Here is a 71,461-nt window from a genome sequence, read left to right on the forward strand (position 1 = left end):
AAATCCAGACTGGGTGAATAGCTCTGTTTCCTTATTCCTCTGAGAAACTGGGCCTGAATTTAAAAGGCTGTTTAACACTTTGAAGCCACCCACAGTTCTGTCTTTGCCTCCCACGCAAGCTCCAAGGAACTGACTCATTCCCACCGTATTTTCAGCTGCGCGTAGATCCTGCTCCGAGCCCGGGAAGTTCCCCGCTCAGCCAAGCAAATCAAGCGCACATTGTGACTCGAGTTAGCTGAGCTTGAAAGGGCTCTGCGACACCGACTAACAGCCGACAGTATCTGAAGACATCTGGCCTGCCTTTTACAGTGGAGTAGGAGCCATATTCTTTAGCTGGCTGTATAATTTATGCCTTATCTGCTGTTCTCTATTCATTACACTTCCTTATGTTAAATAGCTGTTTGTGAAAATAAGTGACACTGTCATCTGCTGTTGAATGAAAAGAGGTCTGCTCACAAGCAGGCATTCACCTCTCCTCTCCCCTTCTGCGTGGCAAACTCATGTTACTTCTCTCCCCATGGGGACACTGCTTTGGTTTTTGCAGAGCTTTGTAGGGTGTGAGTGGTATGTGCAGCTCTAGGTGGTTTGTAACTCAGGAAAGCTTTTCTGCAAGGGGACACCTCTGTCTCCTGCCAATCTGGTGAGCTCAAGTGCTCTTTCCAGTCTGGACTAAAGTCCCGACATCCCTGGATATCTGGCTCACTGGTTCTTTCACTGCTGAGGAGGAGAACTCACTTCTTGCTGACATCATGCTGTCCTCCCGCTATGCCGGATCCACTGTGAGTCTTTAAAGCTTCTTGCTATGCCTGAACAATTACACCCACGTTTTGACTGGGAAACAGAGACAAATGAAGGCAGTTAGAAGGAGGACGTGGGAGCCTTGCCTTCTTTCTGTTTTCCTGTTCTTCACACTGGGCTCATTGCTGCTGTCTTTCCCCCTGCCTGGTAGCAAATTTCCAGCAAATGTATTCGGATCACCGCTCTGTGCCTTCTTCTTGCTTCTCTGCAGAAATACCCCTGGTCTGTTTTGGCTCTGGACCACTTGTGCATGCCGTTACACCACAGCACAGTCTTTACAGATAAACATTTGCAGGTTTGTGAGCATAATCCTACTCAATACCTCATTACAGAAGAGAGGGGGAGTAAACGTCCTCTGCAGTACAAAGGAATTGTCAACAAACTCAGAGAAGAAGGGGGGAAATATCCAAAGGCACGCTCCATTTTTGGCTTGTTGCATTTGGTTTCTTTCATGCAACTCACTGAATGTTTGCCCCCCTCTGCAAAAATCCAGGGCAAAGGCCTGGCTCTTGTCTGCACTATTAGCTAATGAAGTCAGGAATTTACCTCTGTCACCACCTGGGAATTGAATAATATAAAACCCAGCTCCTCCATCCTACTGGCACTGGGCTGAGTTCCATCAGCTTCTGAGGAGCTTTTTGGAGTGCAGAGTCCTGACCTGCTCACAGTGGCTAGTATGAGCTGAGACATGAATAAACAATAAAGGAGATAAAGGAGAGGCTGGGTTGAAAGCAACAACTGTTTCCTATGGACTCCTGAATAAACTCCGGCTCCTCTTGCTGATGGGTTGGGCTTTTGTCATTGTGCAAAGGAATGAGCTGCTCTGGGAACTGCATTCTGATATGAGGGCAGAGTGGTGTTTGTTTATCACTAAACATAAAGGGTCAGCTCAAAAAGTTTTGGGAAGAAAAAAGTGTCTATTTTAAAATGTGCTTATTTCAGGTAGTTCCCAAACTTTCAGCTGTGTTATCTCACTTCAGCTGCTCTAGGAGCAGAATTACACCCAGACTTGCATGTGCAGTTCATAAATGGCAAAGAGCAAAGTCCTTGGCCCGAGATAGCCTTTTGCTGACTCCAGATGTGCTCCTCTGCCACAAAACACTCTGGAGGCCCAATGCTGTGTTACATGAGCCACTCAGTGGCTTTAACACTGATTTCAACAGAAGGAGCGATCTCTTCTTCTCTGTGTAACTAAGCAAAAGGTTTGTCTTGAGCCTGTTGCTATAATGAATTCCTAAAGCTGGGCTTGTGGGAATGACTCCATCAGTAAAGCACGAGCCTCTGCTCTGCTCTACCCCCAGGAGTTCACATGAAGTTTTGGAGCTTTAGGCATTTAGTCCTGATTTCCACTAGTGGAGCAGAGAGATGAGCTTGGCCAGGAGAGGTGGATTTTCCTCGTACTTCTCTTGTGTAAGCTCATTCCATTTGTGTGGAACTCAAGCATTTTTCTTTTATAAAGAGGCAGAGGTTTTGGTTATCTCAACAGTACAGCAAGAGGAAACTCTAGTATCATGATCCAGGAAATAGATAAATGCAATATATCTTAATGCAACAATGTCCTTTTCAGTTTACTACTACCAAGTTGTGGAGGACTGAAAGTCCTTTACAGAGTCTATTCACACAGGCAATCTCTTAGTTTGCTGAGGGCCTGGTCACTTTTGTTTATATTTGTAGAACCCAAAACAACTTATTCCAGATTAGCCAGTCCCTATCCTCTCTCTCTGTCTCCCAGCTGCAGAAGGGTGGCTGCAAACTGCCATTGGCATTGTCACTGCAGAGACCTTCCCCACAAAAATAAAGATTTTGTAAGGAGCCAGAGTTTGAAGCAGCACCATGTTTGATTTTCCCTCTTTTTTTCTTTTTTTTTTTCCCTTTTTCTTTTTTTTTTTTTTAAGCAGTGTATATAACTTATTTTAATACATGGATTAGCAGAACCTGGAGGGGGTCCCCTGGTGTATCTCCATTTTCAATATGAGACACTTGGCTCCAGCTGCAGTGGGAACTGAGGGCAGCTGGGTCTAGTGGGCTGTGCTATGGGCCAGGGCAGCCCCAATGACTTTGCAATGGGTCTGTGGCTTTTTGGGGGGCCTGCACCAAACTGGGCAGTTGGTAAACCAGCCACCTCAGGAGAACAGAGCATGCCAGCCTCATCTCCTCCGTGAACACTGAAGTGGAGTAGTGGTTGCATCTGCTACGTCCAGGTTGTCTGTATCTTCTTTTATTTTACAGGGGGAGGGTGAGTAAAATCCCTGGAAAAGTAAAATCTAAAGGTAATCAAGTCTTAAAAATTCTATTTGTATATTTGAAAATAATTTGTATAATACCTTGCCTCAGAGCAAACCTAAATATACAGAAATACAAAACTGCTAAATTTCTTATGCTGTTTTGGAAGATGGTGTGTTTGTTTTAAAGTTAGAACTCAAGTCAGTCCCTTCAACATTTCCTTTTTGATTTCTCTTTTCTATTTTTCACCAAGTCTTGCCAATCTCAACCGCTTTCCTGAGGCTCTTTTTTGTTTATCCTACACAATTTCCTTCCTTCCTTCAAGTCCAGATCCCCTTGCTCCCCTGGGACTTCCTATGATAGCTAGGCACTAATCGTGTACTTCTGCCCCAGAAGCACAGATAGAGGCTTCCTCCCCCTGCTTCCAGTCAAAGGAGGATGCAAGGCATAATGGTAATCTTAAACAACACTGCTATTCATTGTTTGGGAGATCTGGGAAATATCCTTGAATTCAGCTTGCTAAATTAGCTGCTTCTTGAGTAACCCACAGCTGCTGCGTATCTGTCCCATTACATTTTACAAAAATGCAGCAGTTCTCATTACATATGATATTCTCTCAACATATGGACCTTCCACTAGTTTATGTCTCAGTGTAGCTCTGTTGCCATGAATGTACACACAGAAACATTTTCTTTTGTTCTTAAAAAAAAAAAAAAAAATCAAAAACCCAAAGCCAACAGTTCTTGAAAATAGATTAAAGACAGGCATTTGCAATTACTCAGATGGAGCAAAGATGTTGGAGTGCCTCAGAATACAGCCTCTGTCAGGAGCCAATACTTAGATTAAAATGTTGCTTCTGGCAGTAAAAGTGTAACTACTAGTGGTTTTAAAGCTTTGTCCTGCCTGTTGTGCACGTGAATATCTCTCTTGAAGTTGGCAGGCAATATCTTGTGCTTGCAGATATTGAAAGTCAGATGGACCATCCATGCAAGGTGATGCTAAACTGTCCACATGAGGCAATGACATGGGTTTTGGACTTGGTCTTGTGTGTTTGTTCCTTCACAGTGATTCACAGAGAAACTTGGTTTGAAAGAAAATGTATTCCTGGTGTTAGTGGATTTACACTCTGTATCCTTTAATAACTTCTCCACATGAGCAGGGAACTTGAGCAAACCTTGGGGAGGAAGGTTTCTATGTCTCCTCCCTCTTGTGCACTTTTCTAGGCTTTGCCCCTCAAAATGGAGCTGTGTCCTTGAGGAAAACCCAGAGTTCCATCTTTACTGTGCTCCCTGTGACATAGCTGGTTCCAACAGGGAGTAATCACTGATGCATCAAGCACTTTAACTAAAAATGGAATGGTGGAACAAGTGAAAATTTTCCTTGGACCCCTCGAGCCCTGTTCAACACCTCTGTTCAATCCCATCCAGGGCTGATTTCATTGATTTCAAAAGGAGTCTGGCCAGGGATGAGCATCCACTTGCACTCCAAACCTTGTGAAAAGTGCCACAAGTTTGCACATTGACTGTTGGCACCTCACACAAAACAAGGGGTGACAGACCATGTCCTCTGTAGTGCATCCTTGGGCTCTGCTTGAATGCATGGTCACCTGCAAACGTGGCCTTGATTGTGTAACTAGGGTTGGTAAGCCAGTGGTAACCCTCTCATTGCCATCTCTCCCTCCTTTCCTGGTCATCTCTATTGTCCTTCTTCCCCCTCTTTGCTTCTTTCCCATTCTGTTTGGTTTTCCTTGCTTGAGTTGTATTTTCCTTGTTCTGTTTCTGTCTTACCATGAGCGGATGCAAGTTTGGGGCACTAGATACCCATCATTCTTTGGGATGTTGCCTTGCATCTTAATCCCGTCTGCTTCAGGGATGTGATTTTGGGGCTTCCAATTAACCACGCTCAAAATTAAAATTATGTCATTCTGGTTTACACCTCTTTGCTCCTTTTATAACTAAACATGTCCCCTCAAATATATCCACCCAAGTACAGGTATAGCTTGAGTTACTTCTGTATCTGAGCCTTCTGCAATGCCCGTTTATATCCAGTACCTGCTTAGTACTCTGGTGCTACAGGAGGGGAGGATCATTTCTCTCCTGCAGGAGTTACAGAGCAGTTGGAGGTTTGAATCTATGCAAGGATGTGGCTTTCCTGTAGCCTGGGGGAGCTGCCAGTTCTGGGGGCCGTCAGGTACCTTTTCCATTCTGGTGCATGAGGGACGGTGTGCAATCGATCCCTGGGAGTTGCTCAGCTGTGGGCAAGGAGCTGCCAAACCCTGGCAAATTGGAGAGGCTGAGGACACTGCTGTGGGCCCTCAAAGCCAGCCAGGTGCTTTATCCTGTATTAGAAGGAGATGTCTCCTCCTCACCAGGATGCACAGGCAGGAACTGTCTGCAAGAGAGGCCCTTCTCACGAAACAGAGGAAGAGGGTTTGGGTTTCCTTTCAGTGGCCTCTAAATCATTTGTCCAGAGCGCAGAGCTGTCTCTTCCTGGAGGTATTTAGGCTCATTCCTTTAGAAGTCATCTATGATTGTGTTAGTATTTGTGCATAAATGAATATTAATGGTAAATGTGGTCTGACTACTGGCCCCATTTCCTCCCGCAGCTGTTTTTGTGAGAGACTGGATCCAAAAACATCTTGCGCACACATCTTCCAGCCTGGCTCCGCAGGCGAGCTTGATAGAGAACGCTTTGCTGGTAGGGCCTGTTGTGGTTTAGGCATGGACACAGCACATAGCTGCTCAGTGCTGTCAGGGTCTCAACAGATCTGCACTCGCCTCGCAGCAGACTTTTAGGTACCGAGGGAACTTGTGTTTTAACTGGAAAAAAGCTTATGTGCCAAAGGCCTCCCGTTATAGGGGAGGTTGCAGCTGAGCAGAGCTTTGGAGGGGCTTAACGCTGGAGTTGGCTGCTGCAGCTGGCAAGGAAAGCCCACCCACAGCTTAGGTGGGACCAGCACCTGAAATCAAGTATCGAAACACCTGCATTATAGCACTTTTATTTGATTTGGGTATGATTCTGTGCAGTTCTGCCTTTTTTTTTCCCCCCCCCTGTGGATATTGCTGGGACTGAGCCTGGGATTCCTGCAGCAAAAGATGGTCCCAGAGACAGCAGATTCTGAGACCGAATACTCCAAATGCCCTAATTTTTAATCATTAAATGTGCGTATCCTTACAGATTTAGATTTATTTGAGTAGGGAAAGGGATTTGCTGTATGACTCACTTGTCCGAAGTATTGCTGCTCATTTCTTGATGCAAAACCCTCCCAAGTGCTTGCAAATGATCTGCAACGGATGTGTGTGCTCGGAAACTCTTGAGCAAGTGATTTTGGCCTCGAACACTTTGAAAAGGTTGTTTGCAGATGATGCACATGCTGACCACTTCTGTTAAGAAGGGGCCTAATTCAGAGTGTAACAGCAGGCAGCAAAAAGGTTCCCGTTGCCTGAAATTAGTCACGAATAACTTGCCTGGCTCTTGGTTTCGATCACATGATCCAACTACAACTTAATCCCATCAATTTGAAATAAATGTGCCCACCTTTGGGGTTTTTTTCTTGATGTGGAAAGCTGCTCACAGCCTCATGCCCAGCAATGTTTTGTGTTCCTGTTACAAAAGAGGAAGGGGGAAGGCTGGTTGGGGAAACACGCAGCTTGAAAACCTTTCTTTCGGCCCAAAGTGGGAGCGGAGCAGCCCATGGAGATACTGTCACGGATCCAAGCAGGCTGGGGTTAAACGGTTTCCTCAGCTTTTCTTCCTAAATCAATTTGAATATTCTTGGCAGGCTCTCTTACTATGCATGGTGGGCAGCTGTGATTCAAGCAGGGAATTTTTTTTCCCCTTTCTACTGTCCCAGTCTTCCTGTCTTGTGCAGATGTGATCCTTTCCCTCTGTCTGCCTAACAGCTAATTATTTTACCAGATGAGCCAACAGTCTGAAGAAAACAGACCATGCATATTCCTGAAAGCAACAACTGTGTTACAATGTCAGGGGGGATGGGTAATTAAAAAAATAAGGAGTCACTTCCTTCTGACCCACTCCACTCCTTAGGAAAACCTCCAGAAATAGCAAGCATTCTGACTTACAAGGGACCAACCTACCTCCCAAGTTAGTACCCCCCACCTTTAACAGCAGAAACTTGCACTGTGCTTTTTGGGAAAGCAGAGAAAAAGCCAGCTTGGATACAGAAGACATCCAGCTAACAGCTCTGCAATCAATGACAACCCGAAACTGTACACACCCCAGTAACTGCAAGAATGTGGACAAGAGCACATCAGCTGCTCCCCAGAAACTGCCTGGGTGTCTCTGCACTCACTTGAAATTTCATTCCTAATCCCAATTAAGCTTTTTCTGATTAAAATCATTAGTCCCTGGCTCTGAAAGGGGCAGAAATCCTGCTTCTCTTTTTTGGTGGTTATGTTTGAGGGGGCTTTTCTGGCAGGGTAGATATCTGGGCTTTGTAGCTCCCTCCAAAGCCAGCAGCTCTAAATCATGGTCTGCCACAGTGTCCCAGGTGTGAGCTGTGAGCTACCAGAGAGCACCATAACCGTGCCAGGTGTGTTTTATAGCCTACAGACTGTGTTTTGAGAATGCCTACAGTATTGGGTTACACAGGCAGGACAGGCAGAGGAACGCTTCACTCCCAAATCCCACAGAAGCTCAGCACCTGTTGCTTGCTGGAGCACCGCTGTAACAGAAGTTGAAGTGTGTGGTCCTGCTGAGCCACGCTTTGCTGCCTGCCTTCATCTCTCAACAGCACCCCAAGAACAGCAGGTCAGGGGTGTTTGCTCTGAAAAGGCTGGCAAATCACTTGTGCTTGGGAGACCCTGGTTTAAGCAGTGAGGGCTTGGCGTTTTTACCAGGGCAGTGATAACATATGAACGCTGAGAGGCAGGAATGAGGACTCCAAAGGAAGACATGTGGCTCGAGATGAGGTGGAAGCTGTCTGGTACTTTTTGCAGAGTTAAATTAGAGCCTAAGGTGCTGATCATTGGTGGACTCAGCACACAGGATAAGGGGTTTTACAGAGGTGTACTACTGCTGCAACAAAAGCTGCAGGGTCTTGAATCACACATTAAAAAAACACAGCTGCTTTTTTTTTGACAGGCAGCTCTTTTCCTAGGTGGAAACTGCTTGTCTCAACATGGGGTAAAACCAAGGCCTGTCCTCAGCACATTGCATCCACACCAAGGGACCAAGTGCTCCAGATACTTTATCTTTAAAACTCTGCACAAGCAAGTGTAAAATGTGACCCATGTGGCTCTGAAGGCCAGCATGGGCTGCCTTTCTGGATAACCTGGGCCAGTGAATCCTCCTTCATTTTAAGTTGGAGCACAAAAGTTGAGTTGCTTTTGAGTAGGCAGACGACTCACCTTAAAGCAAACCCCCTGCCTCGGTCCTTGCAGCAGGATGGGGAGAGCTTTATCCATCCTGGACTTTCTCACTGACCTTTCAAGGAACACGTGACTTTGCTGACAGTACTGGAAAAAGAGCCGAAAGAATGAGTTTTCCTCACCTCTTTGTTGCCATTTTAAGAGCGGATAACCATCTAATTTGTTTTCACCCTCTAGGGCTGTAAGTTCTTGAATAATTAGATAATGAGCAATTATCATTACAGCACTTAGTTCTCACGTGGCACTACGTGGATTCCAGCACTGACCACGTGTCAAAGTCTGGTGTTCCAGGTTATTACCCAGTAACACCATGAGAAGCACTAACACCCTCTTTACAAGAAGACTTTTTGAGGGGACAAATCTACCAGTATTACAGTTGCTAATGTCAATCCCACCTGCTCTTACTGGACTTGCCCCACAGCAGTTGGAAGTAGTGCTGATACCCACTACAGCAGGAAACCCCTAAAATATTCCAAGGAGATTATGTGGTTGGGCGCTTCCCGAAATACTGCCTTTCATGTCCTTAATGCCACCCTTGCTTTTCCTGCTTTGGCAGGGAAGGCCAAAATCAGGGTTACACGGAGTGGTTTAGAACAGAAAGTTGTTGGATGACACAAAGGTTTCAATTTGTAGCCCCCAGAAGCGCCGCTGCGCTAAGAAAAGCGCCTGATGAGAGTCAGGACTTACAGGATCTACTGATGTTGAGGTCAACAACTGGCAATTAATTCATTCGTTAAAATACCTGGAGAGATTTTAGATGGGCACATGGTGAGAACACGCCAGCAAGAGGAGGATCTTGAAACCACTTGAGCTTTAGGGCAAACAAAAACCAGATGGGAGATGGGTGCAGAGATGAAAAGGTGTGTAGGCAAGGGGCCCATATCTGTCATTATTCCTGCAGCTACAATTTAATTACTAGTCCTAGGCTTTGGGGAACAGTGATTTTTTTTTTTAATAATAATAAAAAAGGACGTATAGGAAGGAACGTGAGTTCTGTGGCTGAAGGATGCCCCTTATTATCATCCCAAGTCTCTGCTAAAACCCTTAATATGCCTTATTCGTGACCTAGAATAGAAACTGCTTCCCTGATCTTCGATGTTAATGAATTGCTTTCAAAGGGAAAAAAATAAATTAAAAAAAACAATTGAGAAACAAAGTCCCATGCTTCCTCTCCTCTCCAGAAGCACCAGAACGCTGCCTGAGGCACAAGGCAGGCAAAAATCTCTTCTCCAGTTGTTTTGGGCCACAAGCAGATGTGCACTGCAGTGTTGTTTTGTGCAGTTGTTGGTTGGGTCAAGGGGCTGCAGCACCAGGTTAGAGAGAGGTGAGCAATTTACAGGGAGGATGTTACTTAAAGCTGATCTTAATGCTGTAATGAAGTGAAGGTAAGAGGCAAAATTAGCAGTCTACTCTGAATGGAAGATCTTTTTTCTTGAGGCCTATAATGGCAAAGTGACAGTGACTTTGTGACCACCAGAACAAACCAATTCTTTAGAAAGGAACGAGCATCTCATGGCGAGGGCTAAAATAAAGACATTTTTAGTTAAATACTTCCTGAAAAGGTCCAAATCAATTTTTTCTAACACCATTTTCCCCGTAGCTAGAACATAGGAAGAGATGTATTTGGATTTAAAAAACAAACAAACAAATAATCAAAAAAGCCAACCAAAAAAACCCCCGAACAACAACAAAAAAAGGCAAACTTGATTTTTCACTGCACTGAAACAGCTAATGACACTAGTTTGTGGAAAACTGCTGAAGTGCCTGCAGGGAGGAATTCACTATTGAAAGAGTTGACTGGCAAATGTCAACTGAGTTGTATTTAGTCCTTTCCACACAAAGGCCATGCCAGGAAAAACAAGCTGAAGGGGAGGAGCAGGGAACATGAATTAGTGCTGTGCAGAGGTAGAGCAGATGTATTTATTTTTTTCCCAAGAATGCAAAGTGATGGAACAGAGACTTGGGTTTTGGGAAGCCTTTTTTTTTTTTTTCTTCCTATTAAAAATCCCATCTACCTTAGATCTGTCCCTAAGATGACAAGTGTTTGACCAAGCCACTGAGACAGATGCATCCAGAGCCAAAGTATACATATTGGGTCCTTCTAAGAAATCCAAAGGCATTATCCTACCAAGGACACGATGCCTGGGGAACACACCTCCAGCACAGCACACACAATGAGCTGGGGGGAGGGAAGAGGCTGACTGAGCTCCTTTCAAAGGCCAGACAAATGCATCGTGACTGGGGGACCAGTCACTGACCCACACAACCAGTCCAGAATTACAAGATTTCAGCTGCAAGAGCTGCTTCAAACCAGTGTATCCTTCTGAATGCAACTGGTTAACCCCACACACAGTTAAAATAAGGGACACAGGTGAAGCAGCACACAAAGTCACAGTGCCAAAGAGGCTTTTCCTAAACAGGGCATCATTATGTGGCTTGAGCTTAGCCAAGGATGCTGAGGCCAATACAAGTTAAGGGCTCTTCCCATTTTGCAGTACTGAAGTTGAACTAGAAAAAGATTCCTGTCCAAGGATAAGGACTTTATTTTCTTTTTAAAGAAACTGGGATGGAAGGAGTGGGGTATTGGCTAGAGAATAGAGTATGACAGCAATCAGTAGAGAATGTGTTGTCATGTCAGATTTCCTCAGCAAAAGCTGTTCATGGTAGTTTTGTGATGGAAGTTAAGTTAGAGAAAAACTGACAGAACTGTGATTTCCCAAAGGAAACAAAGCAAACATAATCTACTTTGAAAAAAATCTGATTTTATTTTTGTATTGAAAAGACCTGTCAATTTAAATAGATGTTTATTTCCATTCACGGTCTCAACCAGTGTTGTGTGTTAACATTATTCAGAACTGTATAAAAAGCCATTTGTGTTACATCAGTTAACATCCTAGAACACTGGGGGAGGGGAGGGTTTGAAGCAGCTTAACATTAAAAATAGGATGTTCCCAAAAAACTTACAACTGATGCGGCATCTTCTATTCTAATTTTATAGGAGCTGAAGCATTTTGCAAATACAATTCAAGTTATTTGGTCTTCAGGAAAAAAAAAATATTTTAAAACCAGATTGCTTTCATAGCAATATTGAAGCTGTCAGCTGAGAGAACACACACACACACACACTCTTGTGTGTGCAAACACACACATGGAGAACCACACTGAGCACAACTGGAACACCCCATTCAGTACTTGGATTACATATGTGTTCCTCTGAATCCACGATAACAGTTAATTTAAGATGCTAGTTGCCTCTTTTTTTTTTTTTTTTTAATATATACATGGTTTCCATGGAAACCCAAGATCCTGCACAATCAACTGACATTTATTACTCATGGTGCTGTGAAGTTCTCTAGTGAAAGGGCCAAATTCCAAAACCTTTACTCAAAACATGCACATACCTAACCGAATCCAATGGACAGGGGAGAAGATGGTTTAGAAAAGGGGTTGCAGGGTCAAGGTCTAGATTTGAAAAACCACATGACAGATTGTCATTCAAAAAAAGTTTTTTTAAGTCATTCTTTGGTTTATTTCCATGATTCCCAGCACTGTCTGAAAAGCCCAGAGACAGTCACTTGAGAAATCATAGCTCTAAAGCAAGCCCACAGCATTTTTTTAAGTCTTGTGTATTAAATGTTTAGAAGACTACAGGAATTCAGAGTACCCCTTACATTCATGTCCCCAAAAATCTAGTAACTGCTTAAGTGCATGCACTGAGGCACGACCGGCATGCCTGTAAATTCATATTGTTCAAGTTAAGAGTAAATATAGCTGCAAAAAACCCCACCCACCTATAATTAAATGGTCATTACTAGCAATACTATAGTGACTGTCTTGTTATTAAAGAAATGCAGACATGGTTTCTGCCCCTTTGGCTCGCTCAGCCAAAGGAAGCTGGTCTGCTCGATTTAGAAAGAAAGCAGATTGTAAGAATCCAAGGGAGTTTAATATTTCTGTGTTCCTGGGGTCAATTATTAATGTAAAGATGTAGACAAATGGCAAGTATATGAAAGCATCTCTTGTACATTCCAAGGTTTGGAAGTCAAAAGCAGATCTTAACTTCCTTATGCTTAAATGTTACGGTAGGCTTCGAAAACCAGCAAGAAGTAATGTATTATTTCCATGGAAAGCAAAGTAGAACTAAGTCTAACTGGCAGTTTTTGCTATGCTTACTGTAAGGCAGATTTTATTGCAAAGATAGTTACCAGTCTGCTAGTAGGAAAAAAAAAATACAGGCAACTATACTCAGAGAAGGTGGCTGATAATTACTAGTGACAACTTCTATTTTTTAGAACAGCTCAGCTTTAATGTACTTTCTTGAAAACAGCATTTCCATCACTGGTTTTCACTTCCTTCCCCATCCCATGTTAAGTATCAAAAATCAAGACGGGATAGAATGAATTGTGGCTATTTACCAACCAACAACATCTCATATTCCAATGTTATTTTTAACTGGAAGAAATATAAGTCATTCTTTATAACCTACTGCCACTGGTTGTTTATAAATATCTGCTTGCTGCAATAAACACTGGTCATTGAAATATTCATTTGCAGTAACTACTTGGCACTAGGTTAATATACTTGTAAAGTTTAATGGAAGTGCTTCTGATGTACACACAAGCACTTAAAACATCAGACTTTTTTAAAACTTAGTTCTGGGGGTTTTAATATCTATAGTTACAGTTTTCACAAGCGTTTCTGAAAGTATTAGATCACTTCAATAAGTTTAGAGGCTCCTGTCTCAGCATATCTAAGTTTCTCAACAATTACAGAATAGCTAATTTAACATTCTTGCTCCCTATGCTGAGACAGCATGGTACCAAAATTTAGTTATAAAAAGAGGCATTTTTGGTCAGGCTGACCCCCCCCCAGCTGTCCCTTAACAAAAAAAGCAACATAGCTCAAACCTGTCTCCTCTCTCCAGAAAAAAAAAAGACACCTAAGGCCACAAATGTACATTTGCCAGAACATCAGGTGTTGTCTCCATTTGTGGCAACTGTACATTCCCACTTTAAAGAAATACAGTCTGAAAGCCCCATCACCACCACCACCTTTAAGGATAAACCCCCTCAGAAGCCAGTTTAGGCAGCAGTGCATATGGAACCACATTACATGGAAACGGTGTGTTAAAGCCATTCCAGCTACTTCAACTAGTTTCTAGCAATGTTTAATCAAAATTCCTAGTTCGCAGGAAAAGAAAAAAAAAAATAAACTTGATGTAGAGAGAGGCATAAAGATGCAAAGATAATCACCACAATGATCCAACAGCAAAAACTCTTGTTTAAAGGTTTTCTTATGCTAGAAAAGGCACACAACCCCTTGTGAACTAGAGACAAAAGCTAGCAGGACTACAGCAATAAACCCAGAAGAAAAAGCCTACCAGAATTACCCAATTGCCTACTGGGAAGGAACAATGAAGTAGACAGGCTGCTCTTGCTCCGTTTTGTTTGCAGGGAAGTGGTCAAATTTAATAGTCAAATTTAGCCACATTAAGAAACGTTTAACAAAAGCTACCCCAAGAAACCAGAACAAAACTTGACGTTTGGGTCAAAAGGCCAAGACAGGCCCTTCCATAGCATGTAGCTGAGTGAGTTCAGAGATTGGCAATGAAAGAAAAAAAGCTTTAGACATGTGATGGGAACAAGCTTTGGGATTTATCGAACAGTCACACCAAGCTTCTCCAGCACACGCACTCCCTTTTCCTGGTATTCTTGTCGGGTCATCCAGAAGTTGTCTTTGTCTTTCATGATGTCTGCTAGAACCGCGCCCCCCAGGAACACCATGTGCTTCCGACGGGGGGGATCCTCGATTCGGATCTTAAATTTCTAAGAGAAAGGAAAGAAACTGTTACTGGGATCCCTGAAACAAAGCCTTTCAAAGATAAAACCGGGCTTTCCACCAGAACAATGGAGTGGAAACTGCCTAGTGAGAAAAACGCGACCTAAGAACCGAAACGTCAGCTCACCGGGCACTCCGTGTGAGCCTCCAGTTTGTGCAACCCAAGTAAAGTAACTGCTTTGCACTGGAAATTAGAGACAGCTATTGACACCTCCTCCAAACCTGTACTTTCAGTATATCCACAAAAAGTCCAGGAGTCAGAACATAAAATTAAAGACCCAATTTTTGCATTTCACGAACACAGTAAACAGTGAAATACTTCATAAGCTTCAATGGCTAAAATTATCAGAAGTTACCAGATCATCAAATCACAAAATATTTTAGAATTATACCCAGTTTTAGAAGGATAGCCGAAACAGATTTTAAATTTACACAGCCAGCTTAACAAATTAATATTCCCTTAAATTCTTCAATGCTAAAGCTCTAACTTCAAGAGCAATAATGAGTACAGTCATTTGTGTGCAATATTGTCTCAGTTGTAAAACATTCTGTACAACTGAGTCATTCCATATTGCCACAAAAGATATTTAGAGGACACTGTATTAAGAATCAGGGAAGTTCAATTTAGTTCAACGTTGGAAACTCCACTCAAAGGAGTTTTCTCTGTAAATATCTCCTCCTTGAAAAGCAGTCAGCATTATAACACAGTGTTACTTCTGTAATGTGTGTGTGGCTGTTGCCTCCTTATCACACTAACCAATGAAATAGGAAAACTTATTCCACTTGAACTCCAGCCTCTCACTTTTGAGTATTTCATTTGTAGTATGAATCAAAACTTTCAGATTAAAAAAAAAAAATACTTTTGCCCAATGACGACTTTAAGGCACAAATGACTTTCCTTAGCTTTGTTTAGCCTACATTACAAGTTGTGTCCTAGCCCATTTTATATTCGAACTAATCCAAGACTTAAGGAATCACTTGCTTTTAGCACGGACTAAAAGGTGAAGGAAACGCAGGGGTGTGAAGAACAGAGAGGCAGCGATTTTGCAAGTCACACGAAGGGCCACCCGCAGCCTCTGTCATTTTTGACTACTTGGTTCCCTCTAGTGGGGATTCAGGAGAAGACTCCGTGTCCCCCCCAAACGAAGCAGCCACTCAATACCCACCGAGAGCTTTTCCACATCTCCTTTCAGAACTCGTTCCAGGTAGAGCTGTTTCAGTTCCCGCTCCAGCCGTGAAGGCAGCCCGGGGTACATGGTGGACCCTCCAGACAGCACAATGTGCTTGTAGAATTCAGACCTGACCCAAAGAAAAAGAGTCTTTCTAGTGTTGTATAGTTTACCCTGTTATGAGGGGTAGGTACCTGTACGGACAGGGGAGCAAATACAAATCTAAAAAACGGTGACTACACAGACTTGCTCATGCTTTACCACAAAGCAGTAGTAAAAAAAAACCTGTGCTTTCAAGATTTTATCTGCTCATTCACACCAAAATAGTTTCCAGACAACCTGCTGAGCTCCAAGACCACAGCCTGAGCCCCTCTCCCAGCATATGTCCTCCCCTAGCAACACTAGTGTCTAAAGCAAAAGATGTTACTTTGAATGCAGTTCTCACATCACCCCTGCATCCTGACAGAGGATTTGTGCTCTTACCTGGTATCAATGTCAGCGGCCTGGATGGTGTTAAACAGCAACTCAGCCACACCAACCCCTTCTACATTTATTAAGTGAGGCTGGAAAAGGGCCTCCGGTGCCTCGAACCGTTCTCCACCGACTTTGATAATCCTGCCATCCGGGAGCTAGTGAAGCAAAAACACCATTGAGAAGAATACTTTTAGCCACTTGAATACTAAAAAAAAACCAAGAGGAAATGACCTACATTGCTCCCTAATGTTTTAAAACAGGAAATTGTTGATACTTGTCAGCACTGCAAGAAGTCGTTCAGTACTACTGAAAGAATACACAAATTCTTTAATCACTGCAACTCACTCTGAGACATCAGGGACCAGACACATCCATACCAAACATTTCCTTACAATACCAACTCCTATTATCAATTTAAAAGACGATCTTACAGCAAGAGTAATGCTTTTCTGCAAATTATTTTCTCCCATGTGTGATCACAGGAAGTTTCCACTAGGAGCAAGTTTACCACTCCTGACAGCAGATATCAGTCTCATATGTCTCACTGTTATATGGATGAAGCTGAAAGAATTTGATATGCTGGAGTAAGTCCACTTTCCCTACAAGTTCCCACACTGTAACAGTCAAATTTCAAAGATCTACAATGACAAAAACGAGTGCAAAGTCTTATGGAAAATCTGAAAAGAAAAAAAAGCTTTTAGAAGCTTTTCCCAGAACCAAGTAATCTGATTCTAACAGGCTCCTATGGCTGGGAAACAAGCTACTGCCAAGAAAAATCATGAAGGAGTCAAAGCTAAATCAATTTAAACCTAGGAAGTTTAGGACAAGAAAAATTGTCTCTAAGACACTTACCGTGTAGGATTCAACTAATACCGTGGTCTCTAGTGCCAGTTTCTGCTCCTGTTCAATGTTGTATCCCACGTAGCAGAGCTTTTCCTTGATCATGCGAACGGTCTCAAAATCCGCAGAATGGTTGAAAGCGTAACCTCGCAGCAGGAGGAGCTGGAGGGAAACACAGCAGGTTAGTCCAGATCTCTCAGTAGAGGTGAACACTTAAACAGGTATCTTTAAAAGCTCCTCTCCCTTTTTTAACTGCAAATTTAGTATTGAGACAAATCCATCCCGGCATATCCGTTACGACCAGAAAAGCGGAATAGCAGCAGCGTGACTCCGAGTGGGAAATTTTCTTTATCATTACAACTTTCAGTGTAACCATCACAAAGACAAACTAAAGATAACCAGAATAATTCTTATATTTAGCACTTCACTTCAGAACACTCCAGTGTTCCAGTTTAACCATAAAATTTGTCAATCCAGAATGCTGCTTATACTTAAAGCACCCAAACAAACAAACTGTCTTTCAAACATGCTGTCTTATTTAATAAGAATCACTACACTATTTTCCACACTGTAAGAAAGTCTTTCTGAAAATAGACGAGTAGAACTGAGAGAATACAGTTTAGCTTTCATTTTATGTGTTGAGAAAGCCAACTTTTGAGGTTTTCCTTCCCAAATATGGAATAAATTCCCTTCCCACAAGACTGCCACTAAGAAAATGTGATGTCTCTGAATAACATCAATATCATCACATGTGATTTACATGAGGAAACATAAGAATAGACTGAAGGAATACAGAGACAAAGGAGTTCTTTATCTAAATTAACATATGAATAATAAAGGGAAACTGTATAGTGGTTTATTGCTATCAAGGGATTTTAACTTGAACCAAAGTACCACAGATACCAGCCTCAACCTTTAAGAACTCTTCCCAGCTTACCTTAATGAGGTACCTAGTGATATCCCTCCCAGCGATATCTAACCGTCTCGTGAGATGAGGGAGAGAGAAACCTTCATAAACTGGGCAAATGTGGGTTACACCATCTCCAGAGTCCACAACAACACCAGTCAACAAACCTAAAAGAATGGGGAGGGGAAAAAAAAAAAAGGTGCAACTTTTATTAGTATTTTCGTAAATAGAGCAGAATAGTAGCGAGTTTAAGATTTTTTCATTGTAATCTTAACACAACCTCTGTTCCCTCAGTCATCACTGGATTTTAAAGTTAATGTGTTCATAGTAACAAATGCTTTCATATAATTTTTTTAAAAGTATTACCTCTACTTTTACCTAGATGCTTAGAACTCTACCGTTTGCAATTTTACCTGGTGTTTTGACACCTTAAATTGCACTCTAATTAAAGAGAAGATCTACGCTCATTAAATGCTTGTAGGGGCACAAATTCCTCCACAGATTCCACTGTACATGTGCAACCTTATATTAATTTCTCAAATATGAAGAAACTTAAGAGATATTCAGGCCACAATTTTACCTTGTTACAACGCTTAGGACTTGTTGATTTTGACTGGTGTTCAAAAAACCAAAGCAATGCTTTCATAAGGTGGAGAATATTTGGACTGCACAGCGTACACCTAATTTTTTCCACACAGAAGTAGCATTAGGCTGAATCGGATCCACTGTCACGGACTAAAAGAAGTCAACTCTCATGAAAAAGGTTTACCACAAAACCATTAACTTCTAAGGTGTACAAAACTGAGATATCATAAACATGCAGAAACATACGTTTCTCTACTTTAGAGGCACAAATCGATGGTGAAAGTTGACCAGAAAATAGTTTTATAGCTTTTCACAAGCTGCCTAAAGCAAGAAAACATATTTTAAAGGGAGACTTTAAAAACGCACTGAAATGAGGCACATCTCTATGTAACTTTAGCCACTACTTTAACCTTTAATATAATATAAATAAGATGTTTTAAAGGGCTTTTTTAATTTTCAAAAGCAAATGTTTTATCTATGGGCCCCTTCATTGTTACACCTTAGAAGGTCTTCAACTTTGTTTTAGATGATGGTATGTAGAAACACTGCAGACTGCTCTAAGTTCTAACACCATTTTGTTATTCACGAAATAATTGAGCACTACACAGTGAGGTACATGAACAATTACAGCAGATTTTAAGACTGTAGATGTTGGTCAATTAAATACTTAAAAGAAGCAAACCAAAGAAAAAGTAAGGGGAAAAAAAAACATAATAGCACAGATTGCAGTAAATAAAATTAATATTCAGGTGTGCAAAAGTGGTTTTGGTTCAACTAGTTTTAATGACTTGCATAACAGAACCACCTTTCCAGTACCCCATCACTTTGCCTCTTGGACACAGAAACTACAATGATGTGTTAATGGACAAGGATATTTATGTCCTGCTATGTGACAGCTAAATACACCAAGCCACTAATAAACAGATGTAAGGAGTCACTGTATTAGAACTGATGTGCTTGAGTCACTCCTTAAAATCCTAGATGGACTGCAGCCAGTGGTAGAATTTCCACTGGATTTAGTCAATCTGTAATTTTCTGCTCAGACTGAGGATCTTTTAACCTACTTTATCTGCAGCAAAAGACTCAACTTTCTACTTATTTTTCCCCCTGAAAATATTGCAAAAGTCACACAATCATTATCTTGAAATCCACTCATGATCAGAAAATCAAAAGTCAGCCATTAAGACTCGGCGTCAAAGGCAAAACAATCACACCCTGAAACAGTAACAGTTTTGATAAGCCAGGATTTTGCATTTACAAGCATGTCCCCGAATGCTTGTAACCCTTGAAAATAACACTGACAGTGATACCCATCAGTATTTCCCCAAAACAAAAAGCAAGCCTGTCAGAGCTGAGTTAGAGCTGAGCTTACTCAGAGAACAGCGTTGAATTAAGCCCAAGACCCAGTGATGTCATATTAGTACTTTGGCTCAGCAACACATTTATAAACTAAAGAGATTTTAGGTTATTTTTGCCTACCTTGAGCATACAGAGTAAGAACAGCCTGGATGGCTACATATACCCCAGAAAACTGGTACGTCTCAAACATAACCTGTAAGACGAAGGCAAAAATTAGCTCCCAAAAGCAGGCCAAATACTAAAAGAAATTTCATAGGTGTTTGAAAACTGTATTTCTAGCATTTTATATTTTTACTAATCAAAAACCCAGTAGTACATTCAGTTCTATACCTCACCTGTTCACACCAGATAAGACAGATGAAATATTTCACATCTGTTTAGCAGGATGCTTACAAGAAAACCCTTACAAGAAGGGAATACTCACAAGAAAATCCACACACCCCCTTCTGCAGCTTTACTAAGCCCTTTTCCAAAGTGCTTAATGAGTGGGAGGCAGTACTTGCAGACCAGACAAGCACCTCATTACTGAAGTGTGACTTGGGAACGAAATGTTTGTTAAAGGTGTATCCTCTAAAACGAAGTTCAGGGTTTTATTATTCTGCATATCAAGCCTCACAGACTTTTTACAACTGCAGATTCTGTCAAGTAAAACCAGACTCCTGTGCATCTGGGTCTAGAACAAGTCCAGTGTCACAGGTTTTTCTCTGCATCTGGGCCACCTTTTTCCCTTCTTTAAAGCACAACCAATGACAAACTTCTAAAATTAGTGCAAACTCCACCACAGACAGAAAACTGCAGGTTTGCAGAACTCATACTGAAATATGAGAAGTTACTGCTTGTCTTGCACATGAGGTTCCCCTAACCACTAAACTAGTTTCAGTGAAGAAACAGGCCAAGATTAAAGGATGTAGGGTTTATAGGATCTTGTCTTCTTTATAAACACAAAAAAGGCCAAGTAAACAAATCATACTGTACAGCAATTTTCCCCTCAAAATGCTTTACCAGGAAAAACGGATGAACTCTGATTATTTCAACACATAGAGAAGTTTTGCTTTTGCTACTCTGCAGCCTCCTGAGCCCTTCTGCAACTTCTAGGATTAGAAACTGATTAAATCCTAAGTACTCCCACAGCTCAAGTAAAAGATATCCAAATATTGTTGAAGAAAAAAGCTGATGCCTGACAATTTTAGAATTCTGAGCTATTTTAAGGAACCTCCTCTGTTGGAATAATGTGAAAAAGAACAGAAAGGGAACAGTTGAAAGGGCAGCAACTCAAAGAGATTCCATATGAGTAGTCATTGTCTAAACCCAACACTATTCCAAGTAGATGAGATTTTCAAACAACGTGCTTATTAAATGAAAAAATAACATAAGGAAAACCTAAATTATCAACTTCATACAACAAAATGAATACTCAAATGGCATTAGTTACTGCCTTCACATGTTGTACCAAACCCTTTTATAACCTATATGCAGGCCTTTTGGGGGTTGTTATTCTTTCCTTCAAGACATATTTGACATGAAAAATGCCTTGACGTGGGACATATATGTTAACAAATCTTAAGATGTAAATACTGAGCAGGATGTTCTATGAAAAGATTCTTCTTCCCTTGAGAGCAGATTTTGGATTACCTACAAAGTGATGTTCTAACTAAAAAGGAAGAATTAAAAATTGGGAAGAATGGTAATGAATTCTAGTCTGGGATTAGAAGTGACTGTGCTCAAGTATCTCTACAGCTACTTGATATGCCATTACAGTCTGGCTGCTTCTGAGGGTGTTACAGAATGAGAATGCAGCAGAGACAAACAGCAAACACTTAGCTAAGCTGAAGAGCAACCAGTGTCCTGTAGATGCTGTGAAAGAAAAGGCACTTTTAAAATACATATTTGACAATATAGCTGTCATGTGAACACCTGCTGCCTTACTCTGAGGCTGAGTTTGATGAAGAAATGAGGTAAGGAATGAGAATTACTAAAAATAGAACGAGGGACAGCATATGTAATTATCTATCCTCTTGATATGGTCCAAATGACTAAGCTTTCCTTTCAGAATGCTACTGCACCGTATCCCAAATTGCACAGGCATTATTATATTTACTGCAGGCTTTAGGAAATATCTTCATTCAGTCCTCTGCTTCACACTGGGCTACCCTCCCTGGAAAGGAGGAGGCCATGTCAAAAACGGAAGGAGTATAAATACATCGTGATTAAAATAAATATTGCAAGTCCTCATAACATTGTGTTCCATTAAAAATATTAATAGAAACAATGAGCTTCTGTGTAACTCAAATTTAAATTTACAGAAATGGATTCTAGTTCTCACTAATCCTCTAGATCACGATTAAGTATCTGCAATCTCTGGAGTGGTATAAAAAAAGCAAACGGAGCAATGCAAATATTTTATCAGAGTTCAGAGGCCATACTGTTTTCAATTTATGGTATAAAATTGCTTGGTACCAGAATAACTAAAATCCAGCCTTTTGTGTTCAGCAGGAAAACAGAAACAAGAACACTATTGTAGACAGCTGAAAAGCAAAGAAGCCTGGGCAGGAAATACAGCCATTCCTGCTACATGGAGGCCACCCAGAATAATCTGCTATGCCTATCACACCTCAGCTGACTGATGTGCAGGACGTGGTGTTACTGGTGTTGCACTACATAACAGTTGTGTAATAGGTCCCTAATGTCCACAATTGCTAAAAAATGCTGAATTTAGATAGCACGGTTTGACTTTTTTCACTTAAGTTTTACCTTTGCTAGAATTCATTTGCTCCCAACTCCCTGAAAGAAAGGATTAGCACAAATACATTCGCTGCCATGTTGCAAGGAAAAAAAAAAAAAGCACTACTGTACTTGTGACAACAAAAGGATTTTAAGGGAAAGGTCAGCAGGTAACAATAAATATAAATTCTTATTAGAATAAGCAATAAATTTGGGGGAAAAATATATATACAAGCTTTGATATTCAAAGTTCTGATAAATGGATATGGTTACAGACTTGGAATCCATTTTTCCCATCCTATCGGGTATTCTAAGAGCACTTTTTTTAAATTACATTTTAGTTACACTGAACACTTACATTAATTGAAAATACCTATGATGCTTGAGAGGAAAAAAAACACAAACAAAATGGGAAACTAAACTTTTTGTTCTTGTCAAACATTATTGCTCTTCAAAACTGTATCTTTGTCACACAGTACTGGAGCCAAACAACATCTGACAACCTACATGAACACAAGGTTCAGGTGGAGCTCAGATCACCCAGGGCAGCCCTCTGAGATGGAGGATCCAAGAACCAGGCTTTCCTTCTTAGAAGGCTTTCATTGATAATCCCTAGCACTAATTAATGATTAGTGCATGGGTTGTCATCACACCTTTGTCTCGACCACCTCCAACAACACCGCTCCATCTGGTGAGCATCATCCAGCTCCAATCTCCTCTGCAGCATTACTGGCTTACAGAAGCCCAAGTCATTTAAAGTAATTAACATTCATCCAATAGCTCATAATCAACGAATCTTGGATATAATGCAGACAGACATGTATTCCCAATTCTGTGTTCTAATGCTGGCATGGCTTGAGACAAGAAGCCTGCTACAGCTTTTGAATGAGATCAGCTTGTTTGAATTTAAGCTCAGGAGCATCCATGGCTATGGCTGAGGATGAGTTTTGGTTAGAAAACAGAACTGCTTTGCCTCAGACAGTCACTGTGTGTTGATGGAACCAAAAACCTCTTAGTAATATTTCAAGGACAGTCTGTATCAGCTTCTACTAGACAGACATACCTCCACAATCTTCTCCCTGTTTTTAGTTGGATTCATGGGAGGCTCTGTGAGTAGAATTTTACAATTTTTTGTGTCAATATTAAGTTTTTCTGGTCCAAACGTGTAATCCCAAAGGTGCTTCATATCATCCCAGTTTCGAACTATGCCATTCTCCATCGGATAATTCACTTCCAGCATTGACCGTAACTCACTGGCTTCGTCACCAACCATGAGATCCTGCGAAAATTTTAATACAGAGACACGTCAGTGCTTGCAAAGTTTTCTGAACACCAGACTCCTCAAGAATGACAGTGAACTGCTTCAGCCTGTGTCCAGCTGTGTTCTTAAGCAATGCCCACATTTTTGAACCGTTTTCAGGTACTTAGAAGAGAAGTAGAATATATTTCATGTAGTATTTAAATTTGGCTGTTACCCATCCCAAACCTTTTCCAAAATGAACATTATTAATTCAATTAATTCAATTTCAATTAACCTTAAACAAACCAATAAACCCTGTCAGAGACTACAAGCACCTCTGTAAGTACAGATGCTTCTCCACTGACACCTCCAAAATTATTTTATCAAATACTAATTTCTAAGAGCTGAGATGCAAAACAGCACATAAGGGTAGTAGGTGGGATTGGCAGAGTATTTTTCCATGCATGTTGCAAATTTCTGTGCACAATACCAAAAAAGGAATAATGAGTGGTGAATAAGCATACCGAACAGTAGCAAAAGCAAATAAGAGATTGTAAGTTCCACACTAGACATTAAAAGAAACAATGGTTTACATATTGCCTGTGTCAGTAGGGTGTGAAGAGACACATCTAAATATAAAATATAACCTCGTCTGTTCCTTGCCAGAAGTTTCAAGCCAAAAACCCAAGTAATGCATTCTTGCACAAACACAACCAACTAATGCAGTTTGTATAGTCATTTCACACCGATTAAGCAATCTGTTTATTAAAGTTAGTTATCCAAACACTGCAAATTCAAATTAGTAGCATCACATCTTCTCCTTTCCCACGTATTTCCCAGAGGAAGCATGTACAATAACATCTTATCTTCGTTCCCTATTACATCCCACAGTTGTCTGGGATAAAGAAGCCTGGACTGACTCACTTGTACTTAGCCTATAAGAACATAATTCTAGATACCAATAGCCCTGGGTCCATACAAATATTAATTGCCAAAAAAAAAAAAAAAAATATGCCACTGCAGTTTGCAGTTGCTGTGGCACAGCAAACTTGGAAGTGAGGATTACTCAACCTACTACTCAGTGCCAGGGAAAAAAAAGATGCACAGCAAAAAAATCCCGGTGTCTGGTTTACAATGCCCTTAACAGTAACCTCGTTACTGCTGACTATATAAAAAAAAGTTAACTGAAAACAGTTTAAGTCACACCATTCTTCTTCCACCCCCTCTCACTGACAAGGTGTTTTGTTTGTTTTCCTTGCACAGTAGATCACACTTCAGCTCTCAACTGTACAGAACACAAAAGTCAGGACTCCAATGTTTTAAACCAAAGGTACTCTGTTGAAACCGTATTATTGGAACTCCACCACGCAGCCACACTACTCATGAGAATATAAGACGACAGAAACTCCACCAGTTGGAAGACTTGGAAGCCTTTTTGTGCATTGTTCTCTGAGGCTCTCTGCTGCCGGACAGGACACAGCCCAGGAAGAGCTGCTACTCAAAGGTGCAATGTGAAAGTTGCACGAAACTTTCACGTCCTTTTAAAACAAAGATAAAGGGCAGAACAATTGTTCTCTCTTGAGAACATTAGTGCTAGCACACTAACAAACAGGCACACTTGGCAGGTGAAGAGGAAGAAGGACGACACAACTGAGTTTGCAGAGAGGAATCAGTATCGTGACATCCAATATTTCCACCACTTGGTTACTCAGGAATGTTTGTCTAACTGAAATCTGAACATTTCTTCAAACTCTCGAGTTTTAATGTTAAATAGAGCACTTTCTACTGTTAAAGATGCTGAGTTCATGTTGATCTTTCAGTGTTATTCTTGCATCTTGCAAAACTACAGGTTATGTAGCACTTAGAAGCAATACATAAAATATTCTCATGAATTAGTTTTGCCAATAAACCAAAGCAATGAACAATGTCCAAAATAAGTATGTATTCAAATGTAAAATGTAAGACAAGACAAAACAATGAATAGCATTAAAAAAATAACATAACAGCTACTAGGTCTCATCAAGCAAAAATGGTAAACAAAAAGCACAGGGGCACCTCACTTACCATCTTTTTGTTATTCTACTTCAACAGGTCAAGAAAGGTGAAGAAAAGGTAGAAGCAAGAAAGTCAGAAAAGGCCTAAATGAAATTCTCAAATTACTTTAAGTACACAGTAGAATTAGGCTGAAAAGAGATGCAGGTACAGCAGGAAATGATCCGAGTTAGTTTAGTTAGGGCCAAACTAACATTCTCAGGGTATCAGATTAAATTGTCTGTTTAAAGGAAGCTACTGCTACATGTCAGTGGCATGTCATGGTTTAGGCATCCTAGGTTGCAAACAGGATCAGTATATCTGCCTATCTCTCATAAATAGGATTCTGTGTATAAATATTCTGTAACAATGGAGTTTTACCCTGGGCAAGGTGTTTATCTGAAGCAGACAAGACTCTGCACAAGGCAACTGACCATAACTAGCTCTGACAAATCCTAAATTTATATTTTGTTTTAAAAATTTCATTTAAAAGATCCAAGAACTGAAAACTACTAATCAGTAGTGACTTACTAGTACCTCTAAACCTGCTGCAAAGACTAGTAAGTCAGTAAAAGCTAAGAGCAGCATCTATCCTTCTGGGTTTAGAGTTTTAAGGTTGCAATTTTAAGCAAAATAATCCCACTAATAACTGAACTCCTGTATTTATGTCCTGAACTGAGGACTCTGAGTAGGAGAAAAAGCTGTATCCCTGCTTCTAGCCAAAAGGAAAATCCATACAGAAAATATGGGCAAAGCAACTTGAAACTGGTAACTCGATGGATGAAAACCACTGTTTTGATCAGCTTCCAGGCTCTTTTCAGAGTTTCCGAATTTCTCAGGAATGACAGCTTTCCTGAATAGTTTTGAAAAGTTAAACTCTTGCCAGCTTCCTTTACTCAGTTTCAAACTTAGCCTGTAGGAACTCACACTGAATGCCTAGAATTAAATTCTGGCATAAAACTCATCTGCTAGAATATATTTCTTTTAGGAAATCTGCAAGAATCTCACAAAGAAAAACAGCACTCACACTTAACAAGTCTTCCTACTGTATAATCCTACTGGGGTACCCAAAGTATCTGTGGCAGGGATTTCTCCTCTTGATACACTGCTTCCTTAAGAAAGGTGACAACTTGTTATAGGCAGATGCTACAAAACTTGTAGGAAGACTCTAGACACGGTTTATACTCTGTACAATACGCCCATGTGATCCATGCTCAAGCAGAAGACCAGCAATGCATGTGAAATTACAGTTTACTGGTTCTTTTGCACTGATCTCATAGTAAGTACCCACCTCTACCTCCTATCTTTTTATCTTTTCAATTTAACACTGTTATCTGTAACAATATTAAACCAAGTTATCAGGTAATCAGAGGATATCGAAACAGGCAGGACAGGCTGTATCAGACCAGCTCAAAAGAAAACACAACTTCAACAGTGAGATTTCATGCAAGAAAATCTTTTTTGGACTTCAGACTCATAAATCACTGCATAACTTTCATAAAACTTTACCAAGATCTCCTTTAAGGAGGCTCCTCACATCAAGTTCAAGTAGATACCCAAAGAAACTCCCATCCCCAAGTCTTGCAAGAGAAAGGAAGATGTTTTCCCTCTCCTTACAAAAAAATCCTCTCTACTGTGAAAGGGAAAGATCTCCATCCTCTCAACCACATTGTCCTAGCTGACACAAGGTAAAGCGGTATTGCAATACTAGCAACACAGAAAAAAACCCCCCTATGAATGCATTTTGGGAAGGTTTGATGTCTTTCAACCTCTTGACTTCCTTGTGTGGCCTTCTGCTGATACTAGAACTGTTTTACAGGCAGTAGCAGAAGTCAGATAACTCAAGTTCTCCTTGTCGACTACAAGGTTCTGAAAATAAAGAACAAGACTGGGCCAACTTTTTCTTTTCCTCTTCCTAAACTGCTGTTCAGAAGCAATAAGGAAAGCAAAATTGAAAGCCTGTGTATATATGGTCCTACTTGACCCTCACTGGCCTAAGTGAGGACTTCTACAATTCTGCATTGCCTCCTGCTTCTCCCTCACTCTCCAAGTGGAGTTTGCACAACTGTGTAGTAAGGCATTCAAAACTTTACCTGACAAAGAAATCCCTCTTTTTCAACTGGATCAGCTCACTAAAGTGGTTCACCACATGCCTGCACAAGCAGCATGACCAGCACAAGGTGAGAATTGTGTGGCTAGAAGCAAGAAGGGAGGATGTGACCACAGCAGGGCTGAGACATTTACTGAAGCCTGTATCACAGAAGCGACGAGTAACACTCAAAGCATTACTCTGTAATTATAAAACAAGTGAGAAATGACAGCTCCCTGGACTTCAGAAAAAGATTCTCAAACAACAGTTCTCCCCTCATGTCTTGGAATAATGTCCCAAGACAAAGCAGCCTGGACAGAGCCTCTCTAACTGCTATGCAGTACCCGGGTCCATCAACAGCAAAAGGAAAACAAAAACAATAGAAACAATGAAATGCAAACACAGCCAAGGTTAAACATCTCATACGAGATCACAGGTGATCAACTGTGACTAGAAAGCAAATCGTATAGAAAGACCTGGAAGCTCCATCTGTTCTTCAACACTACCTCAGAATCTCACAGTACAGCTTGGTGACAGTCAGTTACTTCTGTCCAAATTCTGCCTTCTAATCCTGACATTATTCACATATCAGCATTTGAAGCCCCTTTTTGCCCAGAACCACTTGAGCCCTACTTGCTGCTTCCTCAGGTGTACTACCTGAAGGCCTCCAGTGCTTTAGATTACCCTCTTCATAACCTTATACAGTTTGTGACAGGCTAAAATCCGATACAGAAATGAATCAAGAAATACTGAAACAGCATAAAGGGGAGTTAAGGAGAAAGCATTTCCAAACATAACGTAAGTCAAAAGCTGCCCTGTGTATCTTCATCTGTCAGAAAGAAATAATAATCAAAAAAATTTACCTTGATTTCAATGTTTCCTACTTTAGCAGTTGATCTTATAATGGGTCTTCCAACCAAAGCTGGAAAAATGTGCTCTGGAAAATTTGAGCCTGCATAGCCACATTTCACAAACTGAAAAGGAAGAAATTATTTTATTAGAATATGCATTACTTTTGTTAATCAATAGAAACATGGTTTGGGGTAAAAAATTAGAAGTCCAAATTTAAGAGCATGTGTCCCACTGGAAACCAATTGGATTTATATTTTCAAATCAATTTTACACATTTCAAATGATGCATTAAAATATTACAATATTCTCCAGAATGTTTTCTGAATCAAGACTGTCGGATTTTTAAGACATGGTATTAAAACAACTAAGTACATTGTGAGGTGTACAAGAGTCTGGCGTCTGAATTTGGATTTGGCCACTCCATAAAAAAGTCCTCCAGCAACCTGAAATCCGTAATTTTATAATAGATCACCTTATAATGAGTACCCAATGAGACCTAATTAAATCACCTCTCCAATTAAAGCACACAGTAGCATAATGAATTACACATCAGAAAAAAACCCCAAAACCTTGTGAAGTCAAGTTTTATACTCTTATAAAAAGTGCTGAACTGTGAACTAGCAGATAAGTCTATGCAACTCAGGTGGATTTCTCAAAGTTCCACAATTTTCAGGGTTTCCTTTAAGGATAAAGTTTCCAGTAAGCACTTCTAAAACCAACAGCACAACCAAAACCTCAGATGATGGCAGTTCACACCAAACAGGATGCTCTGAAAGTGTTTGTTACCCAAATATATACAAAAGGAAGCTTTATATCACCAGGTCCCAAGATAGTATATACACTAAGAAAACAACCACAACTTACTGAACATTAAAAAAAAAAAAAAGTACAGTCACTAGAGGAAGCTCAGTTGTTAATCATGAACTTTAAATGTGTCAGCAAGAAGTCACAATTTTAGTTCACAGGGAACAGCAAGTTATGTTCTTCAGCTATCCTACATGCGTGTATCATATGCACACTTTGCATCTTGCCAGAACAAAAACAATTTCACCTGCAGAGTTACTCAACCACAGAGGTGCAGCAGTGGTAACCCAGTACCACGGGATCACTCAGGCTGGAGGGAACCTCAGGAGCTGTCTGGTCCAGCCTTGGGCTCAAAACCAGTCACCCCTGATCTCAGAGCAGGTTGCTCAGGGCTTTGACCAGTTGGGTGCTGGAAGCCTCCAAGGACAGGCAATTCACAGCCTCCTTGGGACCCTGTCCCAAAACTTAATTAGCCACTTCAGGTTGTATTAAAAGCCATCTGCTAGCATTTTCAAAGCATTCACCAAGTTTTCTGGAGCAAGGTCTGAAGGCTGCCACTGGAACAATTATCCCAGCAAAGAGTACAGCTAATTGCAGTGAGAGGAATTTTGTCATTACACTAACGGGAACATGAAAAGTCACTTGCTGTTGCTTGTAATTATTCACCTTACTGCAGTAAAAAAGAATACCTGTTTGGGAAAGAAATTTATCAAGTCAGTTACAGAAAGAGTCAAAGAGATATTTTAATTAAATATGGGGTAATAGAGGGAGAAAGGATTTTTTTTTTTTTTTTTTTTTGCTTTTTTGTGACCCTGATTTCTTTCACTCATTCAGTGCTTGCTGTCTCCAAAGGCAGAGCTGTCTGGAATACCTGGAGAATGACACTGTGTACACAACGCATTTCACTCGTTCTACTTAAATCCAAAAAGGCAGGTACTTATCAATTCTTTTGCTTGTGTTAAAGCCAGAAGTACCTAGGAGTTATATAGATCTTATCTGTGTGTTCAAGAATGCAGTGCTGCTATCAGAAAGCAAAGAGCAGCCTCAAGCATTTCTGGATCACACTTCCTGAATACACCAGAAGACTTTACCAGAAGTTTTAAACTCGAGGAAACCCATGAGACATTTTGAAGGACTGAGCTGAGCCCAAATAATGGTGTCCAAATTTAAAGGGAAAAAAGCTCCCTTTCAGGCTTAGCAAATTGCTGCATAAAGGGCAATCACACAATTTTTGTTGCTTCTACAGTATGGAGGTATGCTTGTTATAAATTTCATTGTGAAGGGCCTGGTCAAGCTAGAAGGAAGTACTATGAAACATCTGATACAATCCTATCCTCCAGCTTAGGGCTTCCTGAATTGTTCCAAGTACAACCATAAGCAGTACCCCACACACACCTTTGCACCCATATATTTGTCTACAGCTTTTCCTCCTTTCCTGCCCCCTCCCGCCCCCCCAGCGTGAAGCAACTTCCCTACCAGTCATCACCAACCACAGTGGTCAACAGAAGTAACAGGACAAGTAATATCTAAATAAATCTTTACAACTCAAGCTCCTGGAACACCCCTCAAGAAGCTCCACTACCCACACTTTTAAACCCTGCTGGAACTCCAAGATTCATACAGCAACCACTGAGATATGAGATATGCACTGACCACTGCACAAAAATCAGCAAGTGCCTCTCAGCCAACCTTAAAAATACCTCTCAAAATCACACACAACTACGCTGACCTAGAAACTGCTGACCTACAAAACCACTATTCTTACTATTTGATCTCAATAGTAACTTCCAGACCCCTCCTGCATTAAAACCTTGACATACCTTCCCAGGAAATTAACTACGTTAGCAGTGAACAAACTCTAGATTTTAAAAACAGATTGTCATTTCTCCAACCGGCCTAAAACACAATCGAAACCAGATTTAAAATATGCGAACTGGAGTGAGTGAGATTAAGCTTGGACACTCCCAGTCTGTTCCCCACCTCTCTCAGACCAGAACAGACCGCCCTAAAAATTACATTTTACAAAGTTCTATAGATTTAGCCATACACAGACAGAACTTTAACGCCTCTTCAAATTTGAAATTTCCCTCTCCAGTCTACATAAAAATTTGGTGAACATGAGAGCAAGTGAGCCTTGCACCTCAGCTTCCCCATCAATGGGAGCATCCCTGCTGGAGTATTCTCCCTGACATAATCCTGAATATTCAGGTGATTCAGTATGTTTGTGATGACCCAACGCTGGCTGAAGAACCAGACTCAGTAAAACTACCAATAGGTAAACGCACCTAAAAAACACAGCTCTGTATAATAAGAGATGCTGGACAGTTCTTGATATTTTGAAGGGGTACAAGAAACATAAGACACTTCTCCCTCCTGTCTGTTACTGGAAATCCTCCAAAATCTTCGAGTAAACGTTATGAGCTGCAGTAACCTGGAACAGAATCGGTTTCTCTTTTCTAGTGCCCAGCACGAAACGCTCACTGCTCCTGCCGCTCTCAATTTGAAACTCTCCAGTTTAAGTACAGTGTACTTGTTTCTCTTCCACGTCTTACTGTGCCCACCTCTCACAACAATTATCAGCACAACGCTCATGTTTCGAACAATAACGTGAGCACTCAATGAATTCACCCATTTCTGCAGGGACTTCACCACCATTTATTTTTGCACACATTTAGAATGTTTTCAGAACAGCTACCTAGCCCGCCCGTGTGCAAGGCCATGTATGTAAGAACTTTTACCATATATAGTTTCTTCTCCATTTCACTGTGGTTTATACTGACTCTTTCACTTCCTACTGAGTCATCAAACACCAAGAACTCGCATGTATAAGTATTCTTTCAAACTAAAAGAATGAGGAAGCTCACGAATAGGTCACGTGATGAGTTTTAAAATGAATGCTAATATTCTTATCAGATCTCTGTGCTTGATTCTTTCCATTGATGCAACTCCCAAACAAAAGCCTTAAACACAGTTAACAGCAATTTTACAGGCCACTAAGTAACTTACCATTTGTCCTGTAACAATAAGAACATCCACCTTTAATGGTTTAGACCTTTGAGGTGCCATTGCCTCCCTCCCTCCTACACTACATGTTGCAAGAACTTCCTTCTAGTCACTTCTTCCTCAAAGATTGGTTGCAGCTTGACACATTCAAAGCCCTTGTGCAGCCTGGCAAGAACAGTAGATTTCAAAGACAAGCCTAAAGTTAAAACCCGCACCTGATTTTTCCAAGGATATTCTCCATTTTTTTATCTAACATTTCTGACGCCTGGTAGGAGATCTAATTTCAATCACAGTTTTAAGTATGACATATCAGAAATCACTCTGACATTATACATCCCTTGTCATACAGGAAAAATATTATCATCAAAATACTGGTTTGACAATATAGAGCTACTTGATAATCTTCAAATGCAGTTGAGCCTCGAAGATTTACTGAACAGAATTTTCTTCTTCGTTATCTCAATACCAGTTCAATTACCCCGATTCGACCTAAATATTTTGAGTTTTACTGATTTAACCGTTGTTTCTTGACATTCTGCCCTCCCACCCAAGGAGCTCTGTGGCCAAGGTACTTCCCTACACACGTTGTTCTGCTCAGAGGCCAAACACGACCCAAAGCCACACAAGCTGGAGTGACACAGGCCCCTCCTCTCGCACCATAAAGGCACCTTCCACTGCTGGGAGGTGCTGGTACAACTCACAGAGGGAAAAAATGCATCAATCCAAGATGTCCCTGGAATTAAAAGATAACGTTATGTCGTAAAGAAATCTGTGTTGCACACAGGGCTTGGGAAATTTGATAAGGACAAAAGCTTTTATCCATGTCCCACACCTGAGACCAGCCAAGGCACAACACTGCTGTCACTACCAATACACCAAACATTTCACAACTCAGTGATTATTGCCATATAAAGGACCACAGCAAAGGATGAAGCTCTTTTTTTTTTTTTTTTCTGTTTTGGGCCTGACAACAGGGATATTAAATAATAAAGATATTATTACTGAAAAACCACAAACAACAACAACAAAAAAAAGCAAAGCAGCTTCCATATCCCTTTGTAAGAAAAAAGTGCTAAATGTTATATTTTTTCCTTTCCTTTTCCTAAAAGATACTGTAAAAAGTGCCAAATGTTCTAGATCCCAGCCTTAATAATGATAATTTTTGCTATAGGAGGAAAAATGAAGAGATATTAAAACTGTCAAACCCCAGACCTGTCAAATATGATGTTCTAGTTGTTCTTCCTGAACCATTCTAATCATTTCAGATGCTAATTGGAGAACCCTCTAATTCAGGATGCTGAATGTCTACCAGCAGCATCCTTTGTCTCAGCTGTTCTCTTCCTAGGCTTATAAAAGAAAAAAAAAATTCTTTTTTATTCCAAGCGTCTATATAAAATAAAACTTCATTTTTTTTTTGCCATTCAAAAGATCTTAATGTACCACCAGTTATGTTAACTCTCCATAATAAAAATGATATTGCTTTACTAGGGGAAACCCTAGATTGCTAAAAAAAAATTTGCCATGGGGAAATAGCATCTTTTTTTTTTTTTTGCTCTAAAATGGTATCTTTTTCACTTCCTGTCGAGGTGCCTCGCAGCCTGACAAAAGGATGGATTTCCAGTGGGTGCCTGCACGCTCGAGGAAGCGAGAAAAGGTGAAAAGGACGGGGAAATTTAAAAAAAAAAATGCCAATTTTGAGGGTACGTTGTGGATCAGAAAGGTATTTAAAAAAAATGCCAATTTTGAGGTTACACTGTGGATCAGAAAGGTACTAATGAAAGGATGCTAAAAAAAAAAACCAGAAAAAAACCAAACAAACGGAAAAAAAACCACCACAGAAAACCAACAACCCCACCAAAACATTTCCCTGAACTAATAATCCTGCGCACAGAGGACACGTCCTGGTTGCCCCACGTATAATGCGCTCATTCAGAAATTTTAAAAATCGGTATTTTTGACTAAACTCGCGTCGCTACAGAGCCTCGCTCGGGTCACGTAGAGAAATCAGACAGCGACGGTAACACGGCGAGAGGCCGAGGGTCCGGGGGCGGGCAGGGCAGCCCCGGCCCCGCATCCCGCCCGGTGGTCCCCGCTGGACCGGGATCACGGGATCAGCGGGCGCAGGGCCCGCAGCTCCCCCCGCCCATTCATTCCCGGGCCCGGGATGGCGGCCGGGCCCGGTGGCGGCAGCGGCAGCACGGCCGGGCGGGCGCGGCCCGCGGGCGGTGCCGGCAGGAAGCCGGGCGGGCTCCGGGGAGCGGGGAGGGGGGAGTCTCCCGGCTTTTTCCCCTTCCCCCTCCGCCCCGGCGGCAGGGCGGGTCCCGGGCGCCGCCGGGGATAGAGAGAGAGAGAGAGACTCACCCCGGTGCCGTTGTCGCACACCACCACCTTCCTGCCCAGCGTGTCCATCGCCGCGACACCGACCGCGGGGGCTCCGCACGGGCACCGATCGCGACACCGCCCGCGACAGCGACACCGGCAGCGGCACCGCCCCGACCTCCGCCGGGCCCCCCGCGCGCGCGCGCACGCCGGAAGCCGTCAGCGCGCGCCGCCCGCCCCGCCCCGCCCCGCCCCGCCCACCGCCGGCCCGGCCCGGCCCGGCCCGTTGCCATGGCGGCGGGGCCGCGGCGCCGAGGCGGCCCCCAGGCCCAGTCCCCGGGTCGCACCAAGTCGCTTCGTATCAGGAACAGGGTGGCCGGCAGGACCGGAGAAGCGGTTCTTCCCTCCGCACTCGGCACTGGTTAGGCCGCACCTCGGGCGCTGTGTCCAGTTCTCAATTTAGGAAGGATATCGAGGTGCTGGAGCGTGTCCAAGGAAGGGCAAAGAGGCTGGTGAAGGGGCACAAGTCATGTGAGGAGCGGCTGAGGGAGCTGGGGTTGTTCAGCCTGAAAAAGAGGAGGCTCAGGGGAGACCTCATCACTCTCTACAATTCCCTGACAGGAGGTTGTAGCCAGGTGGGGGTCAGTCTGTTCTCCCAGGCAACCAGCAGCAGGACAAGAGGGCACAGTCTTAAGCTACACCAGAGGAGGTTTAGGTTAGACATTAGGAAGAAATTCTTTGCAGAGAGAGTGGTCAGACATTGGAATGGGCTGCCCAGGGAGGTGGTGGATTCACCATCCTTGGAGGTGTTTGAGAAGAGACTGGTTGTGGCACTCAGTGCCATGGTGTAGTAGGCAAGGTGGTGTTGGGTCAAAGGCTGGACTCGATGATCTTGGAGGTCTTTTCCAACCTAGCTGATTCTGTGGCCTCAATCACACCAGGTCCCCCCAAGTCACCAGATGGGACTGCTTGTTTTCGTCTCCCATGCCCACGCAGGGACGGACCCTGAGGGGCTGCCCGCCCTCACCCCTCAGACCATCTGCTCCCCGCAGGGGTCTGTCTGCCCACTCTGAGGGAAATCGGGCATCTGCTGAAAGAACTATTTGTAATGAATATTGTGTTGTTTTCATAGATCAACATCCCGGAAGAGCTTTTACTTTTCCCAGGTTTTGCCCAGTTTGTATTTGTGTGATGGGCCTGGAATAAAAGGGGAGGTTAAGTGTGATCTCCCGGCTCCTCTCTGGCAGCCTGGTATTTGTTTCATGTGTTGCCCAAAATTCCACTGACTTCCACAAGAAGTTCAGGGACAAACCAACACCACCCCCATTTTTCACACAGAATTACACAATCAGTTAGGTTGGAAAAGACCTCCGAGATCATCGAGTCCAACCTGTGACCAAACCCCACCTTGTCAACTAGACCATGGCACTAACTAACTTTCTTCCATGCCATGAGCTATGTCAGTCCACTACCAACAGCAGCCTGTTACAGAAACAATGTAAGTATAAGGGGTTTTGCATAGTTATGAGAGTTGCATATGTATAGATGTATATTATTTTATATATATATACATGATTATAATGGGGTTTTTTCTACCTTTAATTTTACAGAGTAGGGGGAACAATCAGAAATTTTTAAAATATAGGTCTATAGGCCATAATATTTGACTCTTTTTTTGCTTTAGTCACATCAAGATATTGAGAATGAGGATACAACAAGATATTGAGAATGAGGGCATCATCTAGTAGGACAAAGAGGCTATGGAAGCAAACAGGGACTAATCCAGTGGCATGCAGATGTGATGGAAGGACATCCTGGTCACTCTGCAGCAGCTTCACCTGAGTATGGGTTTCTTTCTTTTAATCTACTTTTCAGGGAATGATGTTTTGATATTTGTACAACCAAAGGGTTCGCGTTGCTGGTTGAAGCCAGATGTGTAAAGCAATTGCCTTAAAAGCCTGGTCTTTGTCCAGAAAAGTTAATTAATCTGTATATCTGAAATCACTTGGCTTGTTGAACCCAACATAGAGGGCTCACTCGGGGAAACTACACCCTGCTTACTGCTCTGCTGTTGGACTTGCTGGGTAATTCTGGACAAAGCACTTAGCCCATCTATATCTTAGTTCCAATAAGCTGGATATAGTACCATGCCAAATCATACTAATGCTCATGAATTAAACATCTGCAGTCTCTGAATGTGAAATGTTTCATTTGGGGTTGAAATCATCTTGATTTGTCAGATAGAATGATTCAGCTATGCCTCCTTATGCACAGTGATGGCAAAATTTACTCTGCTGTGGGGCAAACTACATTTTCGTTTGGCAGACCTGAAGTAAAAAAGAACAAACTGCCTCCACTAACTTTTCTGAGGTTAGATATTCACTAGATCCTTATATATGTTTAAGATTTTAATTTTTATAACATGTAACTTTTTAATAAGGTTTTGTAGCTTTTATCACATGAGCCTTTTCCTACCAGGGATTTACACTGTTAGTTAAAGAAAACGCTGTATGACAAAAGGTTATTTTGAGAACTGCCAGCAGAAATTGTGCTCTAATTAAAGTCACTCAACAAATAGTGATATTGAGGTCTGTTAAGTATAAATATGGTTAATTTGCTGTTCATAACACAGCATATAAGATTACATATTAAAGGGAGGCAAGTTCTGCACTGGAAGTACCAGAACTTACACACTGCATGGTATAGTCAGTAAATTCATCACTCCTCTTGCTACCAACTGCTGCTGTTAGCTGTTGGACAGTCTTAAAAGATTTCTGTTTTGTACTAAAGGTCATGCACAACACAGGAGAGGAAATACAGTGTGGTTTGAACAGACATCTATTTTAAAACTTAGTTTACTCATTAAGTTGAACTGAGATATTACTTCTTGTTCTGAAGAAAAAATAAAACAGTGTCTGTAGGAAGAAAGTTGCAGAGCACGGTAACAACCTTTTCAGAACCAGGAAAGGAAGTTTTGTCGTGGTCTGTACTCGTCAACTTCATTTGCTGTGAGCAGGGTAACACAGAATGAGATTTAGTTTAACTACACCCAAAATACACAGGAATTGGAATTTCTTTCGTAGGTCAGTCACTTGATGCGAAGAGATGGAAAAGCTTAAAAATCAGTGAATCCATGGGTACCATATAAATTTGAATTATCTTTTCCCTGTATATATTGCACATATTCCATTCTGTGTATGTTCCAGTTAGTGCAGCTTGCTTAGAAGGTTGTAAAGAAATAAGCAAAGAGAAGAAAAAAAAAAATATCCTGTCTTCAGCGTAATTTTGTATATATGCTTCATAACTTGGGGGTTTTGCAGGAAGATGAAAAGTAACCTGTGCATAATATTGTGTAAATAGATTTGTCTTCCAAAAAGCTAGTGTCTGCTTGCTGCTGCTCCTTGTAAAAGCCATGGAGAGAAAGACCCACAGTTTCCTGGTAGGAGAAGGTGTGGCCGCTTGCTGTGGCTTTTGTGAGTGAGCAAGACTTTGTGATAGAAGGTAATAAAAATATGATGACTAAACAGAGTGCTGAAGCTTATCAGATAAAACACTACCACCACCTTACACTGAGTTTAATGGACTTCTATGAACTTGCCAGTTAAGTGCTCCGTGCTTATCCTAATGCGCAGGCATAGAGAACCCGTACAAACAGAGGCAGGAAATACCCTGAACAGAAAGGGAAAATGAGTTATTGGGACAGCTGTCCCACACCCTGCTCAGTATGGCAGAGAAAGGAGGGTCTGGAAGGAACTGGCACTATCTCACACACAGCAAAGCAAACAGTGTGTTCCTTAGTCCCACTTCCACTTCCCACAGAGCCATCTCTCTCAGTGTAGGGGTATGGGGTCTGCACCTGCAAACTCTGTGCTGTCTGGAGAAACTCAGGTCAGTTCCTATGCTGATGAGGCTGGTTACCATGTTGTATTGGCAGGGCAGAAGGAAGATATTCTACCTAAGAATTAGCCTTAATCTTTTCTCTCCCATAATCTGTTTTGCTTCTTATTGAGGCGTTTTGCCTTTGTCTTGGAATTACGTCATTGCTTTCCCAAAAATAGCAGACTAGAAATATTCATGGAAATTGTCCCCTGACTAAGCACTGGGTATCATTTTCTGGATTTATGAAAGTGTGAGTAAACATTTAGGAAGTCTGAATACTTCTGAATAAATCATGGTTTAAAGGGCAAATAAGCCCTCAACAGATACACTTCCAACATTGTCTGAGTACCTCATTAGCATTAAGGGACTCTGACCTTCACCAAATCCTGGTTATCTAACTTTCCTGGTTATCACAACCAACCTTGCTCAGGTGCCAGAGGCAGTGTGGTCATGGGAGCCTATGCAGGGTTAATTTTCCTGGTAGGAAAAGACAACTCAGTTTTCAAGCTGCATCTGACAAGAGTGCTCAGCAGGCCTGGATTTCTGTGAAGGACAAAGAGGTCTGGATTCTCCTCCCTATAAACACCACCCATTCTGAGTCATCTGAGCTGGAAGTACTGGCATAATTGCAAAACATCTTCACACAGATGGTATGATCCAGTGTAGCTTCCACGAGGATTCTTGAGTGAGGTGTTTGGCTGTTTAATTAAAATATTATGAGGATAGGTTTCTATTGTTGGGTGTTTTTCACTAACATGTTTTTCCTTCTTAGAATCACAGGGTTAGACAGTAAGAACTTTTATTTTTGTTGACTCATTTCCAGATAAGCATAAGAACACATTGTAAAGGTCACTTTGTGTCTTAAATTCAACAAGAGTTCCGTTCCATGTCGTGTCCCTAGCGTGTGTCCCATCTGCCATTCAAAACTTCTAAAACACAACTTCAAACAAAGTTATCTTCTAGAGTTCACACACTGCAAATCACTGTGAATTTTGACCTCTGTAGATGTGATGGTGCTTTGTCACGAAGGCCCAGATCCCTGCAGGCCATGTGCTTGTGTTGATTTCCCTGAAAGTCAGGGGCCACAAAGAAAATCTACCTTTACATCTACGGCTTCTTATTTGACACAGGTGAATTTCTGACAACCTAAGTGGAAGCACTGAAATGTGCAGATGGGGTGTGTCAGACACAGGACTCATGGCAAGCTTCTGAATGCTCTGTCTGGACCCTGCTCTCCATTGCCCTAAATGTTTTGCAGTTGTTTAGGGGTGTGCAGAGGATGCAAAGTATTAATAAATCTGAATTCTCCACTTACGTCACCAGTAACATTTTGAGGACGCTTTGCAGAGATATAAATGGCAACCAGTGGCATTTCAGAGTTTCAGGAACCTGATTTCCAGAGATTTTTGAGTTCTTTTTATACCAGCTGAATTGAATGAAACCATTTTCTGAAAATTGGGTTCCAGATATTAAAGTCTGGCAGGCAAAGCTGGGTTATCCAAAATTAGATGCCAATTCTGAAAGGATAAATTGTACGTGATGATCTCATGGGGGAAGTCTGAGACAGAGCCAAGACTAGAATCTAAATTTCTGATGCCCAGTCCTGAGCATTTACCACAACACTGATTTTTTAATACTGTGAGCTTGAATACTGACTTGTTAAAAAAATAAATACAGTTTTCAAAACACATCCACAGCATATGCAAAATAGTGTTTTGGTGTAATTGGTTGAATTCTGGTAGCTGAAGTAAATTTGCACCTCAAATTTTCAAAGAAAGGGGTTTCAAATAAATTCATTCTTTGCTGCAGCGAAGTTGAACCTCGTAAGAATGAATGTTGCTTTTAACAAATTGATTAATGGATTTTTTTTTTTACCATTATTTATTTATCTGTTTTCTGCACTTTCAGATTCAGTTTTTACCAAATATTTTACATGACTATATGGGTGGTTGCTGAAAAATATAGCAGGAGATGAAAACATCTGTTTGTTGGCTTCCTGGTCTATGGGATGCAGGAAAGCCACTGTCCTGCTGTTCTGCAGGGGTTTTGATGCTCTCCTCCCTGAGCTCTCCTGCTCAGGCTCCTGCAGTGCTTGGAGAGCTCTCTACAATATTTTGAAGATCAGGGAGGTTTGGTTAAATAAGAGACACTTCTGAATTAAGTGCAATGTCTTTCATTAAGTAGCTTTTCCAGAAGGTATACAAATTATCAATATCTGATATTGCTGGGAGTTTGAACTGCACCTTCCACTTTTTTTTTTTTCGAAAGACTTGGTATTTTTAAGGCCTTCTGTTTTTAACAAAGTCCAAAAACTTACTAAGATTGAGAATGAAAATGGGGAAATAAACAGGGAAATAAACAGCACCACTACCATAAAGTAAGGAAAACCTCTCTTCTCTTGATACACTGAAAAATATCACAAACTTTCAATTAGCAATTTTGCAGAGATTATTTGCCCTGAATTTCAAATTGAATAAGACAAACAAGAAGTAAAGGAAAGGAAATACAGGTGTGTGTTTGTTTTTAAATTGCAGGTGAACACTGGATGTAGTCAAAACTTTTGTGTGAGAATTTTTATGCTTCCTGACAAGGGAGATATTGATATCTCAGACTAGATAGTAATAGAGGAATGTGCATTTACTTGGATTCCAGTAGCCAGGCTGATGAAGAGAAAGTCTCAGATGTGAATAAAAGACTGTGATGCTGCTGCCTAATTTATTAAAAGCAAAGAACTGTCAGACATCTGAAGCGTGCAAAGCATAAGACTGGCTCTAATTTCTCAGTTTTGGCAGTTTTGATGCCACTTGTACTTTAAGTTAATATTAATCGTTGGGGGGGAAAAAATGCACCCTTTCTCCCTTTAATCTTTCTCCCTTTAATCAACAGTTTATAAATGCAGTAGCACATTTCAGATGCCAGTAATGTATTTTTATCTGGCAATTGATTAATGTGCATAACAAGATGGATAGGCCTGTCTGCTGAGACACAGAACAGTGAGACACAGCACAGTGCTGCTTGAGAAAGAAATAATCTTTTTATTATTATTATGTTCGTTTTTGTCTAATAGCTTTGGATATCCATGGAAATCAATAGCTGCTCGTAACATGGATACAACATATTTCATCGTTGTTTTACTTTCTGTAACTTACATAAATTTTTTTTTTTCTGATTATTTTTGAGGAAACATCGTTTCTATGTAGAATTAGCTTTACAAGCAAAGCCAGTCTTAGGAGAAACACCATGATCAGGTTACTAATCAGCCCGTGAGTGAGTGGGGATTTAAAACAGGAGGTGGCAGTCTTGAGTAGCAACTCACTGCTGCTTAGTTAGGCTCAGCTCCAAATGGAGTCACAGCTGGGCACAGAACTCAGGATCTCAGCCCTTTTTCTTAAACATCACAACAACAAGCAGCTTGGATATTGAAGATGGCAACAACTAGATTTGTCCTTTGTGCCTGACAATTAAAAATGTAGTTAAGTTATGTAATAATTTTAATGTGGAATAGTGTGTTTTTTCTTAGATTTTTTTAATAATTGGATCAATATTTGTAGAAGGACAGACTACAGCAAATTGCAGAGGCAGAATTTAATCGGTCTCATTCTCATCTGGGTTTGCTTCTTCTAACTAGGAAAGTCATGTTGCAAACAAGAATAAGTCCTGATGAAATATGGAATTGTTTTGTTCAAATAGGAGGTGTGCCTAATTCCGGTCTCCTTTTTGGTATCCTGGAAGGTTGGGTGATCCTTCATCCCCTAACTGTGATCTACAGGCAAATCATGAGGTACTTCCATCTCCCTCATGAACTTCCACAAAGTAATGGCAAGATAACCTACTTTTATTAAGAATATCACCGATTGCAATATTCTAATCAACAAAATCAGCACAAAACTTTGCAACTACACAGTCTCAGCAGAGAGGGGAACTTGATGATATCATTGTTTTTCCCCTGTGAAAATGCTTAGTTGGAAGAAGACAAAAAAAGATTAAATGAATCAGAGTAGCTCCATGCAACCTCCCACTTCTAATCTTTTTGAAGAATGTGAACCATTCAGTGGTAAAAAATGTAACCAAGAGAGTTCTGCAGCGTTGTTCATTTCTGCTGGGTATTCATAGTAGGAATTTTACTTGCAAATGTTATTGTAAATTTTGTATATCTGTTGATTGGTTTTGCCTATAGCTCCACATTTTAAAAATATGTATTTTGGGCCAAATCTCAATTTACATTTTTTTTCATTCAGATGCACATGAAAAGTCTTCCTTTAAAAGTTTGCTAAGCAACAAATCCTTCAAATAGAACAAGTTGCAACTCTGCTCTGCCTGAAATGGATACATGCATGCAAAGTCTCAGTCCATAACAGAACTAATTTTCTGAGCTTGTTTTTTGTCACAGTCTGTAGGCAAAAAATAGAATTTTCTTCTTTTTTTCCCCCTGTGGTTTGAATGCTCCAGTTAACCTGTGCATGCACAAATCTGTCTGCTCCACACAGACACAATAATCTACCTGAATGGATCTGAGTGTGAGATCAGGTTTTCTGTAACAGTCCCATCCCATCAGACACAGCAGACATTGTCAGGGGACCTTCTGTTTAATCTTGTTATTAAGCAAACATTTCCCTAAGTTTGCATAAGCAGTCGCCCAGCCATGGCTTCCACATAGTCCTTTAATAACTAGCAGGGTGTGGTAATTAAATTTCTTCATCCTTCTCTTCTGACTACCAAGAGAAATTTATTCCTTGGTCAACTTCTTACTTGCTTTGTTTCTTCACTTCCTTTGTTCTGTGCAGATCAGGGAGTTCATAGATGTCTTTCTAGTGCAAAAAGTGTCTGGGGGATGATTCTTGGAGCCCAATCCCCTAAAGAAACAAGGCCTGTGTGATCATACTCAACCTATTCCAACATTCAGCACCAATAACATGGGACCTCGGTGGCCATTTCACTTCTTGTGGAAGAGAGACAGAGGACCCCAGTCTTCCAGCTTCCTAGCAATTTTATGAAAATGGATGGCTGGGGGGAGGAAAGAAAGCCTACTGCTACCTTCTACTATCAAGGCATTTGTTAGTTTAGAAGATACATGCTAAGATTCAAATATCAAAATATAAAAAAGAATTTAAATTTATTCGGAGTCAAGATGAGCAACTCACTTTTTGCATGTGTGTGTTTTTTCAAGTAAGGCCACTGAAACTGTGAAAGAATGTGCAAAACTTGCTTCATAGAGATGATCAGTAATGTTCATTGAACATTAGATTGAAGGCTGAGACTTAACAGTTGTCCTGTGCATTAGTTCAATTTTCACTCCTTCTCAGCATTTATGGGATTGGAGAATGTGCCAAAAAGTATTTTGCTCTCTGAAGAAGTACAATAAACTTGGGTCTTACAATGTCTGTGTTGCTAGAAAAATATGGTTTTCTATTTTTTAAGCATATGTTTTTGGAGTCTTATAGACTCTGTTCCTGATTGTTGATTTTCTTAGGACAGGAGTAGCTGCAGCCTTGTCTAGTTTAGGGCATGGACAGATGTTTTGTTTCAGGTCCAGATGTGCAGAGGAAGGAGGTGTTCCTTCCACAGCTGTTTGGGTTCTTCCAGCTGCTACAAACTGACCTGTCACCAGAAAGTTTTTATAAGTGCTCCCTAATTCATATTAACCACAGTTAGGTATGTTATTTTAAGCAGTTTAAAATCCTGATCTGAGATATGGCAGCTGACTTTGCCTCACCTGAGTTAGCAGTACTCCCATAAACTCTTCTGTTAGCACATCTGAAGAGTGGTGAGGAACTTCTGCAGTAGTTAATCCTGTCCGCTGGCTCTGCTAAGCATACCAGAAATCACCTCCACGTAGCCTGGAGGCCTCCTGACAATTCACAATCATGTGGCATCATGGGCAAGACCTCTGCCTGCACAAAAGGTAAATGAATACCAACTGGGGATTTGAATATCTAAGCTCAGCAAATAGAAAAAAAAAGACTGACTCATGTGCTTTTACAAACTAATGCCAGTGAGCAGAATCCCATTTTAAATAAGACCACAAGAGAAAATGGTTTCTTGTACTGGGAAAAATTGTACAGAGACGGAAATGGTATTTGAAGAACTGTGTGGTGGTTTGGGGCACTAAGAAGATCCATTATGAGTGTGGAAAAAAGTCCTCATCAAGTACACACTGGAGTTTTTAAGAGGAAAATGTACTGGGAATACAGCTTGGACTGTGAATGGCATGAGAAGATATTTAGGGAACCCTAGCCCTGTGTGTGGTAGGAAAGCCTAAGAGAAATGAGCAAGAAATCCACGAGCAATGGAATCAGTGAAGCCTGGTTTCCAATGGATTTGTGCCTCATGCAAGTTTTTCCCCTGGCCTGTATGGTCTTTGTCCTGTATGGATTGTCAGATGCCTGGTAAGAATGGGGCTTTTTCTATATCCTTTCTGATGGCTGGAGGCACCATCTGGATCTCCTCTTCTTCCCAGCTGGCTGACTGCTTCCACTAAATCTGGGACAACTTTGTGTCTTGAAACCTGTGATTCACTTCCAAATTCATTTGAAAATCAGATACTGGATTCAAAAGTTACTGGAAGAGGAAGTGAAGACAGCGGAATAGGCACTCATACACTAAATATGATGACAAAGGTCTTTCTTCTTTAGGAAATCAGAGCAGTTGGAGAAGGCACTTCCTTCAGATTTGGTGATTCCAGCACTGGCAAGATCGCCTCAGACTGGGGCACAGAAAGGGTAAATGGGAGCAGCACTAAAGCCTGTTTTCATGTTGCAGACCTGTTCCATAGAGAGCTGAGGTATAGATTCACAACACTGTACTCCTGTTGTGGGTTTGTTGGCATTTATTTGAAACTTGGTTATTTATTAGGTGAAAATATGCATAGGTAGCATTTCAAGTCTTGGTCTAAATCTGTATGTAGATGACCTTTTTTTAACTGTTTCTTACACCAATGTTACTGATATGGTTAATTTTGCTTAACCTCTTAGTCATTCCAAAATTATGTGTATTTTTCTAGGAGGCAGCTACAGTGGGGATGAATGAGAAAACAAAATCCAGTAAGAGATGCACAAAGCAACCTACCTGAATGTGTAGGTCAAGTTTAATAGGTACATTTTGTGAACCAGAGCAATTTTCTGTAGTTGATATCAACATCTTCATCTTTGATCTTCACCTCAGTAGGTCAGAACTCCATTGTTTTGCTAATGCTTTGGTTGACTTGAAAAATAATCCTCCTTTGACTGTTTGAGAACCTGTAGCTGAAATATCTGGTAGTGGCCTTGGGAAAAAAAAAACACATAAATGGAGAATAAAAGAGGAAACTATCAGAAGAACTGTTCAGAATAAACAGCTGTGCACTTGTCCCCTCTATCTCTGAAAACTTCATTTAGCTCCAGGCATAGGTTTAAATAAACTACCTCATGTTTACTAGCACCAGCTAAAAATGTATTCTGTAGAGAGATTATACACAGTGTATGCCTCGTGTCAGACTTTGTAAGAAAGAAAGGTTGGTTTCATGTAGATTATATCATTGCATGTAAAAAAAAATATACATTTTGACTGCACAAAACAAAGTGCTTTATCTAAGTGCTTATCCAAGTGCAAACGTTTTTCCCCCAAATACAAAATAACTGTTGAGATAGCTAGGGTGGAAGAATCTGTATAGATAGGTGAGATAAAAAGACTTCTTTGCCTCAGTGGAAGAATGTACCATTCAGTAGGGCTTGTAACAGAATAATATTTCAGTTAAACAAACTGTAACTTGTGCTTCTAGAAAGTAATAAAGCTTCTACAAGAACTGTATGTAGACTAGATCCTAGGAAATGTTGTCTAACAGCACAGCTCTTGTCCTGGGATAAGTTCCTTTTAAATCTGAGGAAGTTAACTCCTATTCCCCATTTTTATTTTATTTCTTATATTACTCTATGAGATAGCAGACTTCCTGATTTAATTCCTGCCTTCCAAGCTTTATTTTTCCAATTTTAACAAGCAACGAGCTTGCAGGGCATGAGCCTTCTTTCAACAGGTGCAGTTTATAATACCGAGCAATCCCGAGTTAGTGAGATTAGGATTCCCCTCTGTAAGGAATTCGGGGTGGTGTCAAACCTGCCAAATGACTTTTCACAACACTCTGACCCAGGTGGTGTGACCTGGGTATTTGAATGAGTCCTGCCTGAGCAGTGCTGGTGGTGGTGTAAACTAGCACAGGTAACCTGCCTGTCCAGATTTGTGCTTGCATAAGCTTAGCCAACACCTGAATCAACTGCAGGGCCAAGAAAAGCTATAGTGGTGGGGTTTCAGGCTACTCAGACCATTTTCCTGCACTGAACATTGTATTTGCCAGCAGGTTAGAACTCAGCCTTGTGAGCCATCTGTGAGTTGCTGGGTATGTATGAAAAACAAGAGCTGTCTTCCAATCCAGTGCTTCCTTTAGATATCGTGAAGGTTAAGTGCCTTCTTTCTGTTAATATCAACAATTTAGGTACTACTAAGTGAATCTAAATGAATAGTTTGGGGTGATCTTTGTACTTAGCCCAGTATGCAAGTAAGATGGTTCTCTTGATTCTGGGAGAGGAAGAGGTCTGTTTGTGCAGCCTTGGCGGCAGACATGGGTATGTGTTCCTGGCTGCAGAAGGGGCAAATGTTTAAGGAAGCTGGAGACTGGGAGACTGCTTGTGAGAAGTATTACTACATGTTCATTCTAGCCTGAATAGTCTTCCTTTGACACTGTGTATTGGAAGTGTCTGTATCATGGAAAACAAGATTTAACCACAAAGGCTGTGTAGAGTGTGACCCTGGTGCCCCAGAGCACAGATCATACCCCATAGCAGCCATGATCTTCCCCTTAACATACTCACTGTAAATCAGAGCATCTTGGGTCACATTTTCCAGTACCACTTTCAGTGTTCCTTGGGTAGTATTTTTCATATTATCAGCTGAAAAATAACTGTTGCTCAAGAATATTTCACCGATTTCATTGGCAAATATCTAAGAAAATCTTAAAGATGAAGCTCATGATCAGGACAGTCTTTCATTTAATTTCTTTTTCCTTTCCTCCCGCCTACATTTTTTCACCCTTGAAGATGGCAAAGCCTTGTATATGGAGATTTTTACTCACTGGTCTCATGCCCTGAATTATGACCTCTTCATTCCAGACCAATTTTTCTGGTAGTCATTTATCAGTACCTCTGCTAGATATAGGGATAGTGAAGTTAACAAAAAGCATGTAGTTTAACTTCTAGAACCCGGGCTAAAAATGTAGTGTCAAAGCATGGAAAGTCTGGGTTTTCCTAATGAAAATGAATAGACTGAATTATTGAGACAGTAAAGAGGGAGTCCCACGATGGTATTGTACACAGCTTTGCTTTTTTTATTACACATCTTCGCTTTCTTATTGAAAAGAAGTAATTGATAAAATAAAATGAATCACACCCTAAAATTCCAGTCAGCTTCTCTCAGTAAATAAGGAGAAACAGGCAATTCAGAAGAAAATTCATTTCCTCAATCTTTGATACCCATTTCAGGATGGAGGGAAGAACTCATCCCTCAGGAGGAGGATGGGATGCTGTCTTGTATGTGCAGCTATCATTGCTTAGCTTTCAAATTAATACCATCATAACAACCTTCTCCAACCTGTTTTTGTGACTGGAAACAAATGAAAATGCAGTCAATATTTGCAAATGCAAAGTTCTGCAGCAATGTAAGTAATTCTGCTGTATTCCACTCTGCTCCACTGAGCAGCAGAGAAGGTTTTTTAATTTACCCACTAAGAACAAAGTGCTGACTTGGCTCTGTGCTTCTTGGAAACCGTCTTTGCTCTGCTATTTCCTGTTATTTTCTCAAGCTTTGTGTTTCGGATGCGAACGGGGACCTGCTCGAAATCTCTTTACGTTTGTAGCGGTGCGACAAGATTCCTTGGACAGATGGGTGTTGCTTGCAGGGAATGAAGAGCGAAAGCACGGGCAGAAAGTTTTCCCGTTTCAGTTCTGAGGCTTTGCTGCTTCACCGCCAGCACACCCCGGTGAGCAGCCGCGTCCAGAGCTGACCTTGCCTGACACGTTCAGCAGAGGCTGCTAAATCCCGTTTCCTCAGACTTCCAGCACTTCGCGTGATTGTTCCTCCTTCCAGTCCGAGACGCGGCCCCTCGGTGAGCCGGTTCGTGCTCGCTGTTGTCGCGTTGGCAGCGGCGCTCGGCAGCTCCTGTCCCCCGGCTCTGCTGCAGTGTGACATCGGGAGCTGTCTGCGGGCCAGGCAGCGCTGCAGGACGAGCAGGAGCTTCTGAACGCTCCTGGCTGCGTTGACAGATGATTAAATTTAAAGACGATGCATTGCCACTGCGTTTGTTTGAATGATTGTGGTGCTTCGGTGTCTGCTAGTGTTGGTTGACAGGGTAATTTGTAGAGTTTTGTTTGTGTGTCTTGTGAGAAGGGAATATATCGCTGCAGTGGCCTTATTTTTGGATGCCAAGTTGAATAAAGTGCTGTCAGAATCTGCAGATGACCTGGCAGAAACTTAATGATTGTCCTTAAAACCATTTGTACTTTCTGTTTTGTGACCTTGGCAGATCAGTGATTGGGAAATTTTTTTCACATGCTCTCTGCACCTGCCAGCTTTGCCATGCAGCAATAGGTCATTTCCTTTCCAAACATGACTGGCTTCTGGTATCAGTGGGAAATTGGCAGCTCTTACATGAAAGCAGTATGATTCCAGTTTCCTCTTTTGGTGAGATAGGAAAGGATTCCTTATTGTTATGGGCCCAGAGCCCTATCAGAGCTCTCTTCCCCACTTAACTGCTTTTTCAGTCACTCAAAAACAGTTTATCAATACTATACAGCATCATCTATTGTACTGCCTATGAGATTGCCCCAAGACCATTTTTTTCCCAGTATCATGGGCTTAATTCTAAACAGAACTGCAAAACCTAAAGTGAAAATATTTCTATCTTCTTCTGTCTGTTGGTCTTTCTTCCTCATTTCTGTGAAAGAACAAGAGAGGGCAGAATAAAGTGTCTACCTGGTGGTAGGGCTTAGGAAACGACACGGAATTGAAGTGTACTTTTCTCCCTATTTCTTTGTCATATCAAAAAGTTGATGTGAAGTGGCACTCATGGTGCTTTCAGTTCTCAAGAAAAGACAGAGAGATGTGGCAATGACTTCTTTCTAAGGGGTGTTTAAATCAGCAGACAGGGAATCAGTAGTGTTGGGCAATTGCCTCACATCCATCCTGAAGTATCACCTTTGCAAAGATCTACAAAGGAGTTACGTTGCTGACAGTGAGGTGAGGAATTTTGTTAACAGTGTAAAGCAGCTGCATTGGCTTTACAGGTGATTAAAAGGATTGCTCTCTCTGAAAGTTAGGGTAAACTGTTAGCACACCCAATGTGTGTCTTTTTCTTCCTGCACTTACTGGAGATGAAAATAAAATTGTGGTTTTGTCTGTGCTTTCGTGTGGCATTATTAATGAGACAGGTAATCCCATTTGTCTTAAAATCAAGGCAATGATCTCTTGTGTTCTGTCCATCTGTTCCAGACACCAACAGCATGTTCATCACCATGGTATTGGAACAGTCTGGTACACAATTAGCAATCAGCAGTTATTAACATAATATTATTACTTGGTCCATAAAGCTAATATTAGCTGAGATACCAGACATCACACATTGTGAGACAGTTTCTCAGATGATGTACTTTGTTCTGCCAGAATATGATAATATTCTGTATTAAAATCAGTAAAAGGATGCTTTTTTTGTTTGTTTGTTTCATGCAACAAAAATTGCCAGCACAATATACATATATAAAAATTTTCTCTTTACATCCAGTAATTTACAATCCATCACTATCTATTTGTAGAACAGCATTCTTGAGAAAACAAAAGGGCTTTTTTTTTTTTATTTTTTACATGCATTAGATCAAATCAAACCACTGAAAGTTCCCCTTTCCTTCCTTTCTCCCCCAGCTGCTGATGTAGACTGATAGAGGAGTGGGTCTTTACATGCAGAAGACCATTTATCTCAAACTTGACCTAGACAAGTTTAAGTCTGTTCAGCATGTGACCTCCTTCTGCAGTGTTGAAGGGGTGGCATGTGATTGCAGCCCACAAGGAAGTCCCTCAGAACATCCTGAACACCCACAAAATTTGGATGTTTCGTACTTGTCCTTATTCCCCTTCATACATCTCGTTTATACATGTTCAGAAGTCCAACTTCAAACATCTCCTTTTTGTTTGGTCACTTTTTGCTATTATATAACTTAAAGATTTATTTTTTTTTTCGGAGTTGAACAGCCGTACTTTTAAAATCACTGGTATTTAAATTGCTGGTTAAAACGAGTAGGTTCCTCCTGAGTGGCGTATTTGTGCCGATCAGGTTAAATGAGTAGCCCTTCTATATCTCATTTTTCTTCCCTTCTCAATCAGAATATATTCCTGGGAGACCTATTTTGTAAGCCTGTCTGCAGAGACTTCTACATAGCAGCAAGATGGAGCCTTTTCATCTTGAAGCTTCACAGCTACAGTGTAGCAACTATGAAACAAAAGTGAAACCAAGGCATTGCGGGCCCCAGTTTTTATACACGGCTTTTACTTGCTTTAGAAGGCAAATTGCTGCTAAATTAACATTTCTGTAAGCATTGTGGTGCCCACACAAGTGCTGCTCTGATGAAAGGGGACGTCTTTACCTGAGCTGGTTGTGGTGATGTTGGGAGGGACGAGCACATTGTGTCAGCCATTATTATTCTTTTAGTGAACATGAAACTCAACTGATACTGGCGATACTGGTTCTGTCTCCTTTTTTATATCAATAGCTTTTTTTAAAAAAAAAAAAAAAAAGAAAGCTTAACTACAATAATTACCTACTATCAATAATCAACTATTAACTATTACAATAAACTAATTAAAAATGCAAATAGGTTGTTAAGAACGTTGTTGTCAAGTGGGCTGTATATGTGTGGGTGGGTCATCCATTGGGATGGAAAGGCCAACAGGATGCTAGTTGTAAAAACAGAGCATCATCCCCTACAGGTCAGCTCTGCCTTGAACGCTTTTTGTGTTTAAAACTAATAAAATGAATAAAATTGATAAAAATGAGCTTTTGGCTCAGCTGTGGGAAGGAGTCCAAAGTCCTGGGTGACTTTCATACATGTCTAGATACAATTAAGGGCAAAGTGCAGCATTTTTATCCTGTCAGTCCCCGTTATCACTCTCAGTTATTAAGCAAGTGGTAGGTATTAAGATAAAGCTTGCCTGAAACATTTAATAGACATTATCTATTAGACTGCATGTGCCCCGTTTTATTTCTTTCAGGGTCTGTCCCTCACTGGATGCCAGACTGTCCTTTGGGATATAGCCCAGTGAGCAGGAGAAAAGTGTTTGAATTCGGTAAAATGGCCATAAACATAAAGGTATAGTTGGAACTTTCTTGGAATACTCTCCCCTGTCTTCCTATTATAGGCCAGTATCTTGGTTCTCTGCAGCCAGTTGCTTTGGAGAAACGTTATGGAGAAGAATAATGAGTCATTTCTGACTCAGTTTAATGGCTTTATCAGGACTGAAAAAGCTTTGGCTGGACTGAGTGCTGTACCCACAGTTCATTTCATGTAGCTCTCTTTGTCATGTGCAGTGACTGCCCACCAAAAGAAAATGAAGATGCATTGCTTCAGCTTTCATAAGGACGATCCGTGGCAGGTTTTGTTGTATCCCTGAACAGAAAGTGGTTCCAGAGGCCATCAGTTTTCTCTGCTCCCGTGTCCGCAACGTACATTGCAACAGTACATGTTGTCACTGCACAGTTTCCCCGTGTCCTCTTAGTTTTAGATAGGCTGCATCCTCCTCAGTAATCTTTTTATGACATGGAGCATAAAATGTAACCACTAAAGTAGGGCGGGTGGTTATTTTGCATAATTTTGAACAGCTACTCAAAGTGGGATTTGGGGAAGAATGTCTGACCTCATAGTTCTGTAGAACTGGGTGCCTTTCAAAAGAGATGCTCAGAGTGGGGTGCTCATTCAATTCACCAAGTGTTAAATTTGACATACTCTAGGAAAGATGAGGCAGACTGTTTTGAATTATGAGGAGGGCTGGGATCTCTGATATTGTTAATTATGTGGTGATGGAAAGCACAATAGTCCATTGTTCTTTCTGAACTACAGTACTAGAACAAAAAAAGCAATGAAAAATCATCACTGAGGAAGCTGCCACTTTTGTTCCCTTGTGTGCTGTATCTCTTCCATGGGGATATCTCATGGACACCAAATAGGAAAGCAAATGTAGTTGTCCTGATTATTTTTTTTCTTCAAACCCCATCACACACAATAAGCCTCTGTGGCTTTCTGCCCCACACAACTTTCTGATGCTCTTGATTTAGGTATGATGTTACTGTGCCTTTTGAACCACGTTTTTTATCAGATTTTGTATTTAAACATAAAAACCCAGCTATGGAATGCATATTACGTGGGGCAATGTTATGTTAGATAACAGCCAAATTTGAGTAGTTAATCTCATGTAATCAAAATGTCACCCTTTTTTCACATGGTACAAAGGGAATCTCATTAGTTAATGAACATAGGCAATGCATGCAGCATCATGTAGGGAGAGATTGCATTTAACTATGAATTATTAGATCCTTGAATACTTTTCTTAAGATAAAAGAAGCAAATAATTTGAGTACCTTTTCTCAAATAATATTATTTGTAATTGTTTCTCACAATAGCCAACGTAATGTAAATAGGTTTTTTAATTTCTTAGTGGTGAATTTATAGCTCCTGAAATTATATATTTGTTCTCTCCTTTCGCTTGCTTTTAGAAAGAAATTGGAGCTGCTTCATCAGTGCCATATCATGCTGTGGTTGGCCACATGAAGAGGATCATATTGATGAATTAGTGCAACGACCCTCCCAGACATGGAAGGATACCTCTTACAAGAAAATCCATAGGTGACTAATAGGTGGTAAATAGTCTTTGAGATCTGGGAGAAACATTTTGGTGTACCTGGAAATCAATCTAGATCTAAATTACCTGCCATTGTGGATATTTTAGTCTTAATTCATGCTTTTCTACCACATTTGAGAATGTGTCCTGTGTCTGAACACCTTTGCTTTCTTGTTTGTTTGTTTTTCACGTTTGTTAGTCACTACACAGTGCTACTTAGAATCAATTTAACACCCTTCCCTTGTGTGGAGTGGTTCCAGGGAGTGATGATTGCAGGATTAGCCTGCTGGTAATTAAATGTTGCTGCCTCTTAGCTTGAAAATGAAACAGCTCTATGGAATTTAGGAGTTTCTTGCTTTATTCAGGTTGTATGTGTCTAAATAGTATGGATAGGTGTACCAAGTCAGTGCAGACACAGTGCAATCTTAAAAAAATAAATTACAAATGCAAAAAGAGAAGAGAAAGAAGGAGAGAAAGATAGAGAAGGAAAAGAACAAGAAACTATGGGAAGGAAAACAAGTTCACTCAGCTCATTAAGACTTCGAATTGCATGGAAAATTTTCCAGACTTAGCTGAATCCTGAGTGTAATTTCCTAATTTTGGCTTCATACAATCCAGACAGAGTTTCATGTCGGGACTCATTTTCACTCACAGATGGGTCTTCAAAATTTGCAGGTGGTAAGTTGTGTAAAATAGGTCGTGTTGCCTGTTTGTTGAAGCCTGGAGGTATCCCTGTTCCAGTAAAGCAAGGGCTGGGTTCCTTACCATTTGTGGACTAAAGAACCCACTGAATGCTTGCTTCTCATTATTGGCTTTACCACTATGAAGAGTTATATCTCTTGAATTCACTGATTAATGTTTTAAGCGGAATGAAGCCTTTTTTAATTTTATTTTTTCTTAAAATCTGCTATCAAAAATCACAGTATTCCACCATTCAAAGACAGTTCTTTGCTTCTTCAAAGACTTGTTAAACTGATGTGTACCATCCTCCTTACAGGACTGCAGTGGTGTAACCTCATATGACACAAATGATGAGCTTCTATTTGAAATAATAGGGATGATGCCTAATCCTGGACAGTTCTGTCTGGCCTGTGTTAGGGTAAAGATCAAGGCATTTGACTGTCATAATTGAATCACAGACTGAGCTTTTTGCCTTGAGCTTTTGTTACATTTAGGGATTCATGCTGAATAACAATAATAAAAGATGAACCCCATCTGGTTTTCTGTTGATTGTTAGTTTAATTTAGTCTATGACTACTCAAAGTTTAGCCTGCCAGCCAGGGAAGGTATGCAGTTATCAACATTACTGATAGGATAAACCAATTATGGAAGCTTATTTTCAAATCTCCCCAAATCCCATAATACTTAACAAAGTAAAACTCTTGAGTTGAAATGTACCTGTTTACAGAAAGATACAACATCAAATAGAGGCTTCATTTAGGGCTTTGGGTAGACTAAATGGCCTCGTTGCCTGCCTTTTTTCTTTCCTCTGTTGCCATTTTTAGGCATGAAATATAGCAGGAAACTGAGAAGAAAGTATGGACAAGTGTAGAGTTGTAAGAAAGACTTTTGAGAGTTGTCAGAAAGAGTTCTGTGCTTGCAAGGCTGTGGAGGCCGAAGCCCTGAACAGTATGTGCTGTGTTTTGAGGGTCTGGTTAGTGCTGCATCTTTGAGCTGTAACAGTTATTTCTCAAACAGTGTCTAACCATTGCCTTGGCAGGACTCCAGATTAATCCTGTGGGGAGAGGAAAGTGCCTGTGGAGCTTGGCAAAAGTTGCTTGTTCTTTCCTCCTGAAGATATGTGTTTGTTCCTGGGTAGTGTGGGAGGTGACTCCTCCTTTCTCTCTGCATTTGTAGCCACCATGGAAACAGATAATCCCAGAAGATGGTTTAATATGCAATTGCAGACCCAAATGTCATTATATAGGTCTGAGACTCTCTCTCCTGACACTTAATTGGACACGCATGTGCAAGCAGTTTAACAAGCCTGCTAATGAATGCCCCAAACCAAGTTAGATGGAGCTTCTAGGGAATGAACAGGGTGAGAACAAAATGCCAAGGGCCAAGAAAGACAAAAAAGCACAAAGGACAGTTGAGAAAGACATTCAAAATTTGGATCGTGACAAGTGTAAAATGCTATTGTCGATGTCAGGCCATGAAACAAGAGGGCATTCTGTTGTTGAATCACATGTTTCAGGCCCCTGTAAGTGTGCAATACACAAAGTATGTGCCAGGCAGGTGTGTAAACAGGGTGAGCAAACAGAGGAGGATCATGAACAAAGAAAAATTGAGAAGAAAGTTTTTGAAGATGGAAGAGGTCATAAGAGAGGCTGGTGGCACAAAAGCTGGTGTGGAAGAAAAAGGGTGTGAGAATAGAAGGAAAGCTAAAAGAAAGTACAGCCACTGATTTGATTTGCTGTTTTTCATTAGAAATTTATCCTTTTGCCACATGAAGAAGATACAAGCTTTTCAGCTTACCAGGGTGAAGCTCTCTTCCAGAACTCTGGCATCAAAGCCACCTACAAAACCCAATAAAGCAACCTTCAGAATTAAATCAGTGTCAGTGTTAAATAACATCCGGTGCCAAGCAGGGAGATGCCAGCCCAGCTGCATGAATGGGTGCCAGAGCATTTATATGATAATTGGTATGATGAATCAAACTCTTAAGCAAGCAGATACCTAAGCAAAGAGCGGAGCGGCCAAATTCCATGGAGCACTACCCTGCTATCTCCCCTGTTGCAAAATGCATGAGTCAGAGGTAGGAGATAGCCCTGGGCAGGACCTGCAGGGAGTACTCTGATCCCCTCTTGAGCAAAGCTGATGTTTCTGGGCCCTTTTCAGGTGTGCTTTCCAGCAGGACTCTGCCCCAGTGTCTATGGGGCATTCTACCAAGCTCTGCTGCAGTAAGGAAGGGTTCATTTGCTAGAAGGAAATGAGTGCTGCGAGCAGGACATCAGGAGAGGGCAACCTCAAAGTCCAGCCCCATGTTGTGGTGAGAGTTTGAGTGGCCATTATAAAAACAAACAGGTCGGATCCTCAGCTGGCACAGAGACACACGGGAGCTCAGCATATGAGCTCGGGTTCTGTGCCCTCTATCTCTCGTGGCACTGAAGATTATGACTGAAAAGATGCCCAGAAGATAACAGATGAAGTAAAGTGTACTGAGTTCACCAGCAAACTTAAGTAAAAGCCTGAGATGCTTAATTTATCCTTGGAATCATTTTAGTGGTGAGCTTTTTTTACCTTTCTTGCGGATGCTGTCATAAATGGCCTGTGGGAACGGTGGAATTGTCATATCTGGACGTTTTCAAGAACGCCATTATTGACATCAAAATTGATGCAGCTGAAGCAGAGGAACTGACTGGATCATCTCTTGGAGTCTCTTCCAACCTTCTTTTTTCCCCATGATTTTAGCAGGTGCATTCAGTTGCTGTCCTAAGCTGGCAATGTTACCCTGCTTCCATGAGGCTCGTGTCCCAGAAGCCGCAACTCCCACAGCCCTCTGCTTTCTCCATAGCTACTCACACGTTACAAAACGTGGTATTGTCAGTTTTGCAAAATATAGCAAAATCATGATCTGAACCATGGCAACAGTGTAAAGTAAAAAAAAGGAAAGATACCAAAGTTAATAGGTAATCAGCTTATTACAGTGTTTTATGTCTTGCTCAACATAATTTTCTACCTCAGATTTGGGTGACGGTTGCCAGAAAAACTTCCGTGTGCTCACAGCAGTAATCAAGCAAACTGGGCCTGAAGAAAGGAGGCAGAACAAGGTGCTAGATCTCCTTCTAGGAGTTTCCCAAAAGAGATTTAGCTCACTGGAGTTGGACATCTGCTCTCTGAGCATCCTGCTATTGCTTCACATCCCCCAAGTGCTCTTGACACCTCACCCTGCCCGCACCTCTTGTCTTCTGCCTGTGATTGGAACCAATGTGAAAGCTCTGGCTCCATTCCCCTCACTGTAGGATGTGACAGCACAGGCCAGATGTCCAGCAAAACCAAGAGGTAGAGCTGCACATCAGCTGTTTCCTGGTGATTCACAGAACAATAAATTTCGCTGCACTTCTGTAAGAAGCAGTGAGTGGTAGTGGACCAGCACTTTTAAATGGTTCCAAAATACCATTTTCCTCTCCATTACTATTTTTCTGACATTAGACTACACCTGAGTATGGGTTCATTTGTTCTTTCCCTTCCAACAGTACCACAGATCCATCAGCAACTTACTTCTCCCTTGCCCTTTACTTCCTAAATCAAGAATGAATAGGAAGAATTTGCTGACACCACTTTAGGTGTGCTGCCAACACATCCAAAATGGATTGGTTATATTGTCTAAAAAACACCAGTAGCTGACAAGTCCTGCAGAGAGATTATATACATGGGAGGACTGTGAGCAAGACGAGAGAAACACACTGCTATTGATAAGCTAAAATCAGTGTTTGTTCCCCAGCACTCCCAGTATCAAAACAGCCAATTGCAATGTTGTGCCTTCCTGGTGCCTGACCTTCTCGGCAAGACTGTTGTGCATCTATCAGCCTGTGAGCTTCCCACTCCATGGATCAGACACTGAGAAGGGGGAGGGGAAGTGAAGGGCAGAAGAAGGCAAGAGGGCAAATAAATACCTATATTTTTTTTTTTTCTGATTTTATACAGAGTCTAGGGAAAAGGACCCAGCAGGGGGCAAATGGTATCTGAATGCTGCTGTGCTAACGTGACAGCTTTATGGGGAGGCAGTTCTGGGTCAGAAGCCTGATTCCTCCTACCTTTGGTTCAAGAACTGTTACACAGGGGAAAAAAAGACATTTTCAGGGTAAAACTGTGGTAGAGTGGTAGAGAGCAGACCTGAAACCTTCCTTCACCCTGTGACTGTGTGATATTTTTATATAGCTAAGAAATATGGACCATCCTCTGCTCTCCTGTCCCCTCGTTTCCCAAAACCTTCTCTGGCACACGCCTTTTGTGGCCTGGGGAGGAGAGAGATGGGAGCAGGGGAGGGCAGATTACCTGAGTGGAACCAGGAACCAAGCAGAGTTCAACCTCAGAAACACGAGTTAGTGGGTCAGGACACTGCCCCAGGGTGGATGGGACAGGGGAAGGTGGTTACATGTCATGTGCTCATGGCTTTCCCTTGGCTGCTCTGGTAGAGCACTGTAGCCCAAGCTGAAGGAAATTCTGCAGCTAACAGGATAAAATCAACCTCTATTTTCACAGGCAGAATTCAGCCCTGAGGGTACACAAACAATGTTTCCCTAACTGGCATCTGATATTGCCCTTTGCATTATGCTCCTGATAGTGAGAGAAGAGCAAGGCCTCTCTGACCATCCAGCAGTTCATGGTGTACAGGACAAACTGTGAATAGCCCCTGAAGGCAGGAGGAGAGACAGGACAGAATGTGATACACAGGTTATAAACCATTGCTGAGATCCCAGCTAGATAGCAGGCAGGGGTCTCCAGCTGAGCCTGTTCATCCAGTTAAACACGTGCATGCACTCAGCTGCAGGTGACATCAGGGCAGCAGGTGACCTCAGCCTGAGCATGGGCAGCAGAAAAACCTCCCTGCACCTCCCCACAGAGCTGGGGGGAGACTTGCTTTTCATACTTACCCCTTAGCCAGGGGTTGCTATGACTGCCACCCTGCCAGTGCAGTCACACAGATTAAATATGCTCGTCTCAGACACAGACACATTTCTCTGAGATGAAACAGCATCCCAAACTCTTATTAACCTGTGCTGTCCTACTTCAGAAGTAAATCTAATTTGTGGGTTCATAGTTAGCTGGTGTGGGTTTGTCCCTGTGTCTACTCTGACTTTGCTGGGTACATTTAGGCAGTGCCATATGTGGCAGAGCCTCTTATGTATTGTGGCCTGTGAGCATTATTCCTGACAACAGAATAAGGAATTGGGGTGGTTGGAGCTTTTTGTTTCACTGAGAAAGAGAAAATTAAAAGCACAAATGTTAAAAATGTCCCTGCAAAACCATTTTTCGTACTCAGCAGAGAATTAAGTGCTGCCTGCAAAATGAAGTTTGTCATCTGGGATATTCCTGCACATCTGGTCACCTTCCATAGAGTGCCTTGAGAGTTGTGCTGTACAGAGAGGAGAGAGTCTCAAAGGATTCACTGGATTTCTGATGGCAAACATCAAACAAAATGGGTGTTGTTTCACAAGTGCACAAAGTAATAGAGAAAGGGAAGTGGAAACTTTGGCGATGGCCACCACAGAAGCAGCAAGTACAGCAAGGTCTGTGGTAGATTAATCTGTAGATTATGTTACCTAACAAGCAAGGAGAGAAAGCAAAGGAAACCCAAACCCTTGGTAACCAGTGCTCAGCATTGCCAATTACACCCAGCACAGTTTATTGACTTTTTGTGAGGAACTGAACGTAACTAAAACCACAAAGATGGTGTGACTTCTCTTGGTCTTACTGTGGGGAGAAAAAGGACAAGTCTGCAATTTCAGTTCCTCTGGGGCTTCAGCTCTACTCTGTTGCTGTCCAAGGGAAAGACTCCCATTCACACTGGTTATTTTGATAGTCCCTGGCTGTACTTACACTCCTGGAAGTCAGGAGTGTGAACACACAGCATCTAAAGCTTCCCAGCTTGTAAACTGAGTCCTACACACACTTCCCTGCACAGGATGTTTCAGTGATCTTGCAATACACTTGGAGATCGTTCCTCCTGTCCTTTGAGCCTGTTGGAAGATAAACTTTGGTCAGTGTATTATACTATGCCCTTTGTGATGAAATAATGTCAGATAATATGTGTTTAGTGGGGATTTAAATTCCTGAGCTCATTACAAGGTGCTGTTAAGACTTGTAAGGTTTAGCAGTGCCCCGTGTGTGAGTCTGGAATGATGTGCAGTGTTGCAGTCCTGTGCCCTCTGTGATGCTGTGGAATCAGCTGGGGCCTAGGAATAAACCTGGGAACATCAACAACTAAAGTGCCAGCAATACAATCTGATGTTGAGTGAGAATTTGCTATAAGTGGTTGACCAGAAAACCACACTCCTGTATTGCAAATTCTTCCAGCTGTAACAGGTTGTTTGCTCTGAGATCCCAAGCACGGGACAGTCCCACCATGCCCAGCAGCAAAAAGAGCGTGGAAATATTTACTGTTCCCAAAGAATGCTGTGAAATGCGAGCTGAAAGAGAGCCTTTGATAAAAGATGCAGTGGCAGTGTAAAAAAGCACTGTGACTTACTAATGCCCGTGGAGAACAGAGGCCTGACAGAGGCTGGAGAAGCCCCTGTGCTGCTCCAGGTGCTGCTGCGCTGCCACCCCTGCGCTTCCCAGTTTTAGTGCAAGGTCTCCAGTTCTACCCCCACCAGACACGGAGATAAGTGGTAAAACAAGCAGCAGAGCGGGTTCTCCCCTTCCTCCCTCCACCTGCCGGCCTGTCCGCATTCCCAAGGAACATTCCCGACGTGCGATGTCCCTGCCCTGTCCCTCCCACCATCCCCCGGCCTCGGGGCCTTGGTGGGACACTGGGAATCCCATCGGGGCGTGGGGGTCAGACCCGGGCGGGGGTCGGAATCGCCTGGTCACCGCCTGGCGTGGAGGGAAGGGAACCACCGGGAGAAATAAGGCAACCACCGGAGGAAAGGGAACCACCGGGCCGCGCTGGGGGGTACCGGGCCCAGAGGGACGGAGGGATGGAGGAAGGGATGGAGGAAGACATGGAGAAACGGATGGATCCCGGGAGGGATGGAAGGATGGAGCCCGGCACGGGACCAGGGATGCGCCCCGGACCCTGCCCCGGGATAACTCTCGGGCGCGGCCCCGCCAGGCCCCGCCCCCCGCGCGCGAAGGCCCCGCCCCCGCCCCTCCCGCGCGCTGACTCGCCCGAGCTGCCACGTCTGCCCGCTGACGTCACCCCGGCCGGCGCCCTGCGGCCAATCAGTGGCGCCGCCCGCCGCGCCAAGCCGACGGGGCCTAGGGAAGAAAGGCCGGCCGGTGCGCATGCGCCGCCTCCGCCGCGGGGGTAGCCGGGAGAGCGAGTCCACAAGGGGCGGTTTCTGCGGGCCGGCGACGGCGGCGCGGACTCGGTTTCCCGTGGCGCCCCGCGACCGCCCCCCGGCCATGTAAGCGCTGCTCGGCGAGCGGCCGCCCCGTTTCCTGGTCGGGCTCCGGCGGCCATTTTGGGCTGAGGCGCAGCGCGGAGGCCGCGGAGCGGGCGCGGGCGGACGAGCCGAGCCGAGCGCCGGGCGATCGCGGCTCCCTCGGACCAGCGCACCGCGGAGCGCCTGCCCTCGGCGGCGGGAGGTGCCGCCGCACCGCCCCCCCTCTCACAGCGCGCTCGCCGTCCCTCGGGCCGCGGGCCCCACGGACATGTCCAGCATGAACCCCGAATAGTGAGTGCGGGGCGCGGAGGCCCCGGGACAGCGCTGGGGGCACCGCGCGGGGCGGGGGGGGGCCGGGCCGAGGCCGTGGTTCGGATGGCTCGATCCCCCCCCTCCCGCTGTCCGCGGGGCCGCGCCCGGGGCCGGGCGGCGGGAGAGGAGAAGGGGGGGCGGCCCAGGGGTGGGACCGAGGGGGCCGTGAGGGGTCAGTGGTGTCCCCACTGCGAACCGGCATCGCCGCCCCAGCGCCCCGGGAGCGCCATGGGGCGCAGCCCACGGCGATTTTCCCGGAGCTCGGGAAGCACAGTGGGGCCTTGGATCCAACAAGTGCCCGGGGGGGCACCGGCGCCTGGGGAAAGGCGATGGCCCCGGCCCGCGGCGGATCGGCGGCCAGGGGTCCACCCTTCGCCGGAGCTGCGAGTCATGTGTGTGTCACATGGCTCTTGCAAAACACTTCTTGCCTATGTAGATTTTGCAACGCTGCGACTCGATAATGGAGCGCTCTCGGGGCTCTGACTGGAGCTGGAATAGCACTTGCCTGGAAAGCCTGGGGATGACACAGGGTTTTTTGTTTTTTGGGAGGGTCGTTGTGTGAGTGTGGCCTTTCCCCGCTCGGGAGTCGGGGTGTCTGAGCTCTCTAGTAGTTCGTGAGAGCTGTGTCCTTCCCACCGGGCTGTGGGGGACAATAAACCCTGTTTTGCTCGTGGGTTTTTTTTGAACGAATGGGAGGAGTGACTTGGAGTTAAGTTTAAAAAGCGCTTCAGAAATCAGCTGCTGCACTGCCAACCCTTTAACCTTTAGGGTGTGTTTAGGCTTCTGGCTTTGCTGGCACTCCAGTTTGGGGGTGGTGAAGCCACTGTGCCCTCTGATGTCACTCAGGTGGTTCTGGTACTGAAACACACGTGTGGTGTGACGTTGCTGGTCTGGATACCCATGGACTCTGCTCCTGGCAGACACTCTCACAACCTCTGTCCTCACAGCTTTTCCACACAACATAGACTCCTGACTCTCGCGTGTCCGTGGATCCTCTGGCTGTTTGCACAAATGTTACCTCTTAAAATCACCTGAGGAGCAAACAAGTGCTCATCAGCTGGTGTGAGGGAGTTGGTGAAACCCAAGGGGTACAGCCAGGAACTCAAGTTACATCTTGGCAAGATTACATCCCAAACTTGCATGTGTAGCTTAGGAAAACACCAGGACAAGTAGCTGGAGGTGGGCAGGGGATGAAAGGCCAGCAATCTGCTGGTGCCTCTGTGGTCCTCAACAGTTAAACTCAAATTTACCTGTGAGACTCTGAGTTTTAACACCTGCAAAGTGTTAGACCACTAACAGAAACGGGTCAAAAGGGGCTTTTTCCAGACGTGTTTGGTTCAGGTTTTTTTTTTGCCTTTCCTGAAGTCTCTCAGCTCTCTAGAATAATGCAGAGAGTCGTTCCCTGCAATGAGGTACTGAAAGCTGCTGTGAAGAGGGGGAAAACGTTCTAAGGGAGGCTTGTTCTCAGTGAAGAGCGCTCGTTCCTTGTTCCTCACAGAACGAGCTGCGTTCTTGAAAGTGAAACAAAGAGGAAAAGCTGTAGTTTAAGATTAACTTGTAGTGTTAAATTGCCACTTCCTGATAGGGTTTGGCCTGCAGGATGAGGGGAGGAGATGGGAAGGGTGTGGTAGGATGGACAGAAAATACCTGTCACTGCAGTGGGTGTACTTGGGTCTGTGTTAACCCAGGAATAAGATTTAAGGTATTATGGCATTATTCTTTCTAGTTCCCTGTAGCAGATATGTCCGCTTTCCTCTTAGAAGCGCCTTGTAACACATTCTCACTTCCTTATCACAGCTTCAGATCAGGCTGTGGCCCCAGATCCTCTCTTCTGGGCGTGCCAGAACTCTGTCAGAAGTCAGTGTGATGGTTAAAATCTCTCACTAAAGACCCGTTTCCTTCATTTTTCCTGCTGAAGTTCAGGATTAGAATCTGCTCGTGCAAGGGCTTGAAGGGGGAGGTGTGTGTGGCTCTGAGAGCTTCCTTGGAACTTCGGGGCTGTGGGACAGCCTAGTGGACTATTTGGAGCTGAAGAGGAGTGGATGAGATATTAGTGTTTGGAAGCTAAATTCTGAAAACACCTGCCCAGTGAGCACTGGGATGTATTCCTTCTGTGTTCCTCCCTCCCCGCTGGTGTTTAAATGAGCAAAATGTCAATATTGATTCTGCTGTGACTAGATCATGTCAGGTTCAGCATTTCCTACCCCTTCTGCCACTTGCATGTGGTTGGCTAACTGGCACAAACACTTTGGTGGGTGCACTACCCAAGTCTTACCAGGAATTAATCTTGATCCATGTTCTGTAGTGTCTGAATCTTGTTCTAGATACTCTCAGGCAGAGATGAGGAAATTAAGTGGGTTTTGGAGTAAGTCTGGAGTTGTTTTTTTTTCATTCTTCAGGAGTGTTAGAGAATACCTGTGAGGAGGTTTCGGTCTTGTGTGATGGTGGTTAGTAGATGACAACTGAGTAGCAGCTCCTAGGCTGCTGGAATCATCTGAAATTGTTTGTGTTCTAACCTTTCTAAACATCAGTCTGCAATGCAAAGTGGCATTATGGCTCCTGGGTTCTGTTTACTTACACAAGCGGTGTGTAATCAAAGTGACAGTCATGCTCCTCTTCAGTAAAATTTCTAGGGTGGTAGAACAAAGACCTGGGATTGAGGCTGCCTGACTACCTGTTCACTGTAAACTTGCAGCTGACATCAGTGATTAAAGCTGATTCCAGCAGTTCCTTCTTGGAGACAGATGACTACCTGGTCTTGTCTGCTTTGGCATAAAACCTTCCTGGCATTTAGAAAATCCCCACGTGCCTCCCTGTATAAACAACAGTATCTTAGAGCCCCACAGGTCCCTTGTTCCACACAGCTTTGACCAGGCCTGTCCTAAAAACTTGATTTCCTGGTTTTCTGCTGAACTGCTGACACGGGACGTGCACATAAGAGGAGGATGCTGCTGCACTGCTCAAAACATCCACAGGGCTGGTTTGGAGGTGCCTGCGTTTTTTTTTTTCTTTTGCAAGAGGCAGTTAAACTTCACATACTTGTCCTTTATCTCTTGGGCAAGAGGAAGTGACTATATCCCCTTCCTGGTGGAGAGGATTTGAAAGCCTCACTCCTACTGGCTGAACCTGCCTTGCCGTATGTGCTCTTCTAGTGAGATTTCTCTGAGGGTCCCAAGTATGACTTGCTTATGTAAATGGTGAGAAATAATTGAATGATTAACCTGAATTCCCACTGTCTCCTAAGTAGTGCAGAGAAGGCTCTCTAAACTGGAGGAGTTCATGAGTTTGAGTGTTCAGGTTTAAGGAGCAAAATTCAGTGGCTTCAGAAATGGTCGTGTGGCTCTTTGGGAGTAAATACCAGAATTAACTGGTGTGTCTTGTTGGACCCATTGCTGCAGTTGAACCCATTTACACAGATACTCTGTTGGTGTAGTTCAGTCTAGAAATATTTAGTTTTATTTGCTTTAAACCACTGCTGTACCCAGGAGCTGTCTCAAGCATCGCACTGTGTGTAACAGGCTGCACGTTTGGTTCTCAAACCCCTGTGTGGGCACCTGCTGTGTTTTAAAAGGTACAGCTTCCAAACTGCATTTGGAAAGGAAGGCACTATGTTATTGCAATATGGAGTGTCTTAGAAAATTAAAAACTTAAACTGCAGGGTTCTACTTAAATTATTTCCAAATTGATACCGGTCTAAGCATCAACCTTGCTTATCTCTGGCAAAAGTAGGTTTTTGTGACACAACACCAGTTTCTATGGTCAGAGACAGAGCTAAACCAGGAAAGGCTGTTTCCAGCCTGTTGCTGGCCCTGGTTTTGGTAGGGGTGAGGCAAATGGCTTAAGGCCACCACGTGAGCCTGTGGTTATCACTTGCCTCTGAAAATACTGAAGCCCTAAGTGAGGGGAGATCTGAATAGCAAAGATGTCAAACCCAGTATTTAAGGCTTCTGAGTTCCTGTTGTATTTACTTAACAATAGTTCTGTGTATAAGCTGTTATTCTTGTTTGCTTCTGAGCAGTAACAGATTTAATGGCAGGGTAGGTTTGGTTGGGAGCTGCTCATAGTGCTAAGAGTAACAGAGGAAGACAAGTTACTTGATGTCTGGGGGAACCTGAATTACTCTTGGAAGCAAGGGGAGGCTTTTAGGTGGATCTCAGACTCATAGCTGAAGCCTTACCTATACCAGGAAGGATTACTTTTTTTCCACTAATTTTAGTAAAAACAATGTAGTGCTAATATTCACATGTTAATATTCTTAAGGGGATTATAATGTGCTGCAAGCTGTAATACTTTCAAGTGTATTAGTGCTTGCTTTAAGTAATAATGTAACTTCAGGATTGCTGAAAATTCTGGGTATGTAGGAAACTGAAGAACCCAAGCTTCCTGAGGCATCGTGGTGGGGGAGAAGGCACACGTGTAACAGTGGTCCAGGTCTTGCAGCTCTTGTACCTCACCTTGGTCTCCAGGTTACAGAGAGTTTCTGCTGCTCTTGGGGAACTAAACAATTAGTGGGGTTAAGAAGTTTTCTGATCAGTGTTTCAGCCATCTTGAATCTGTTGAGATATGTGGGTTGTGATGCAATGTGACTTATGCCCCCTGAACAGTTTCAGTTAACAACTGTCATTCCTCTAAAACCATCTTGCCTTGTATTAGTACATGACTTGACAGGTGGAGTGGTGACTTCTGTGACTGTAAGCTGGTAGGTATCCTTTGATTATTCTTTTTTTAATACCCTGAGTGCTGTTAGGTTTACATTGTAAGGTTGCGTTTTTAAGGATCAGCTTATTAGTTGCTACATTTACCACTCCTGACTTCTCTCTAGCCTTGAGAGGAGTGCTTGGAAACTGGAGGTTTCAGCTGGGTGTGTTCCTGCAGCCTGGGGCCAGCCAGGGTGAGAGTCACTTGGGCACTGAAGCAGAGGAGTGGTGAAAAGCTGAGCAGTTGACCATCTGCTTGGCTGTTATCAGCTGGGGATGGATGCAGTTTCCTGGCTGGATTCCTGCCAGCCAGAGTCAGTGGCGATGCTGAAGAATAGTAGGTGGGGGACAGTTGATTTCAGGCATTTACGTAAACTTAATCTTTACTCAGCTTGGTTAAGTGGGCATAAAAATATGCCTGTTAAACTCTTGTGGTTAAATGAGAAGAGGACTTAAAACTGACCACTACAGGGCTGGAAAGTTGTAAACTGAGCTAGTGTAGTACTTAAAAAGCAAAATAACTTGTGTTATTTGTGTTGTCTCTGCTGCTTGTTCTCTACTATGAAATTTCCCCATTAGTCTTAGGACTAACACAGAAACTTATATTTTGCCAACAATGAAATCTTCACTACTCTTAGAAGTGTAAATCTAGGTTGGTCACTGATGACACTGTACTTGTTCTTTAATGTTGGGAAGACTCAACATTAGGCAAGAAAAGAATTGTCAACTCTTCCAGTGTGTCTTGAGAATTACTGATATCACACCTGACATCCCCCAGAGATGTATCCTCATCTGGCAATAACTTTAGCTGTAATTCCTGAAAGGCAGGTGGAGTATTGGTCTCTGCTAATAAATAGTCTGTAGTGGAAGGTGGATGTTAATTTTGCTTTAACAGGCACTGCAACTATGACACTTGGTGTTCATAGTTTGTATATTTAAATTGCATACTGTGCTGTTGCATTCTGTTGGAACTTAAATATGGGTAACTCAAACTGAGGAAAGAAATGGTTGGCTTTGGGCAGCTATGTTGTGAAGCCTCTGACTCTGAAGATGCAAAGATAATGGCTCTGGTGGGCAGCAGGCTGTCACTGCCACCTGCATGTTATTTGAGTTACTCACCCAAGCAGTGAGGCTTACACTTAATTGCAGAGCATGATTTTCATCTGTGCTAGACCACAAAGGGCTGGAGTAGGACTGTGTTAGTCTTGCTGATTGTCCGACTAATATCCTCAGAGTAACTTCCTAGGAAAGCACAGTTCCAATAAAAATGCTGTGTTCAGAGCATCTACTTCACACTTCCCTTACCAAGTAAATTGTGTCTAAACTGGATAGAGGAGCTTGGAGTTGTAGGTGAATTTCCTAGCAGTGAATTAATTTACCTTTCTCAAACATCATAATACCCTGGCGTAAGGAACTTGGTTCTTGACAGTGTTTTTCATTAAGTGACCTAATTTTTTTTTTTTCCCTTCTGCAGTGACTATTTATTCAAGCTACTTCTGATTGGAGACTCCGGTGTTGGGAAATCTTGCCTTCTACTTAGGTTTGCAGTAAGTGATCATGCTTGAAAACTTTATGTAAAAAAGCTGCTTAGCAAGAACTCTCCTTTCAAGTAGTTCTGGTAGTGAGGCTGATGTCTGTCAGGTCTGGCATACCAAGGAATAAGTATAGTATTGCAAAGCCCTCCTATCTTCTGAATTTGTTTCTAGCTGATGTATTTGAGTAAATCGGAAAGAAATAATATCAAGACTGTGTCCAGTTAAATTTAATTCTAATTTTCCTGTTGCTAGAGAACAAGATATCTTAATTTAACTTCCATCATTACAGTAGTGGTAGAACACTGAAGGTGGAAGGATATACTTGAATTCTGGGGTGTGAGCCTTCAGGCATGAGGGGTACAAATGTGTCAGGGCAAGGCCTTGATCAGTTACTACTTGATAAGAACATTTTCTGCCAGATAAAATTTGATATCTGCATTGAAAAGATCTACCAGTTGTTTAGTCAGAGAAGCAATTGAAATAATAATCTAGGAATAACGAGGCCTTGTGCTTCCTTTAGTGAATGTTAAAATTGCTGATGGGCTGCTCTGGCTGAACTTTGATGCAAGAAGCTCAAGTTTTCCTGTCAACAAGAAAATTTAAAATGGGTTTGACAGCTCTTAGTAGAAAAAGCTGAAGTCCATTGAACTTCTTATCTGTGCCTGTGTCAAAGTGCAGCTTTATGTTGCCGTGGGAAGAGAGGAAAGAAGGGAGAATATGGGACATTAACTTAGAAACTAAAGTGTGGTGCTACCACAAGGTGATGGCACCATTCTCACAGCCTGAACAATTGCTCTGGGCACCTCTGGGAAGAGCCTGTTGTGTCATGTTATTAGTGTGAAATGGTGGTCTGGGGTGTGCAAATAGTCTCAGTCACAGCTGTCACAGCTGCTGGTGGTGCAGTGTTAGGGGAGGGAGGCACTAAAACCAGTGTGAGATGGAGAAGGATGTCCCCTGCTCTGCTCACAGCATGGAGGCAGTGGATTGGAAGTGACACCACGGCTGGAGCAGTATTCCCAGAGCAGTCTAGCCAGCTTCTCTCACAGATACTGTTGAATTAATCCTGGCCTCATGCAAATAATCCAACTTTTCCTTTTTGATAGCCAGCTTAAGTTTGTGCTCAGTTATCTGGTGTTTCTTCAACTAAGTAGCTCTTTCCTTTGGAAAAATGTGACTTTCCAACTAAGCTGTTTTACCCTGACATAAGGAATTACCACAGCATTCACTTACCTGTGTTCTTGATGCTGTAGGTTAAACTTCAGGCTTTTCAAACATACCCTTCCAAGTATTGAAATGTTAAGGAAATAAATGTCATGTCATTCTTAAAGGCTTAATATTCCATTCTTACTTGGATGTATTACCCAAGATGTCTTCCATTCACAGCCCAAAGAAATCCCTTGTGTTTGTGATACCTACTGGTTGCATGAAAGCCTTTTGTGGTATATTGTGCATGAAGTTCTATCCTACAGGTACTTTAGGGATAGAAACTTCCTTTATTCTGACAAGCTGACAATCACTAGAAGGTAGCAAAGGCTGATCCAGCCCTTCCTGTGTGCCTTCAGGCCTGCTGGAGACTGCAGCCAGGTCCCTGCAAACTGCTCAACAGTTTTCCTTCCTGTATTGACACAGGCTGCAGAGCAGAGGACTCAGCACAAGTACCTCAGCTGTAACTCTAACCTGCCTTAGCAACCAGCTGCAGCAGCAGAGGATCTGAAATTCATGTGTGGAGTGTGACTGAAGCAAAGCCTCTGACTTGTAGGTGGCTGCTGTGTAACACAGATGAAAAAAACATCAAAGGAGAATAAAAATCTGATGCATTTTATTAACCACAGTGGTTATTCTGAGTAGCTCTTCAGTCTGCCAACTTGAGCAAAGACTGGTTTTTACACTACGAGTCACAAGGACTTAACACTGCAGGATTTCCAGAAAAAAAAGCTTTTTTTGACTAGTTTTTGAAACACAGGTCTGGTTGTTTGTGGTGCGTTTGAAAAGCTTTTGCAGAATTTTTGAAAAGTAGATACTCTGTGGAAATGCATAGTTGCCTCCTGGATTTTGCCATGAGAGATCAGGCTGGTTTTCCAAGGAAATTAAGTACCCTTGTCTGCCTGGTACATAATGAAGTGGGTGGCTGCAGAAGAGGTGCAGCTGGCTTGACTTCTGTTCACTCTCTCTCCTAGGATGACACGTACACAGAAAGTTACATCAGCACGATTGGTGTGGACTTCAAAATCAGAACTATAGAACTAGATGGGAAAACAATCAAGCTTCAGATAGTAAGTAGTATTTCTCAACTCCTGGGTACTTTAAACTGTTTGAGCACAGAATTATATTCATAACTGTTGGCAGTTATCTTTGTACTTTAATCATTAAAATGTAAGTGATAGCTTCCCTGTTACAAGAGGCAAGGCAGTTTTCACAAGATTCCAGGACTTCCCATGACCTGTCCTTAAAAGAAGGATGCTTATTATGTTTCCCTGAAAGAGGAGATTCTGTGCTGGAGTGCTCTCGTATCAAAATTGGTGTAGTTCTGCAGTTCTTAGCAAGGATTTGTGTAAGTGCAGGAATACCACAGAGTTGTCCAAGATGCCTGAATTCCACAGCAGCTGTTACTAGCAGACTGCACTGTTTAATGCTGGAAATTGCTTTTGTTGACCTGAGTGGAAAAACTGACACGAAGCCTTGTAACTGGTCTGTCTGCCTTAGCACTGGGCGGTGCTGCTTTTGGCCTTCACTTGGAATAAACAGGGGAAGAGACTTGGCAGTTCTTTAATCTTGAAGCACTCTAAAAGGGTGACTGGTGTAATGAAACCCAATATCTGTGCAAGGTCACACAATCCTTGTCAGCCACTGCTTCCAGCTCAAGCAAAGGCTCTTAGGACTCGAACAGCAATGACTCAGGGATTCCATGTTGTGAAGCAGGAGTCCAGCTTACAGCCAGAAGCCCGAGCCTCCAGACTCCAGTGTAACTGTCCTGAGTATAGAGCGGCCCACTAGGAATGCTGTCACTGTTGAATCAGTCTGAGTCTGACTGTTTCTAACCTGCAGCCAGCCCTATTCTTGACACGGCTCCAGGGAGCTGTTTGGGCAAGTGCCATTCCTGTCCTGGGTGGGGGAAGAGGTCAAGCACCTAATATCCCTCCTTAAGTCTCACAGCAGGAGAAGAGAACTGGGTTTGGTTTGAGTTGTTGCCCTTAAATACTTTTGCTGGAGCTCCTGTGCCAAGGACGTTGCAGGGAGTGGTCATGTTGGAGACCTGCAGCTCCGACCTTCTTTCTAACCAAGCCCTGGTTTGTGTTTGTTCTTCTGAGCACTGAACCATGGCTTCTCCATGGGTTAAAACTGCTTCATGTTCTCCTCAGAGAGATCTCCTGGCCACCCTTGGCTGAAACTAAGGAAATGAGCACTTGAGAAAAGTGGCTACCCAGGTGCAATTCTGAG

The 71,461-nt window shown here is 42.5% G+C and overlaps 2 protein-coding genes and 1 long non-coding RNA gene across 5 annotated transcripts in view; 2 read left to right on the plus strand and 1 right to left on the minus strand.

Annotated features, from left to right (window-relative positions):
• Nucleotides 1-11,153: 11,153 nt before the first annotated feature.
• On the minus strand, nt 11,154-35,008 carry ACTR2 (actin related protein 2). Of its 3 annotated transcripts, none has more exons than XM_051783499.1 (9): nt 34,990-35,008; nt 28,528-28,638; nt 23,368-23,583; nt 19,704-19,776; nt 17,670-17,806; nt 16,745-16,894; nt 15,902-16,047; nt 15,416-15,548; nt 11,154-14,236 (listed from the first exon to the last, which is right to left on the minus strand). In XM_051783499.1, the coding sequence occupies exons 3-9, from the start codon at nt 23,575-23,577 to the stop codon at nt 14,066-14,068; spliced, it is 1,020 nt and encodes a 339-aa protein (XP_051639459.1). In that variant the 5' UTR covers nt 23,578-23,583; nt 28,528-28,638; nt 34,990-35,008; the 3' UTR covers nt 11,154-14,065. The 3 variants fall into 3 exon arrangements, with proteins under 3 accessions (XP_051639459.1, XP_051639457.1, XP_051639458.1); XM_051783497.1 differs by lacking the exon at nt 34,990-35,008 and adding an exon at nt 34,685-34,852; XM_051783498.1 differs by lacking the exons at nt 28,528-28,638; nt 34,990-35,008 and adding an exon at nt 25,609-25,690.
• A 94-nt stretch (nt 35,009-35,102) lies between these two features.
• Nucleotides 35,103-40,642, plus strand: LOC127469342 (uncharacterized). Its single transcript, XR_007903956.1, has 3 exons — nt 35,103-36,140; nt 36,327-38,143; nt 39,652-40,642. It is a non-coding gene; the product is annotated as an uncharacterized LOC127469342 (long non-coding RNA).
• A 20,721-nt stretch (nt 40,643-61,363) lies between these two features.
• Nucleotides 61,364-71,461, plus strand: part of RAB1A (RAB1A, member RAS oncogene family) — a 13,602-nt gene continuing 3,504 nt past the window's right edge. The window contains 6 exon segments of the mRNA XM_051783502.1: nt 61,364-61,432; nt 61,434-61,667; nt 61,669-61,701; nt 61,703-61,770; nt 67,963-68,035; nt 70,201-70,296. Coding sequence (XP_051639462.1) covers nt 61,379-61,432; nt 61,434-61,667; nt 61,669-61,701; nt 61,703-61,770; nt 67,963-68,035; nt 70,201-70,296 — 558 coding nt within the window. The 5' untranslated portion in view covers nt 61,364-61,378.

This window comes from Manacus candei, unplaced genomic scaffold, assembly GCF_025592945.1.
Source record: "Manacus candei isolate 608988 ecotype Guabito, Panama unplaced genomic scaffold, ASM2559294v1 h1tg000017l, whole genome shotgun sequence".
NCBI classification, from domain to species: domain Eukaryota; kingdom Metazoa; phylum Chordata; class Aves; order Passeriformes; family Pipridae; genus Manacus; species Manacus candei.

What these genes read in the sequence shown, in the direction of transcription:
- ACTR2 (XM_051783497.1), bottom strand. Translation starts at nt 34,732, where the DNA reads ATGGACACGCTGGGCAGGAAGGTGGTGGTGTGCGACAACGGCACCGGG. An exon ending in ACAGGGAGAAGATTGTGGAG is followed by an intron (nt 19,777 to 23,367) that starts GTATGTCTGTCT and finishes TTCGTCTTACAG; the next exon opens with GTTATGTTTGAGACGTACCA. An exon ending in TATTAGTTGAATCCTACACG is followed by an intron (nt 16,048 to 16,744) that starts GTAAGTGTCTTA and finishes TTGCTTCACTAG; the next exon opens with CTCCCGGATGGCAGGATTAT.